General features: G+C 33.2%; 2 protein-coding genes and 1 non-coding gene across 3 annotated transcripts; 1 reads left to right on the top strand and 2 right to left on the bottom strand.

The window, feature by feature from the left end:
* Nucleotides 1-37,058: 37,058 nt before the first annotated feature.
* On the bottom strand, nt 37,059-37,162 carry LOC112745983 (small nucleolar RNA R71). The gene has a single exon (XR_003173885.1). It is a non-coding gene; the product is annotated as a small nucleolar RNA R71 (small nucleolar RNA).
* A 9,459-nt stretch (nt 37,163-46,621) lies between these two features.
* LOC112743639 (probable envelope ADP,ATP carrier protein, chloroplastic) lies at nt 46,622-50,659 on the top strand. The gene is made up of 10 exons (XM_025792924.3): nt 46,622-47,088; nt 47,304-47,360; nt 48,546-48,608; nt 48,727-48,783; nt 48,865-48,948; nt 49,130-49,198; nt 49,266-49,378; nt 49,464-49,633; nt 49,877-49,955; nt 50,125-50,659. Exons 1-10 carry the CDS (start codon nt 46,753-46,755, stop codon nt 50,240-50,242), a joined length of 1,146 nt encoding a protein of 381 aa, XP_025648709.1. The 5' UTR covers nt 46,622-46,752; the 3' UTR covers nt 50,243-50,659.
* A 198-nt stretch (nt 50,660-50,857) lies between these two features.
* LOC112743638 (alcohol dehydrogenase-like 4) lies at nt 50,858-67,827 on the bottom strand. Its single transcript, XM_025792923.3, has 10 exons — nt 67,185-67,827; nt 66,961-67,097; nt 66,763-66,812; nt 65,401-65,735; nt 60,219-60,301; nt 52,895-52,970; nt 52,208-52,269; nt 51,899-51,994; nt 51,577-51,738; nt 50,858-51,226 (listed from the first exon to the last, which is right to left on the bottom strand). Exons 1-10 carry the CDS (start codon nt 67,270-67,272, stop codon nt 51,116-51,118), a joined length of 1,200 nt encoding a protein of 399 aa, XP_025648708.1. The 5' UTR covers nt 67,273-67,827; the 3' UTR covers nt 50,858-51,115.
* Between the last annotated feature and the right edge of the window lie 4,262 nt (nt 67,828-72,089).

Here is a 72,089-nt window from a genome sequence, read left to right as displayed (position 1 = left end):
TAATAACCGAAGTATTTAAACCTCGAGTCGTCTTCTCAAGGAATTGCAGGAAGGTATGATTTATTATTGGTTATGTAAAAGATATATTTTTGAGTTTTTGAAATAAGGAACAAGTAATTTAAATTACGAGAAAAAACAATTTAAAAATAATAAAAGCTTTTGGCAAGGTATAAGAAATCGAGGTCCTATCCCAGTTATCCTTATTAGGTGTGATGAGAATTGGGTTCTGCTCCCACTTTAATTAACCCTTTCTAAACAAAGGAAAGTTAAGTGGATAAATTAATTTGATCCTCAAGTCCTAGTCAATTCCTATGGAAAGACTAGAGTTATTGGAGTACAAATTAACCAGCAAGGAATTCCAATTTCAATCAATAGCTGAGTTTGATAACTCAAGTGTTATTAATCACTTAACGAAAACCAAAAGGAAAAATACCTTAAATTAAATTAAAAGCATAAATAAAATAAAGCAAAATCAAATCTGAAATACCTCAAATAACATTAAATAGAATATTCAAATCTTGACATACAAAGGTTCGTAAGCTAAATTGGAACATTAACAAGTAAAAGCATTGGAATAAATAAAAATAGAAGAGAAATATTAATTAAAGGAAAATATTGAACCTGGTATTGAAGTAATAAAAATAAAAGAAATCCTAATCCTAAAACCTAAGAGAGAGGAGAGAACCTCTCTCTCTAAAAACTACATCTAAACCTAAAATTGTGAATATTGTATCTATCATTCAGTTGTTATTTGATTCCTCCATTCTCTAGCTTATATTCTATGTTTCTGACTTGGATTTGGGCCGAAAAAGGGTCCAGAAATCTCTGGGGGCGTTTCCTGCAGATTCCTGTACGTGGCATCTGTCACGCGTTCGCGTGGTCTGGGAGTTTTTCTTGTCACGCGTACGTGTCGGTCACGCGTACACGTCATTTGCGTTCTGCTCAAGGCGCGCGTCCGCGTCATCCACGCGTTCACGTCGATAACTTTTCGTGCTAGGCACGCGTTCACGTCGTCCTTGGTGTATGTTTGGGGCCTTGGACAATTGCGAAACGGTGATGCTTGTGGCATTCCGGGCTTAGGGAGGAATCGGCCAGGGTATGATTTTGGTTTCACGTAGATAACATGTAATGTTTCGTAAAAACTTGGGCTAGATGACCATAGGATAAGTTGCATGATATGTATGATTGGGGATTAGAGACTTGTGGTTTGAATTGTTGAGTGAGTGGTTGATATGTGTGATGAATGATAAATGATTATTTTAGTTAAATAATTATATTAATGAGATTGTGCCACGATCAACGATAATTATGTTGAATATATGTGAATTGTAGTTGAAATGAGTAAGTGATATTGAAGAATTACATGTTGAATTGATGTGGTGTAGTTTGAGTTGATGGAATTATTATCTATATACATGAATATGGTAAATAAGATGTTGCGTTAATGATGAAGTGTTGGTATTTTGGGTACTTAAATAATTGATGAGTAATAATTTGGGGTTTGACGTGTTATGATAATGGTTGAGATGGTTTTGTTTAGGATTTGGTTAAATTTGGTTTGGAAAGCTCAAGTTTTGAAGTTTTGGACCGATTTTGGCGAGCCATAACTCGGCTTTCGGACCCTCAATTTTTTTCAAACTTGTTTTCAAAAGAAAATAGGGTCCGTGAGGCTTATGTCTTTTGAAGAACGAACAAAATATATTTTAAAACGAAAGAGTTATATGCGTTTGAAGTTTGGTGTGCGGAAAGTAAAATCTGCAACTTTGCTGTTTTTGGAAGAAAAAGGAGGTATGTGTACGCATGACCCTACTTTTTTGTAAAATTTATATTTTCAAGTCTAAACCAATTCTTTAACTTTCCAAACCACCTTTACACTTGTTTGAGGTCTATTAGTGAGCTTTTAAGCCTTAGAACAAAAGTGAACATGTTATATAAGTTAGGGGGATATTGGGAAGGATTTCGTGAAGTGATAATTAGGTGATGATGGGTTGGAAATGTTGAATAAGAAGCAAATGATGAAGGTAATGATAATAGTAATGAAATGTGGCTATGATTGATCAATTGAGGAAGTGCGGAAGGTTGCGAACCTTTTGGAGATGCATATACAAGTTAATGAATGTATGAATGGTTTATAATTAATTTGAAAATGAAACTGTTTTTGGGCTTGACCTGGCAAGGATCGTGGTGGTGTACCGCTTGGCCAGTGTCGATATGTCTTTAGAGATCATGGGATTTAGTGCCCAGGGGTTATGAAATTGTGATTCATGCACCTGACAAGGATCGTTGTGGTGTACGGCTTGTCAAGGATTGCAGTTGAGGTGGGGATCGTGGTTATTTACCGCCCACGGGTTGTTCCTTTCTAATTGAAAATGTCTGTGGGATCCAGATGGTTTACCGCTCGCAGATGGTGGGGATTGTGGTATTGTATCGCTAACCAGTTTTCAAGAGGACAATGTCCAGGTTAGCTACTGACATGTCGGGTTTCCTATATAACCGACAGATGAGATTCATCAGGTATAGGACAGGCATACATCATATGCATATGTGTGTTTTGTTTAATTGTGCATTAATTGGGCGTGCCTATGTGATTATTATGCTTACCTGCTATATTTGCTACATGTTATATCTGTATCTTACTTGTGTTTGCTTTGTCTGTATTGTTTGTCTATGAAACGAAGCTTTGAAAGACTGGAGGAAGGCAGAAATTAGGGCTTAAGTTAGAAAGAAATTAGAAATAAGAACCTTAGATAACCTACCTTGTTTATAGCTTTCAATTTATAAACTTTAATATTTAAATTTGAGTGTCGAAATTCTAGGAATGCCTCTGGCTTTCTCGGGACCTTATATATTATGTATGTCGGCACCATTACTATGCTGTTAACCTCTGGTTTCTCATTCCATACATATATTCTGGTTTTCAGATGCAGGACGAGAGGCACCTCGCTGGGCATATGGAATTTCTTTTGCAGGCGAAGTTGTGTTTAACTGTTTATGTATTTTGATATTTGGGCTATGTATATATGTATATATATATTTGTGCTTAGATTTCTCCTTTGTGTAGTTTTCACTTTGTACCTCTTAGAGGTTGAATGAAGAACTAGGAGTTTATGTTATGTATTTTAAGTACTTTTGGGGATGTATATGTATACTTATGTATGCTTGGCTTCACAAGTTGAGCCTGGAGTTTGATATTTTGTACCTTTGATATTCTACTCTCTGTGTTTATACTCTTTACCCTTTTCTTCGTACGTAAGTTTCTATTATGTAAGCGTTGCGCTTTTAATTTTTTCGATTTTGGTTTAACCTTTCCTTCAAGGCTCCTCGATTATTAAATTCCTTCAACTACTAGTATATATATACTTTTATTTTAGAGGTCATAATACCTCACCACCTCAGCTTTACGACTTAAGCGTAAAGTTCTATGTGGTAGGGTGTTACATGGAGTGTGCATTACAAGCTCAACACGTTCTAAAAAATTAGTTTGTGGTATATCGTTTATTGGATGAGGCTCAACACTGGTGGAAGGGAGAATCCTAACTATTGAAACTACAGAATGAAGATATCCTATGGGAGTTGTTTCAGACTGTCTTCTACAAGAAGTACTTTCCAGAGTCCATGAAGGAGGTTAGAGAGTTGAAACTCAAGCAGCTGAAGTGAGGGTCGATGTCTGTAGCAGAGTACATGTGCAAGTTCGAGGAGCTTTGCAGGTTTTTGAGGATTTGTCAGGATGCCCCTGAGTCTTACGAAGGTTAGAAATGCATCAAATACCAAGGAGGGCTCAAGGATGACATTATGACTACTGTGGCTCTACTGGAGATTCGGAGATTTTATGAGCTTGCGAAGAAGGCTAGAGTGGTTGGAGATTGTGCTAAGAAGGTGGCTTTGGCAAGGGATGCTCATGGAGGAAACAACAACCGAAGTCGTGGCAAATACTTTCAACCGAGGGAACCGAACTTCAAAAGGGATGGACATGGCCTTCAGTATCCCCAAGTTCAAGTCAACTTCAGCGGAGCTAACTATGACCAGTTTCACAAGACAAGAGGAAGAGGTATATGTTTTAATTGTGGACTGCCTGGACATATTGCTAAGGATTGCTGTCATGAGAAAACTCCAGATGCAAATCGATTGCAACAGGAAGGTAGAGGTTATCGAATAGAGTTGGTATAGAATGTTGCTAGGACAAAGTTTAGCTTAGTTTTATCTTATGAAAACATTGCCGTTGGGACTGGCCGAACTTAAAGTTTTGTTCGAGGAATAATGGAAAAGAAGAATTCTGGTAGATGCAGTGGAAGAGTTCAGATTCTTAATAACAAAACAATCAGAGTGACGCAGCGGAAGAAGTGTGAGGACTCGAATCTAAGATGGAGATGGACTACCGTTGTTGGTTTATGAACGATTTGAATTTTCGAGGGTGAAATTTTATTAGGAGGGGAGAATGTAAGAACCGAAGTTAATCGACCGCTTAGATAAAATAAAATAATTAATTAATTACCTAGAATAAGTTCGAAAATTTAGAAGTGCTAGTTAAAAAATTTAAAGATGAGATTTGAATTCAGTAGATTTTTTCGAGTGGAAAAAATGTGATTTTCTGCGAAAAATTGCGTAAAAACGCATACCGCTAATTTAGCCAGCAGTACCGGCTTAAGTTTGTCAGGTACTGTATGAGAGTAAAAAAAAACTATAGAAAAATTTAGGAAAATATTTAGAATTGGAAACTGGGAACTTATTCTAAAGGTTTTGGCCCAAAGTTGGGCCAAACGAAACAAAAACATTAACGGGTTGGACCGGGCCTAAGTTGGGCACAAGGACCAACATATAAATACACATTTAATAAACTTTTAGCTCATTTCAGCACACACAAGAGAGGGGGCGCTGGTTGTGAGAGAGGAGAGTGAAGAACACCAAAACACTATTCATCCTTATCTTCTTTTCCTTGTAACTTGAGCTACAGTGTTCCGATTTACGTGACGTTTATGGCCATGCAAAGTCCTTGCTGAGCTCTTCGATTCTATTCAAACTAAGTGGTAAGAATCTTGAAATTCATGCTCCAATTTCCTGCACTAATAGTTTCACATTTTTGGATTTTGTTTTGAGTAGATTTTGTGATTTTGGTTGTTTAGGGGTGATCTAGCTCTGGGTTATTGTTGGATTTTGCCCCTAATACCATCGGACAAGGTAAGTATCTTCAAAATCCTTGTGGTTTGATATTTTGGTTAGACCTAGTGTTGATTTTGGCCTATTATATGATGTTAGATTGAGGTTTGGTGATTATTGGAGTTGTTTTGGCTACTTGAAACTTTGAGATTGAGTTTGAAGCTTCCATATTAAGCTTGGTGGCCTTGTTTCGGTATTTTAAGTTGCGTGAAAATCGGCCAAGATATGGTTTTAGTTTTCTTTAGGTAATATGTAATGTTTCGTGAAACTTAAACTAGTGGACCATAGGATATGATTGAATTAAATTTATGTTTGTTATAATGGCGTTTGTGGTATATGTATGTTGATGGAGATTGCATAAGTTGTATGTGTTAAGTTATGATTGTGGTGGATTCTAATGGGATGATGATTGATGATTTATGATGATTAATGGTGTTGTTGATGTTTGATGTTGAATATTGATGATGAGAATGGGTGTTGATTATTATGGTTGATGTTGGGGTTGAGACTTTTGATTTTGTAGATGAATATTTATTATTATGGTTGATCATGATGATAAGTGGTGAAAATTGTGGGTTTTATGATTTTGAATTTTGGGTTTAAGGAGTGGTGAATTAAATAAAATTTAGGTGTAAAAATGGTTGAGAAAGTAAATTGGTAAGTGATGGAGCATATATATATGATTGTTAGTGTTGAATGGTAAGTTTTTGGATAGATTAAAGTGTATTTGAATATGGTTTGGTTTGATGTTTTGAAAAACTAGAGAACCTTGTGAATTTTGACAAAACCTTGTTTTTAATCAACTTTGACGAGACGTAACTTGGCCTCTGGACCTTTGTTTTAAATGAAACTAGATTTAAATGGAAGTTGGGTCCGAGAGTTTTTAATGAGATTAATGGACTTTTGCTATGAGCAGTGATCATTGATATTGATTTATATACTATTTATATATTGAGATTCGGTAAGTCGCTATGCGCCTGGGGCAAGGACGGTGGTGAATCCTGCTTGTCGAGGTAGCGGCGCCGGTGTAGGGGCCGTGGCAGTCTCTGCCTATGTTCGGCTGTTGCAGTCTCCCACTCACACAACCTTCTCTGCCGCCAGAGTGAACTCAGGTACTAGAACCCAAAAGAGTGTGTCGGACACTATATCCGTGGGGTGCAAGAAAAAGTGCTGGACATTATACACCAAGAAGCACAAAGAAGGAGTGAGCAGGGAACTATATCCCTGGTTGTGGCGGAAAGGCTACATCCAAAAGGATGTGTCGGGTTGGCAGTTGAACCGACAAGTGATATCACGAGCCAAATAGGATAGGCATTCATCATATGCATCTTCTATATACTTGTTTGATTTGCTTAACTTCAGTTATGCCTAAATGATTCACATGCCTACTTGCTATCTGTTTTACTTGCTGTATATGTATATTACCTGTGCTTTATTTGTCTTCATTACTTGTGTTTTCTACTGGAATTGAGAAGGCTCGGTAGGCGGTGGTGATGGAATTGCAAGGAGGATAGGCTGGTGAAGGCTGTGGGACAGTGGTGATTAGTATTAGTTAGAAATCCCTTAAGTAGATTACCCTGTTTATGGTTTAAGTTATTTATTACTTTAAGCTTGAATACCTTGTATCGATGTAAAGTTCTAGGATTTCCTTTGGCTTTCCGAAACCTTATATCTTATCTATTAGGCACTGTTACTATACTGAGGACTTTCGGTTCTCATACCATATGTTGTTTTTGGTTTTAAATGCAGGTTGCAACCCACCTCGACGAGTTGCAGATTTGTGACAGAGCGGAGGAATGATTCACTTTATTTTGATTGTACTTTACTTTTGTTGTAGTTATTCTCTCATCTATTGTATATATAACTTTGTCGCTTAGAGGCTTTTACTTTAAACTTTGAGAGATAGAAAATAAGCCTTTTATAATACTCTGTTGTATCTCTTGACTAGTGAGCTTAAACTCCGCAAGCTATGACTAGTTCCTTTTGTATATCAGATATATGTTTACTTTGTTTATATGTTTGCTACTACCTTGTATCTTGGAGCTTTACTTCAAGGTTATATATGTATATGTTCTGTCCTTAGCTTTCCTACGCGTTAGTTATCATGTGTAAACGCTTCGGGATTGTAATTCCGCTTTATGCGACTTTGAGCTTTTATTCCTTCATCGGGCTTCTAGTATTACTACTTCTTTCTCTCTCTCTCTCTCTCTCTCTCTATATATATATATATATATATATATATCGTATGAGCTTTAGAACTGTCGTGACACTTTATTATCCTTCGCTTTTCGGCTAGAGGTAATACTTTGGGTAGTAAGGTGTTACACTACGTCATCCAAATGATCTATTATAGCTCTTAGATACTCCTCTATCAGAATAACTGAACTTAATCCCTATTAAGCCTCTCTCTAATATGATTGCCCTCAAACTGTCTATTACTCCATGTAAATTTACTACCTTCAAAATCCAAATCCACCAATTCTCCTTCATTGATGAAGTCATTTATTTTATGTATGGAAGAGCTTGATTTCATTTGCTCTCTATGATATTACAATTTTTTTTGCTTCATAGGGGTTTCCCATATAAAGTGAATAAAGTACTCTTTTGCTGTATTATCTACACATTTGCCCCTTCCTTCCATGCCACCATCAACCCTCCCGATAATCCTGTCTCTAGGCTTAACACAAAAGAACCTTTGCAAAACCTACTCCTTTGATTAACCTCTCCACAATTAGGGTAGTGGTTTTTGTTTCACTTAAGAACACCACTTTAGGAGAATGGGTTTTACACACAAGCCTTTTATGTTGTGAACTGTTAGAAATTTTTTCAAATTTTGATAATTCCACATTATCTTCATAGGTCATCCCATAGTGCTCCATTCACCTTCTATCCTAACTCCGGAGTTTTGCAATGCCCTAACAAACCCTATAGTTTAATCCCTATATGCAAATATGCAAATTCCTTCTCTTCTAACGTTACTTCTTCTTTCCACCTCTTTAAGTTGAGTATATAGTGTTTAAAGAGCCATGGTACACACCTCTCAATGTCATCCATTTCATTCTCAAAGAAGAACTCAAAGATATTTTCTTTATTAGTCAAGACTTTCAGCCCTACTACTTGTCCCCAAATCGAAAGCAATGCTGATTCCATTGTACCTACACTAAACCTATAGAGAAGTTAAAACCTAAAAACCTATAGAGAAGTTAGAATTTATCTCACCAAAACTATGAATAAAAACTATGAAAACTTCTAAAATGAGTGTGTATGTTCATCCCCTCCAAAGACCTCCTTATTTGCATCAGAATTCAATTAGATTGGGCCCAAAATGGGTTTCAATTCGCGAGTCACATGCTCTGTTGAGTGAGGCACGCACTGGGATTCGTACATACGCGTCTATGGTGCGTACACACCACATGCATATACGCGGGCCATGCATACCTGCCACTGTAGCCTTTCCCAATCTCTATTTCTATATAAAATCTCCAACTTTGCATGCTTCTCCTTTATCTTTCCAAGCCATTCTTTCCTCCTAAACCTTAAACCACTCAAACAAACATATCAATGTATCGAATGGAATATAAATAAAATTAATTTGATAATTTACAAATCCAAATAGCATGATTTTAATAATTAAGCACAATTAGGAGATAATTCACAAAAGTATGCATTTTCAAAGAATAAGTACAGGATAAGTTGATAAATTTCACTCTTTTTAACCCAAAAATCATCATAAAATATGACTTTATCAGAGATGTACTTATTTTTATTTTGGTAAATTTTTTTCGATAAAAAAATGGACGTTTATCTCAAGGTCTATTTTTTCTGATTTTTGGTATGTGAATTAAACTTTTTTTTGGCCATATGTTGAAGGTGCATTACAAAGAATTGTGATTTTTAGTAATCATATCTTTCTTTCTATAATAATTCAAATATTTTGTTTTTTTTACGTCCACGATATACTAATAATATTCTTTTGTTAAGAGTTGGATCGATCTTTGTTACAAGGCTTATCGATATTTCTTTCGCAGACCTAGGATGTTTCTTTTTTATAATGCTCAAAATTATTTTTTGGCAAATATAAAGCAATTAGGTATCTTTGGATGCTTCTTTAGGAGTTTATATATGTTTTTGATAGCCTAGATTCAGATGTTCTTTTTTTATGATGTTTGATAAACCACTATTTTATGGTTTATCTTGTGCTCAATTGAGTTGTTTTTATCAAGTCTTTGCACACTTATTCATACTAATTGCATGGTTTTACATTTTCCTTCCTAATTTTGTGCTATGATTGAAAACATGCCTCTTTGGAGCGTGACAGAGCCGCGTGCTGGACATATCAGAAATCGCTGGGAGCGACTTCTGGGCTATTTTTGACCCAGTTTTTAGCCCAGAAAACACAGATTAGAGGCTACAAAGTGGGGGAATCAATCAATACATTCATACAACTTCTCATTATTCAGATTTTAGGTTTAGATGTAGTTTTCTAGAGAGAGAGAGGCACTCTCCTCTCTCTTAGGTTTTAGGATTAGGATTTCTTCTTCTTCTCAATTCCAGGTTCGATGTTCCTTTAATTTAGTTTCTTTTCTACTTTTATTTGTCTTAGTATTCTACTTTATTTATTTCCCCTATTGATTACTTTATGTTGCTATTTGGTTTATGAATTCTAATGTTAGACTTGATTTTCTATTTAATGCAATTTGAGGTATTTCATATTTATAATTTTAATTTAGCTTTTTACATTCTTAGCTTGAATTGATTAATTGGAGACACTTGAGTTATCAAACTCCTTTGTTGATTGATAATTGGAATTTGCTGGTTAGTTTGGATCCCTCTAAAGCTAGTCTTTCCTTAGGAGTTGACTAGGACTTGAGGAATCAAATTGATTAGTCCACTTGACTTTCCTTTATTTAGTAAGGGTTAACTAAGTGGGAGCAATGAACAATTCTCATCACAATTGATAAGGATGACTAGGATAGGACGTCCAGTTTTCATACCTTGCTAAGAGTTTTCTTAATTATTAATTTACTTTCTCGCAATTTATTTTTCCTATTCATTATTCAAAACCCAAAAAGATGCAATCCCATAACCAATAATAAACACACTTCCATGCAATTCTTTGAGAGACGACCCGAGGTTTAAATACTTCGGTTATTACTTTTTAGGGGTTTTGTTACTTGTGACAACCAAACTTTTGTACGAAAGGATTCTTTGTTGGTTTAGAAACTATACTTTCAATGAGGATATATTTGTGAATTTCTTTACCATCAGAAAATCCGTTCGTAAAAAATGGCGCCGTTGCCGGAGAATTGCAAACGTGTGCCTTATTATTGGTTATTGTAAATATTTGCTTTTTGCTTATTTATTTGTTTTTGTTTTTAATTTTTATTAGCTACTATGAATTCTCACCCCTGTCGCTATGAGTTTGGTTCCAATGTTGTTATAAGAAATGGAAACTATAATGAGAATAGGCATCAAGGTTGGAACAATCAAAGATAGGAGGAGCCACAAAGATTTGATCAACCCTCTTGGCAACAACCCCCTCCAATGCGCTATCACCAACAACCATTTTGTGATGCATACCAAGACAATAGTTATGGTGGACCCTTTCGTGACAACCAACCTCCACCAAATTACTATGGTCAAGAGCCATTCCGAGGTGCGTACCAAGATGATAGATATGGTGGACCCCCTTGTAGTTACCAACAAGCCCCACCATATGCTTATGATCCACCTCCTCAACACAGGTTTGAACCACCAAACTCACAAGTCCCCTACTACCAAACACCCTCACATGACCCTAACCCTTATCTACCATATCAACCACCCTATGAGCCTTATGAGCCATACATAGATCCATCCCAATTCCAACCCAATTACTCCCAAGAACCACTACCATATACCATGTCCATATCCATCAACCCAAGAGCCATATGATCATAATCATGTTATTCAAGCTGGACAAGAGTCAAGGGATCATCTCAAGGAAGCAATGGATCAACTTCAAGCAACCATCCGTCAAAAGTTTGGCCCAAGAGACTCATGCAATGAACAAAGCATTCCCACGGATGAGTGTGTTGAGCAACAAGTAGAAAAGATGGAGAGTGTTGAACCGCCACATCCTTATTAAGAAGAACCACCTCCGTATCATGAACCCTTTCCCCCAAGTAATGAACCCTCATATCCACCCCAATATCCAATGAATGAAACCCTTGGTGTACTTCTTCAAGGGCAAGAAGAGATGGAAAAGAAGGTACTAGAATTCATGGCTGCCTTGACTGATGTAGTAAACCGATTAGCTTCCCAACATTTGAACACTCAAAGTACTCCCATGGCTATATGTGGAGAATCTAAAGAAGAGCGTAGCATGAAGGAGACACTAGAAACTCCGGTGGACAATGAGGAACATGGCTTTGTATTGGAACAAGTGGAGGAAGCCATAATAGTTGTAGAGGAAGAAGTGGTTGAAGATTTAGGAGATGCTGAACCTCCATGGGAATCTAGAGTTGTAGAGTATTTCTCCAAGAAGATTAAAATTGATGTCAAGAAGGCCAGTGCACAACCTCCATGGCATATTCCCTATGATGACTTGGATGGGATAGATCAAGAAGCAAGTTCCCTTGGTGATGAAGATCATGTATCAAGCCCTTCTAGTGATGAATCTACATCCGCAAATGAACTCCTTGAATATGAAGACTCTTCTCTGATTGAGTCTGCAAATGATGTGGAAGTAGAAGCCCTTCAAAAAGGATGAACGGGAGTTGAACATGCATTATCAAGATCATTGGAGACTTCTCTACCTAGGTTGCCATCTACCCCTTCATTTGAGTGGGTAAGACTTATCTCTATTCGCTGTCCCACTTGAGTATGGTATTATTGAAATGGATGGTCAACTTAGAAGGCTTTGTGGAATAAAGCGTAAGAGAAGACTGTTTAGTGGTTGGAGTTGCAAATCAAGGCTTATCAAGGTTGATATTTCAAGAGCTAGATGTAAGGTCTCAACTGGTGATAATTTGGTTAGATCTAAAAAAAGAGTTTAGTACTCCGTAGAGAATTTAGATTGCTTGCCACCCGGTTAGGACAATGGTGATCCACTTCAAGACGGGTGTAGATTTGGGATCCGGGAATATATGAGGATCGATTTTGGGAGCTCAGAGCTTGTGAAGAAATCCATCAAAGTTTGAAGAATTTACCTGGTATTGATAGAGCTTATTGGAAGTCCAAGCATTGGTGGAAGTTCCAAGACGAGTTCAAGCACAAGCCACCATGACAAGGAGCTCACCAAATGTCCAACTTAAGGACTTTAACTAAAAGTGCTAGGTGGGAGACAACCCACCATGGTATGATTGTTTCTTTTTATTCTTAGCTTTATTTTATTTTATTTTTATCAGCATTCATTCATAATTTCTGCATAATCTTCTGCATTCTGCATTCTGCATTTTGCATTTAATAAAAAAATACCACTTGACGCGCAAGCGTCACTGACGCGTACACGTCATATGTGTATGCGCAAGTAGGCAGAGAGTTCTGCTGGAACGACGCGAGAGGTGTGCCTGGCGCACAAGCCAACCCACGTGTACGTGTGCTGCACGCGTACGCATCACCAGCGTTTTTGCCAATCCACGCGTAAGCGTCTCTGACGCGTACGCGTGGGATTGCAAATCGGCGTAAAAAGGTGCTTGAACAGAGAGTTGTGATGATCTGGGGCTGGAACTGTGCTAGAGGCACAACATCACCCACGCGTACGCGTCCCTGACGCGTGCGCATCCTTTCGCTTTCAGACCACCCACGCGTACGCGTGGGCGACGCGTACGCGTCACATGGTTAATGCAGTTTTCACGCGCGCGCGTGTCCTACGCGCACGCCTCGCGTCCCTTTTTCATTCCCTTATCATTTCTTCTCTCTTTTCTCTTTCTTTCTTCCTCCTTTCTTACTTTCTTTTTCTTCGTTTATTTACCTTCTCATCCTTATTTTCTTTCATTCTATTTTCTTTATTACATTTGCATACTTTCATTCATTACATTTTCATCTTGTGCATGTTTTATTTTCTTTTCTAAGTTTATTATTTTACCATTGGTGTTAATTGTTCTTATTCAACTGTTGCATCTTTTCTGGTATTATTTTGGTACTTAGTGACTTGTTTTATACTATTGGATGATATTATTTATCTGTCAATACCAATCTTTTATGATACCTGTGTTCCTTTTGTATTGATATGAATTTATATTGTCTTGCATTACCTGCTATCTCTTCCCCATTGTTGCAATTTTTACACTATTGATATGCTATTTACTTTTACTGTTTTCTCACTTGCATGTTGTAGCTACCATGTAGTTGAGACCTTCATTATTTGGCATTAACCCACCCATATTATATTTGTTTTTTTATCTTTGTTTCTGGGTTACTTTTCTTCCCTTTTCTGTTCTTTCAGGATGGCCATCAAGAATGGAAAAGGAAGAACTTCTAAATGGGGCACTGACAAGTCCATCTGCAAAAACTTTGGAGAAAAGCATCAGTTGTAGCAACTCGTCCACTTGCACATCTTAGCATGCACCGAGGTCGGTGCAATCTTTAAGTGTGGGGAGGTCGATACCGATCTCCATGGGTTAGTTATTTTCTTCTCAACACCAATATTTTATTTTATTTGTTAGTTCATTGTTGTATTTGTATGTTTGTTTGATTTTATGCATTTAGCTACTACTTGGTTAAAGTAATGAGTTTCTTTTTAAGACCCTATTTTACAGTATTTCACTAATTTAAATTGAAAAAAATTGTGTTAAATTTGTTTGAAGATTGTAAATTGGAACATGAATTATAGCTAAGAACACACAACCTGTGAGATTTGAGCTTAATTACACGGTTACAATATTTAACCATAATATTTTTTCTTGTGTGTTTTCTTTCATATGATTGCAATCTTTGCTTTGTTCCATTCTATATGTCCATTTTTTAGTGTATTTACATGCATGCGTATGGTAATAAGAGAATTGTTCATTCTTGTTTAAACCTCGGGTCATCTCTCAAGGAATTGCAGGGAGGTGTAATTATTATTGGTTTGCTTTAGTGACAAATAAGTTTTTGTACACAAGGATTCTTTGTTGGTTTAGAAACTATACCAGCAACGGGAATTAATTTGTGAATTTCTTTACTAGCAAAAATCCGTTCGTCAATGTTCGATGTTTCTTATGTTACAGCATTTTTCAACATGGGTTGTCAGAAAAAATATAGCGAACCTAAGAAGGTATTCTTCTTTTTGTTACTTTCTCCCTATATCCCGTAATGAATGTGGTCACCCTACATAAGAAATTTAAATGTTTGTGGAAATTGGTGGAGACAAGGTGCTCCCCATGTTACATAGCTAATGTATTTGACCACCTAACAAAGACTAATACTGAGACTAATGTGGTGGTCATGCCGGTCACATGTCATGGAATTGTCCAGAGAGGAAGAATGAGAATGCCGGAAGAGCTCAACGGCAAGGCCATGTTTTCACCGTGTCGGCAGATGAAACTGCTAGATCAGAGACTTTGATCCAAGGTAAATGCGAGGTTGGTAATAAGATTTTACTTGCCTTGTATGATACTGGATCATCACATTCATTTATAGCCTTTGATAAAGCCGGGGATTTAGGATTAAAAGTATCGGAGTTAGCTTTTGACTTGCACGTGCATACACCAACTTCTCAGCCTATAGTAACTAGACTTGGTTGTTTGCAAGTGCCTTTTTAGGTAGAAGATAGACAATTTATGCATGATTTCATTTGTTTGCCATTGATTGGATTAGACTTGATTTTGGGTTTGGACTGGTTATCAATGCATCACGCATTGCTGGATTGTTTTGAGCATTCAATTCGATTTATATCTAAAGGTTCAGAAGGGTTGATAATGGCGCGGAGTTATTATTTAAATTCAATGACGGTGAACTGTAGTGGGGAGGAATTTCAAGTATTTATCCTTTTAGTTGCTAATTTGTTAAATGATGAGCAAAGCATAGACCAAATCCCTGTTACAAGAGTGTTTTCTGAGGTATTTTCTGAGGATATACTAGAATTTCTACCCCCAGAGAGAGATTGAATTTGTGATAGATTTAGTGCTGGAAGCGGGACCAATTTCGATTGCACCATATAGGATGGCACCATTGGAATTGGCAGATCTTAGGGTTTAGTTCAAGAAAGTATGGAAAAGAAATTTGTTCAACTAAGTGTTTCCCCGTAGGGAGCACCGATTATGTCAAAGAAGCAGCAGAAGGCTTTATATGATAGAGAAAGTTCCAATGAATCTTCATGACTCGATCCGTCTTTTATTTTGTAACTTGCATTGAAGTTTTGTCTCAAATTCTTTCTTGAAAAACGATTTGATCATCTTTCCAATTCTATTTTTTACTCGCATGTATCTATGCATAAATCTTGGTACAATCAAGCGATTCTTGAATCTTTGGAAACTTGTTGTGAGTTGAGTTGCCTTCCTTCGCGAACTTGTGTTTCTTTACAGTCAGCTGAAACTTGTTTGATTTGATATGCCTTTTTTCTCTATCAAAGATTCTTAACTTAGATTTCTTTCTTGAGATGCACTTTAGTTTTCCTTCTGGTGTATTTCATTGTTTTTCTACGACCTCGTTTGATCTCAATATAAGATATCCTACCGATATCTCGCGAATACCATTCATGTTGTTCGTTCTTCTTTCGAGCATAGTATCCTTTCAAAATCAACTTGAGCTTATTTCGGCATCGCATGCGATTCCTAGATGTAACCATCGATATGTTAGTTTCTTAGAATATGACTTGTGGATGCAGAAGATGAAACTTGTAAGTATGCGACATCACAAGGAGTTGTGAAGCTTTGGTTCTTGTAGAATGAATTGCCAATGACTAGGTTGACTCCCAGGGATGTACCGTTTATATGGACATCAAACTGTAAGGAGAGTTTTCAAACTCTGAAGGAGGGATTAACTACAATGACAGTACTCGTGTTGCCTGAACCTAATAAACCATTCGAAGTTTGCTGAAATACATCATCGAAGGGATAAAGATGGATGAAATTGTTGAAAGATTATGATTTTGAATTGAACTATCACCCGAGGAAAGCGAATGCGGTGGCTGACCATCAGTAACGCAGCGAAAGCATGCGGGAGTATTGACATGGTATAGTTGTGATGAGTGAGTCGCCTTAATAACTTAATTAAAGTTTAAGTATGAGTGCGGAGTGAAGATTTAATATGAGAACTTGAACCTTTAAAAAGTGAACCTCGATTCCGGTTAATGGTGTTAGGAGCAAAACGCTTCGTGGAAAGAAGAATTGTGGGATATAAAGTTGTTTCAAAAGTTGGCAACAGGATGAGGAGCCATCCGTTGAGGTAAAGAAGTGCTGCTCTTACCTGCTTTCTTTTATTGATCGAAATTCTGAGGACAAAATTTTTATTAAGGTGAGCAGGATGTAAAACCCAGCAAAATAGTAAATAATTAATTAATAACTAATAAATAAATTAAATGAGAGTGAAAAGGATTAAAAATTTAATATTTATAATTTGAAAAAATAAAAATATTTAGAATGAAAGCCCGAGCACTTACCTTAAAAGTTTTGGCCCAAAGTTAGGCTAAAGAGCTAAGAAATAGAACTGGACCTCACCGGGCCCAAGGCCCATAACGCACACACCTAAACCCCCCGTTCACTTAACCAAACTTAGCATCTCCCTTCATTTTGAGAGAAATAAAGGTTGAAAAGAGAAGAGAGGGAAGAGAGAAACCAAATCTTAGCTTCATACACATTCAATCCATCATAACTTTTGTTTCGGAGCTTCGATCGTCGCACTGTTTGTAGCCACGTGACGCCTATCTCCTCCTCTTCAATTCTATCTAATTAGTTTGGTAATTAACTTAAAATCCTAACTCCAGTTTCTCATTCAAGTTTGAATTCACATTTTAAGCTTGGGTATTGAGAATTTTTGGTGATTTTAATGTTATAGGAATTTCCTAGCTTGTGTTCTTGGTGGTTTTCATCATTAATTTTAGTGGATAAAGGTAAGGTCCCTTTTTTCCTCTTGGTTCATCAACTTATATAAGCCATAGTTTTGACATTGTGCCAAATTGTATGATATGGTATTAGATTAGGTAATTGGAAGCTTGACTTGGTAGAATTGTGGAATTGAGGCTTGAAAATTTAGAAGGAAAATCTTGGAAGCTTGAAAATTGCAACATTAAGGTATGGGTTTAAGTTTCAGAAACATAGCATGTAATGTTACATGAAATCCTAGGATAGTGGACCTAGGATTATTGTTGAATTGTTGTGGTTGATTGTTTAGTTTAGTGAAAATTGTGATATATATTGGTATGATTGAAATTGTGTTGAAATGAAATGTGGTTTGATTGTTATAATGGTAATTGATATGGAATTAGGTCGAAGGTCATGATAGAGTGAGGATTCCCCTATTTGGTAAGTTGAGGTAAGCATTGGTGTACCATGTTGTAAATTGTTGGAAATAATGATAATGAGTTGGGTGATTGGCTTTGGTTTGGTTGTGAATGTTTGAATTATGAGTGTTGTATGTTGTAAATGGATGTAATGAGGGAATGTACTATAAAAATTAGAATAGGGTTGGTTAGGCTTGAAATAGTTGAAATTTGGTGAATGAGTGCTTGAAAGGTTTAGAAATGGTATGGAAGTGGTTTGAATCACATTGGATTGAAGAATTGGTCAAAGTGAGCATTTGTGTAAAATTGGTAAAAATGAGTTTTTAACTAACTTCGACGGGTCATAACTTGGCACTCAGAGTTCGGATTTACATTAAATTGGTCTTAAATTAAAGCTAGTGGAAAGATCTTGAAAACCATATAAGAATGAAAGAAAATGGATAACTGTACAAAAAGTTATAGATGTTTGAATTTGGGGGTTTAAAATTGAATTCTGCAGAAGTTCCAGAAACTGGGGACTGCGTACGCATGAGGGATGTTACAGAAGTGAAATGGTTTCGTGTGCATAGCATGCGTACGCACAAAATTGAATTCATACGTATGCACAACTTGCATTACATAATTAAACATTTTTCGTGTGCGTTTCTGCGCGTACATGCAAAAGTGGATTCGTGCGTACGCACAAGGCATGCGTACACACGATTGCCTTATTTTTTAAAAATGATTATTTTTAACTGTTTTAGCCTATCCAATCAGCTCTTTCACTTCCGTAACCCCTATAATGAGTTTTGAGACGGTGGGTTCGAGGGTAGAAAGAGTTGGGAAGGAAATTATTGATACACTACAAGGGAAGCGGGAATTGGCGGCGGTTTTTTCATAAATTAGCGGCGGTTTTAAACTGCCGCAAAATCAAATGCCGGCGGTTAACCGGATCGCCATGGATATGGGCGCAGGGATTGGATTTGGCGGCGGTTTCCAGCAATCGCTGGTATAACCGCCGCTAAATCAAAATTTCGTGGCACACCAATAGAAAACCGCTGCCAAATTCTACTGACACGATTTGCCTCATATTTACCGGCGGTTTTCAAACCGCCACAATTTTTATCGATATGTCCAAGTGGCCGCACGTTTAGTATAGTTTCTGTTAGAGATACCGGCAGTTGCAAACCGCCGCAAGATATATTAGTTTTTTTAATCCTTAAACCAAAACGGAGGCGGTTTAAAACTGCCGCTAATTTAAGAGAATTTAAAAAAAATGAAAATTTGGGTTTTTCAAAAAAAAAAAAAAAAACACGCATAATTGGTTTAAAATATTATTCAGTTATTTTTTAAATTCTTTTTATATTTTTTATGAATATTTTCAACCTTAGAATCTAAACTTCTAGCAAAAACAAGATTAAAAATATAAGCATAACAAGAAATATATATATATATAGGTTGCATTGCATTGCATGAGTTTTACATGTCCCTACTCATTTACTTTATCTCCTTCAACTAAGCATGAGGATATGCTAATGTTTAAGTGTGGAGAGGTTTATAAACTATTATTTTATGATTTATATTGTGTTTACAGTTCCTTCCCAAAAATTGTCCATGATTGAAAACTTGCTTCCTAGAGATCCTTTAATTGTGTATTTTTATTCTCCTTTATACCATTCGATGCCGTGATCCGTGTGTTAAGTGTTTCAGGCCTCATAGGGCAGGAATGGCTTAGAGAATAGAGAGGAAGCTTTCAAAAATGGAAGGAACACAAAAAACTAAAGAGATGACCAGCGAACATTGACGCGAGCGCATGGCTCACGCGAACGCACGAAATAGAGAAATCGCAGCGACGCGAACGCGTGCCTGACGCAAACGCGTGGATTGAAGTCTGCACGCCTGACACGAACGCGTGGACAAAGCGAACGCGTGACAAGAAAAATCGCTGAATGACGCGAACGCATGGACGACGCGTACGCATGACCTGCGCGATCTGCAGAAATTACAGAATACGCTGAAGACAATTGCGGGCTGCATTTTAACCTAATCTTTGTCCCAGAAACACAGACAAAACCTAGGGAACATGCAAAAACTCATTACGCATCCACACGCATTCAGATTTATCACATTAGGATTACTTCAGTTTTAGATCTGAATTAGATTGGCATTACATTGATAGTTTATGCTTTTGCTTGGATTTTTGGATGCTGAGAGTCATTACCTCCGTTGAAGACATTACTTTAGTTTGTTTCCTTATTCCCTTATTTTTAATTAGTTACTCATTGTCTCTATTCAAATAAGTATGTTACATTTTGAGTTTATTAATATATAAAGTTACTTTTATTTTTAATTAATTTTAAACCTCCAATTTATTTTATTTAATTATGTCTTCTTATATTCTTATGATTATTAATTCCATGTTAATGGAGTAGAACTTCCACTTGACATGGGGGGTTGATTAAGAGGAGATACTTGAATTGGAATGCTCAAGCGCTTGGTTAAATTAGACGTTGTTAGCTAATTCCATACCTATTAACACTAGATCTCCCCAAGGGAGAGGACTAGGATTTGTGAGTAAGAGTTAGTTTAATCACCATACTTTCCCTTATTTAGTAAGGGGTAATCGAGTGAGAACAACAACCTTTTTACACTACACTTGAGAAGATCCCAACTAGGATAGAAATTCCACTTAATTATTCCCCAGTCAAGGCCTTTAATTTAGAGTATCAATAATTATTCTTAGTTTATTTTTATTGCATTAATTTTTAATCATTTTAATTACTCATTACCAAAACTCAATTTTTCTGAAAACCCCTAGTTAATAAAATAGCACTCTTTCCTGCAACTCGTTGGGAGACGACCTGGGACTCATACTCCCAGTATTTTTATTTCTAAAATTTGTGACAACCCTTTTTAAATTGGTGAGGCGGATCTTAACTGGTTAAGAGCTATACGTGCAATGTTGTTCTCTTAATTGAAATCTCTTAATTGGTTAACTTCTGCCACGCATCAGGCACTTTCTTGTCATTGCCCTCCTTCTCAGAGCTTGATGATGGTTGTCCAACACCAAACTTAGAGTTAGTGTCTGGGGGCTCTGTGAGGCTCTGTACTGAGGGGGATGGTTGAAGAACTAAGTGCTTGTCAGTTGTGCCTTCTCTGTCTAATGTAGAGTGAGATTTTTGAACCTTGAATACAAGATAGTCCTCATGTGATCTCAGGACTAGTTCTCCTCTCTCTACATCAATCAAGGCTTTTTCAGTAGCTAGAAAAGGCCTTCCAAGAATGATGGAGTTATCTCTGTCCTCCCCAGTGTCAAGGATCACAAAATCAACCAGGAGGTAAAGGTCTTCAACCTTCATAAGGACATCTTTCACCATGCCATACGCCCTTTTCAGGTGAAGTTCTCCTTTTTAGCTTGCACATATAGAATTCCCAGCCTCATCATAACAGAGGGAGACATGAGGTTGATGCTTGACCCAAGGTCACATAAAGCCTTCTCAAAGGTGATTGTCCCTATGATACAGGGAATTAGGAAGCTCCCAAGATCTGGCATCTTCTAGGGCAGCTTCCTCTGAACCAAAACATTGCACTCTTGGGTAAGTACTGGGGGTTCTTCTTCCAATGCCTCTGCTCTAGAGAATTTGGCATTCAGCTTCATGAGAATTGTCAGGTACTGAGCAATTTGCTCTTCCCTAGTTTCCTCCTCCTCATCAAAGGAGTATTCCTTAGACTCCATAATCTGCAATAGGGCATTCAAGGGGACTTCTCTTGTCTCCTCATGAGCCCTGATATCTTTCAGCTTCTCAATATGAGGGTCCTCAGTGGGCATTTGGTGTGCAAATTCCCACGCTTCTTACAACTGAACCAGCAAGTGCACTGGGTCGTCCAAGTAATATATGAGTGAGTCAGGGTCGATTGCACGAGGATTTGAAGCAAGCTATGGTTATCTTGCAGATCTTAGTCAAGAGTTATTGGATTTGGAAGATAGAATTACAAGGTTTGATTATAAGAATAGGAAGATGGTTAAGGCTTGGAGATGCCTTGTCCTTCTGGATTAACTCTGGTCTTATTGTCTTCTTCAATTGTGAATGATTTTTTCTATGGCAGATTGTATGTGATTGACACTAGTTTGAGCAGCCGCCAATATTCCTCCATATATGAACCCTAGGGTTAGTGCGGATCCATTCTGATTGAGGGTGAAGCTCCTGCAGTCCATTCTCTTTGGTGATCATACTCAAAACGCCACAGACAAGGTCGAATATTCCGAATCAGAGGATGCTGTGCTTTAAGGTTCTAGCCTCTACCACAGAGACCCTAATCTTCCCAATACTTCGGCTAAACTGGTGTCTCGAGAAGTCCCCAACGAAGTCGTGGATTAGCCGTCTAAGAGATGTATAATCAAGCTGGTGGTTCATCATTGTCCGATGAAAGACTCACTCTGAACCCATGTAGAATGTGATAACCTTATGCCAGTTCAACGCATTCTTATTGATGAAGAACAAAGATACATCTTAGAATAGAGAATCAAACACGAATTGAGAAAGAACAGTAGTACTTTTATTAATCCATAAAATTCAGCAGGGGTCCTACCCTCAATCTAGGAGGTTTAGAAACTCATACTGATAGAAAATACAATGTGAAAAATAAAATATGGCTGATCTCCCTTTGATGAAAGGTGTAAAAGTCTTTAAATACTAAACTAATGACTAAGGATTACATTAAGAAGGGTAAAATAGTCTCTTAGTGCTAAAATCCACTCCTAGGGCCCACTTGGTGAGTGTTTGGGCTGAGCCTTGATGAGATCCACGTGCTAGGAGGCCTCTATGGCATTGAACACTAGCTAGGGGGTCCTCTTTGGGCGTTTGGACGCTGGTCTCTTCCTTGTGGGCGCTGGACGCCAGAATAGGGCAGGAGGCTGGCGTTGAACGCCATTTTTGGACCTTCAATTCTGAAGTAAAGTATAAACTATTATACATTGCTGGAAAGCTCTGGAAGTCAGCTTTCCATAGCCGTTGAGAACGCTCCATTTGGAATTCTGTAGCTCCAGAAACTCTCTTTCGAGTGTAAGGAGGTCAGATCCAGACAGCATCTACAGTGCTTTCTCTATCTCGGAATCAGACTTTTACTCCAGTTCCTCAATTTCAGCTAGAAAATACATGAAATTTCATAAAAACACACAAACTCAAAGTAGAATCCAAAAATGTGAATTTTACACTAAAACATATGAAAACTTAATAAAACTTAAACAAAACATACTAAAAACTATATGAAAATAATGGCAAAAAGCGTATAAAATATCCGCTCATCTGCATTGCACGTGCATCCTCCCCTGTTTTGGCTTTCAACACCAATAATTGCTCCTTATTGGGCGTTGAACACCCAGCTACTTCTTTGCTGGCGTTCAACGCTAGAAGGAACTCCTTAGTTTCGGCCTCAGCTCCTATACTAAGAGCCTTGTACTCTTCTCTTGGGTTTACTTCAGTGTTACTTGGAAGAGTGTTAGAGGGAATCTTAGGAATCTTCTTACTCAGCTGACCAATCTGTACCTCCAGATTCCTAATGGAGCTGAGGACTTAGTCTCTGTCATTAAACTATGAGTGGTCTTAGAGAGATTGGAGACTATGGTGACTAAGTTAGAGAGGCTCTGCTTAGATGTCTCGATCTATTGCTGAGAAGGTGGGTATGGTCTATTATTGAACCTATTCTAGTTCATTTCACCTTGATTGTGGTTGAAGCCTTGCTGAGACTTCTATTGATCCCTCCATGAAAAGTTGGGATGGTTCCTCCATGATGCATTGTAGGTGTTTCCATAAGGCTCATTATTGGGATTCCTTGAGGAATTTCCCATATAGTTAACCACTTCCATCATGGGTTGCTCCAGGTCATAGGTGTCTCCTTCATAGGATGCCTCTTGAGTACTGCCATTTGCAGCTTACATTCCAGTCAAATGCTGAGAGATCATGTTGACCTGTTGGGTTAGAATTTTGTTTTGAGCCAAGATGGCGTTCAGAGTGTCTACCTCCAAGACTCCTTTCTTCTGAGCTGCCATATTATTCACTGGGTTCCTCTCAAAAGTGTACATGAATTAGTTGTTTGCAACCATGTCAATGAGTTCTTGTGCTTCTTTAGGCATTTTCTTCAAGTGGAGTGATCTACCAGTAGAGTGGTCTAATGATATCTTGGACATCTTAGAGAGGTCATCATAAAAGATATCTAGCATGGTCCAGTTTGAGATCATGTTAGGAGGGCACCTTCTGATCAGTTGCTTGTACCTCTTCCAGGCTTCATAGAGGGATTCACCTTCATTCTATCTGAAGGTTTGAACTTCCACCCTAAGCTTGCTCAGCTTCTGAGGTGGAAAGAACTTGGTCAAGAATGCATTGACCACCTTCTCCCAAGAGTCTAGACTTTTTTTAGGCTGAGAATCCAGCCAGAGTCTAGCTCTGTCCCTTACAGCAAAGGGAAAAAACATAAGCCTGTAAACCTCTGGATCCACTCCATTAGTCTTGAAAGTATCACAAATCTACAAGAAATCAGAGATGAATCTGTTGGGATCTTCCTGTGGAAGTCCATGAAACTGGCAATTCTGTTGAACTAGAATGACCAGTTAAGGCTTTAGCTTAAAGTTATTTGCACCAATGGCGGGTATGGAGATGCTTCACCCATAGAAGTCAAAAGTGGGGGCAGTATAGTCACCAAGGACCTTTCTTGCGTCTCCTCCATCGTCAGGATTGGCTGCCATGTCTGTATTTTCAACTTCTTGTTCAAAAAGCTCTGTGAGGTTTTCTCCGGAGTGCTGTGCTCTAGCTTGTTGTAAACATCTCCTTAGGATCCTCTCAGGTTCAGGGTCAGGATTAAAGAGAGGTTCTTTATCTCTGTTCTTGCTCATAAACAAGAAAAAAAAAACCAGGAAAACAAGAGAATGGGAGTTTCTACGTTAGACTATAGAGAACTCCCAGTGAGATATCCGAAGAAGAAAAGAAGAATGATGGTAGAGAGATGATAGAATTCGAAAAGAGAGGGGGAGAGAAGAATTCAAAAATTAGGAGTAAAGAAATTAAAATATTGTTGTTTTTATTTTGTTTATTTATTGAAATTTGAAATTGAATAAAGAAAGAAATTAAGAATTAAGACAACTAATTAACAAAAAAGATTTAACAAAATTAAAAGGTGATTTTCGAAAAAGGTGAAAGAAAAAGTCAAAGAAAGATTTGAAATTCAAATTTAAAAGAAAGGAAAGATTTAACAAGATAAAAATAAAGAGTTTGAATTTTAAAAAGAAGATAAGATAGGTAAGAATTAAATTGAAAAGATATGATAAAGATTTAAAAAGATTAAGAAAGATAAGATTTAAAATTTTAAAGATTTTGAAATTTAATTTCAAAAGATATGAGATAGAGGTTTTAAAATTTTAAATTTAAAATAAAGATAAGACGCCTTAAGTTTAAAATTTAAGATAAAGATAAGATAAAAAAAATTAAAATTTAAACTTTACTAATAAGAAAACACCAAACTAAAAATTTTAATTCAAGATAAGAAAAGATAGCAAAGATTTCGAAATTTTGAATGAAGATAGAATAAATATTTTTGTATTTTTATTTATTTTTTTGAATAGAAAAACAACTAAGAGACATCAAACTTAAAAATTTTAAAATCAAATGACACAAATTTTCGAAAATTTAAAGGACAAACACACAAAGACACCAAACTTAAAATTTTTGAAATCAAACAAAGAAAAATAACAAGAAAGTTTCGAATACTAAGAAAGAAAAATAAGAACAATTTTCGAAAACTCAAGAAAAGAAATGAAAACCAAAGGGACACCAAACTTAAAAACTGACAAAAGACTCAAACAAAGGAAAAAGATGATTAAAGATAAAAAGTTTTTGAAAAGTTTTTGAAAAAGAAAATAAGAAACACAATTAAAGAAAACTAATAAAAAGGTAACTAATCTAAGCAACAAGATAATCCGATAGTTTGTCAATCTCGAACAATCCCCGGCAACGGCACCAAAAACTTGGTGCGTGAAATTCATAACTTCACACAGCTTGACTGGCAAATGCACCGGGTCATCCAAGTAATACCTCAGGTGAGTGAGGGTCGAATCCCATGAGAATTGTCGGATTAAGCAAACAATGGTTATCTTGAAAATCATAGTCAGGTGGATAGAAAAGATAGTTGTTGTGGTAAATGCATAAGAACAGAATAAGTAAAGAGTTGCTAAATTGGTGTGAAAACAGTGATAAGAAATCGGTTGAGGCTTCGGAGATGCTTTATCTTTCTGGATTAACTTTTCTTACTGTCTACTTCAACAATGGATGATTCATTCCATGGAAAACTATAAGTGATTAACGCTAGGGCTAGTGGTCATTAATCTCCTCTGATCCAAACCAGACGCCGGTGCTAACGGTCATCCAATCTGAACAAGGGTGAAGCTCTAGCAATTCAATCTCTGATGATCCTACTCAAAATGCCACAGACAAGGTCAGATCTTCCGGATCGGAGAATGAAGCTTTACGATTCTAGTTTATACCACAAAGGCCCTAATCGCCCCAGATCTCGGCTGAAAAAATGTTCCCATGTCCCCAACGAGTCATGGATTAGCCGTCTAGGAGATGTACTTTCAAGCTTGTAGTTCAATGCTATCCAGCTAGGGACTCGCAAGAACCCATGTAGAAAATAGATCATACTCTCAGTCCACCTAGTTTCATTAGATTGAAGAACAAAAATACATCTTAGAATGAAATCAAGCATAGATTGGAATAGAAACAGTAACATTATTAATCCATGAGAATCAGCAGAGCTCCTAACCTTAACATAGGAGGTTTAGTTGCTCATCGTTTACAAAAAAATAATAGTGAATTCAAAATGTTGGAAGAAGATAAAAGTCCTGAACAAGGATGATCCTTGTTCTATAAATACTAGCCTAAAAACCTAGAATTACAAAAATGAAATGAAACTAGGCTAATGTTCCGAGCCCACTTGGTGAGTGTTTGGTCCTTTTTGGGCATTCAACACCAAGCTTGATCCTTCTTGGGCATTGATTGCCAGGCAGGGGGTAAGTTGGGCGTTCAACACCCATTTTAGGCCATTATTTTCAAAGACAGGTATGGACAATTATATATTTCTGGAAAGCTTTGGAAGTTAGCTTTCCAACGCCGTTGAGAGCGCGTCATGTGGACCTCTATAACTCAAGATATGCTCGTTGGAATGCACAAAGGTTAGGATTTGACAGCATTTGCAGTCCTTTCTCAGCCTTTGAATCAGACTTTTCCAAAACTTGTCAGAATCATCCAGAAATCACCTAAAATCATAGAAAAAACACAAAAACTCAAAGTAGCATCCAAAAAGTGATTTTTACACTAAAACTTACTAAAACTTATTAAAACTTAATAAAACATAACCAAAAACACTAGAAAAATAGTACTAAAAAGTGTATAAAATATCCGCTCATCATTAATTTGAGTACAACTATCAAGATGTTGTTTTAGAGTAGATGTGTCATATCGCTTACCTCTAGCTTTAAACACCTTCTTGCATCCTTTACACTTAGAACGTTCTACTCTATCCTTATCTGGACTGAGTTTTTTGAAGAAATTCCATACATCAAATATTACTGGTCTGGCCCTTTTCAATCTAGGTTCATCAACCTCGACCTGAGCAGCCTCAAAACCAGCTCCAGCAGTAACAAGATTACTCACAGTTTCAGAATTCATATTTTCTGAAATAAAAGCAAATGTTAAAACAAGTATTATACATTTTGATTTAGTCAAAACCATTTTCAAACAAAACAAAACACATCAAATAAGAAAAAAATCTGCATTAGATTTTACATTTGTCAAAATAGTAAAATTTAATCAAAGCAAACAAACCTAAACTTATCTAAATCTCTGATCTGATACAAACTTAAACTTATGCTAATGTTTAATTTGTCCATACACACTATTTTGTAAAAAGATAAAAATTCAAAACGTTAACAAAAATACCAACATACCAAAATAACAGCAGCAACGACCAGGACAGAGGAGGCGAGGAGCAGCGACGACGGCCAGATGACAGACCCAAAGAGGACAAAGGACCAGCGCCGGTGGCTAGGAGCCCAGGATCGACGAGCAGTGGCGACAATAGCTACATGGAGCACAGGGGTGGCCAGCATCCAGGAGCACCGAGGAGAGACGGTGGTAGCAGCCTGTGATGAAGAGCAATGCGACTGTGGTGCCGGACTGCCAAATGCGACTGTGCGAGACTGCAAACTCAGGCTTGATAATGAGAAGGCAGCAAGACGACGTCACTTGTGAGCGTTAGCATGAGCATGAGCGTGCGTGAGTGTGGGACGGACGCTGGACGCAGCAGGGTTGGGACGGCAACGGCAACAGCACCAATAGGGACGCTGGACGCTGGACGCAGCAGGGTTGGGGGCGGCTAGTGTGAGTGTGACTATGGGAGAGACACTGAGTGACTGAGTGTGTCATGTTGTCTGAGAGTGATTCAATTAGGGTAGGTTTTTATTGGGTTGGGTCAGGTCGGAGAAGCTGGGTTTTAGGCCAGAAATTTGCAAAAAATGTCCCTGGCAAAAAAAAGCATTAGGCCCGCCGGGGAGGCCCGCCCTGCCAAAGCCCACTATTTAAGGGATGCGGGTTTGGCGGGCTTTCGAAGTGTGGCAATCTCAATTTTTCAGTCCGTCCCGCCTTTTTGGCAGGTTATGCGGGCCGGGCCGGCGGGTTTAGGCCGGTTTGTCATCCCTACTTAAAGGTTGATCAAGTAATATGATTTTTCCTTATTAAATAATGGTGGCATATGTTAATGTTATTGTAGTTGATGATGATGTTGTAGAAACATAGATATTGGCAGTAACTATATAGTTGTAAATTGTAATTGAAAATGCTCGATTATTAGCTGTTAGCTATGCTTGATTATCAGTTGTTAGCTATGAAGTGCAAAAATGAATAGGAACCAAATGGAAATTGTTGACTTTGTTTAGTTTACATCACTTGTAAGATTTGATATTTCATTGAAACCTATATTTTCATGATAATTTTGCAAGTCCAACCCTGCTTATATCATGTTCTCTGGATGGAAGTTAGATTTAGGTTCATAATCTTGATTTATCATGTGTATTTTACAAAGATAAATTTTTATGCTATTTCTTTGCACATGTTCTTAAATACACTTTATATATTGATTGTGGAGGAAGTGATTTTTGCATCAAATGGAATAACTTAAGGTCTATAGCTTGTTTGAAAGCATTTGATGGTGTTCTTCAATCAAATATTGCATTGAAGATTCTTGATCTTTCAGGAAATCCTGTTGGAGATGAAGGAGTTAAGGTTAGTATCAGTAGTCTGATCTTTTATTTACATTATCTTGATACTTGTGTACCCCTTTAACATAGACTATTTATGAAATAGGCTGCTATTTGATAAAATAAAAAAAACGCTTGCTTTTTCTTTCTTTTTCTTTAAATTATGATAACTAAACTTCTGTAAGTAACTTTTCAACAGACAATACTATTTATAAACAGATAATTTAAAAGAAGATATAGACGTAAGGATAACATCTAACAATTTCTTAGTTTAATTAAGTTTGGAGAACATTAAGCACCTTGTCCTTAAAATAGAAGCACTTAAAACAGTCACATTTTGTATTGGAATCTCAATTATTTTCAAATTAAGTGCTTGATATTAGAGCTTGATTCTTTTATGGATCAATTAGTATTTTAATATAGTGTAACTATTTTTATTCAAACTTGTCTTAGCCTTTTTTTTATTGTTAGCTGAATTATTGGTCTATTCAAGTGAGCGTACTAGATTTTTTGAAAATTGACATGTAAGTAATCTATGACACCATGTGCTTTTATTGGTACTGTGTTTGGTAAAAATCTATAATATTTTCATATCCCGTTTTCCTTCTACGGTTAAGCATCTTGAAACTAAATATCAAGAATCTTATGGCTTTTTTAACTAACCATGATGGTGATATTCTGAGACTTGTTATTATTCTTAGAGCTATTTTTGTGATATATTTATTACTCATTCTTCCTCTCTTATGCCAAGGAAAACAATAGAAAAAAATGTTAAACAAGTATTCCTTATCATTATCGTACATTAGGTATTAATATTATGTCATATCCTTGTTCATAGTGATTATGTGACATACTGGTGGATAACTCTGGCATTAAGAAGCTCCAGCTAAATAGTCCTAACTTGGGTGATGAGGTATGATTTGATAACTATGATTCGTTGAGGAAATAAAGTATACATTAATACAGAATTCTTTAATGAAAATGAAGTATTCCAAACAAAATTTTGCCGGTGAAGGTAGAGAGAGTTATGTCATGTTGAGACCTTGAGGTGTTATGCTTTTTTTTTTCCTTTTTCTTTTTTATTTTGGAGGTAGTTTACATTGTATTGTTGAATTCAATTTAGTATAATTGGACTGTTGGTATATATTTGATTTCATGTAATATTCATTGAATATCAATGAAATGTAATTTTTATGTCTTCTCTTTTGCCATATTTTTTGCTCAGTCGCATTGAAACTATAGTGTGTTTGTTCCTTGGAATACTATTTTTCTAACTCTAAAAGTTACTTAACCAGTTAACTATTCTAAATGGTTTATCTATTTATTATTTTTTATTATGGTTTCAAATTATATTTTTGTTGTAGAAATTGGATCAAGAGAGTGAGATTATATCACCAAAAGAGTTAGAAAGTAGGTCTTCTGGAGCGAGCAATAAGGCAGTATGATCTTTCTATGATGGAGATTTTATGTATTAAGAACTACATGTTAAGACATTTATAATTAAAAAATTCATGTTATGTTTGATACTTTATTTGTATAGGGGTTATTACTTTTGATTTCTAATACTAAAAAATCATATATTACGTTTAATACTTTGTTAATGAGTTATATAATATTTTGTTTATGGGTACTGATCTTTTGTTATTGTGAAATTTTAATCAAAAAATTATTTGTTTAACGCAATAAAACAACAATTAAAATTGCCTTTTTAAATTATCAAAAATGTCACTTTTATCTGATTAAAATGGTAGTTTGTAACTGTCGTTTTAAACAATTAGAATGCCATTTAAACCCGGTTAAAATTGTCATTTTTAAACAAAATAAAACCTCATTTTAACCTGGTAAAAATGGTAGTTTCAAATGCCGTTTTAACCAACCAAAAAACGCCATTTTATTTGGATATAACGGTGGTTAAAACCCCCCGTTTTAACCTATCAAAAAACTGTTGTAATAACCAAAATAGCGCTCAAAATTACGTCATTTTTCAAAATCGCTATATTTGGTAATAATGGCGGTTCAAACCGTCGTAAAAAAATACCGTAATTACCAAGTTTTTTGTAGTGTACATTCAGTCAATAGCCAAAACTTCTTCCTTAACATCACATATGTAGTTTCTACTAGGTCATATGTGACAATTCTTTCTTTCCTTTTTGACAGTTGGGATTGCGGCATTTTCGTGATCAAATACCTGAAAAACTAGACCGAGGGTTCAACACTGGACGAATGGGATTGTGTGAGACTTCCAAGTCCTTCAACTATTATACGGACGCTTGATTTCTTGTAGTTTCTCTATGTTTCTAACAAACAATGAAAAATTATAGGTGACCTTGAAGTCATTTAGAAGAGAAATACTATACAAAATCATTCTTAGCCCTTCAGACTCGTGTCTCAGGGTAATTTTGAAATACCTAGAAAATGATGCTCAATCTGTACATCGTATTAATCCCAAAAATAAACAAAAAGAGGTGAAGACACTGTTCACAACTCCAAGTACAAAAACCATGATTTAGCAAGCAGAACATTTTGCTAGGGAGAAAGAGTGCAAGAGAAGAAAGGCAACAAAAAAATTATAGACTGATTTTGTTAGAATGAGTTAATTGCATTGGATGTTCCTTTAAGGTAGTTTTGTGTGTGTGTGTGTGTGTGTTTTTTTTTTTTTTTCTAAAGAAAACTTCAGAAGTTCATATTGACCATACAGCAAGATGTTTTTTTCACCTTTTACATTTTGGATGATGCTACTTAAAGTTTTTAGATTTTTTTTCTTATGCATGTTACACCCTAGATATATTAGGAACTCCAGATTAGTTTTCAGATTTTTTTTCATACTTGTGTTTGTTTATATTGACAAGAATTCAGATGTTCTATTTCAAAAAAATTACATGGTCATCTAAAAGGGCTTCAGATGCCTTTCTCTTAAGTTTTCGATGTTAATTTCTATAAATATTAATTGCCATATCTGACATTCCACCTCCTTTTATTTTCTCCCCCGATAAATTAGTTCATCTCATGGGTGTACATGTTTCTTTCATCAAGAAGTTTAATGTTTATTTTTGAATAAAACGACATAAAATGCAGCGAACATTGTGAATGCAATATAGTTGTTGCTTTTTATTTATCATATGCAATTGAAGAAATAAACCAAATCAAATAACAAATAAATAAAATAAAAAAGAACATGTTCATCCCTACGTACAAAATACTGAGAAGACCCAAATGAGTTTAATAAAGACATGAATCCACCATATTGGTGGGTATCATTTAGCATAATAGATCCATTGAAGCATTTGGTTGCATTAATCTAAGGATTGTTATTTCCATCTAGTTCAACTGCATCTTGAAAAAAAAAATTAAAAAAACTATTATCAAATATACCAAAGGGAACAACCACAAGCTATGTCAGTTTATAATGTAGAAAACACAAGATCCAAGAGTATTGAGATAGACACATATCGAGGGTGTGTTCTTTTTCTTCTTCCTCATAGCTTTCTTGATTGATTTATCCAAATCTGCTCCAGGACTCTTTTTTGTAGGGCGGCCCTTGGTCAATACGCTTGATGGCCCTTGTATGTCATCCACACTGATAAGGCACACCGATGCATGCTTTGTGTTCCGATACTATTCTAAGTAATAATAACACTTTTGAACTCCATACTAGCATAATACTCACTAAGCTTGGTTTTTGCACCATTAATAACGGGGTGCAATATGGCTGATTCATCCTCACAGCTCATGAAGTCTTGAGCCACGTTATAGAAGTGTGTACACAAACCTCTAAATAAGTTTTGACTTTCGCTAGAGCGATTCATGTCATGACTGCTCTTAATATAACTGTTCTTGCACTTTACAATCTTGCTACAGTGGGGCAGAATGTAACAGGAGGGTACTTTGTTCACTCAATAGTAGACATTACAACTAGTGCGTGGCAACACAGTGTGCCTTTGGATTGAAATATGTTGCATTCGCACCAAATATTATGATCCTGAAATCAAACACAACTCCATAAGTACTGTATACAATCTTATCGTAGACTAGTTTCTGCTCATCCACCTTCGAACAAAACGTATCCCACTTTTATGACACAACACGAATACTACAATCACCCTTCTCTATAAATTCCACCTGAATATTTTTGAACATATTGCTGGTGTACTCATGCTAAAAATGTTGCTCAATGGTAGAGCTTGATGATGAGCGGATAATTTTACCCTTTTTGGCATTGTTTTTACATAGTTTTTAGTATGTTTTAGTTAGTTTTTATTATATTTTTATTAGTTTTTATTCAAAAATCACATTTCTGGACTTTACTATGAGTTTGTGTGTTTTTCTGTGATTTCAGGTATTTTCTGGCTGAAATTGAGGGACCTGAGCAAAAATCTTATTCAGAGGCTGAAAAAGGATTGCAGATGCTGTTGGATTCTGGCCTCCCTGCACTCGAAGTGGTTTTATGGAGCTACAGAAACCAAATTGGCGCACTCTCAATTGCATTGGAAATTAGACATCCTGGAATTTCCAGTAATATATAATAGTTCATACTTTGCCCGAGATTTGATGGCCCAAACTGCCGTTCAAAGTCTACCTAAAAATTCTGGCGTAAAACGCCCAAATTGGCACCAGAATTGGAGTTAAACGCCCAAACTGGCACCAAAGCTGGCGTTTAACTCTAGGAACAGCCTAAGCACGAAAAAGCTTCAATGCTCAGTCCAAGCACATACCAAGTGGGCCCCAAAAGTGGATTTCTGTACTATTTGCACTTAGTTACTCATTTTCTGTAAACCCTAGTTACTAATTTAGTATAAAAACTACTTTTAGTGATTTATTTTATGTCTTTTGACCATATTTGATCTTTTGATCTATCTTTTGACCAACTTTTATCATTGTACACGTTTGGAGGTTGGCCTCACGGCCATGCCTAGACCTCTTTCACTTATGTATTTTCTACGGTGGAGTTTCTACACCCCATAGATTAAGGTGTGGAGCTCTGCTGTTCTTCATGAATTAATGCAAGTATTATTATTTTTCCTTCAATTCACGCCTACTTCTTCTCCAAGATATACTCTTGTTCTTAATTCAATTAAGTCAGAATGAAGGGGTGACCCGTGACAATCACCCACTATCTTCATTACTCGCTTAGCCAAGATCCGCGTGCCTGACAACCACAAGCGGTCTACATGATGTTCAACGTAGTCATTGGACGACAGCCGGAGCATATTCTCTTGAGTCTCTCAACGATTCACATCGTCTCTCCTGACAACAGAGCATCTGAATCTGAGATTAGAACCTTCGTGGTATAGGCTAGAACCATTGGCAGCATTCCTGAGATCCGGAAAGTCTAAACCTTGTCTGTGGTATTCCGAGTAGGATCTGGGAAGGGATGACTGTGACGAGCTTCAAACCTGCAAATGTTGGGCGCAGTGACAGTGTGCAAAAGGACAATGGTCCTATTCCGATGCTAGCGGGAACCGACAGATGATTAGCCGTGCAGTGACAGTGCATATGGATTTGTTTTCATCCGAGAGGATCATACAGCTTGCCATGGAAGGAGGTAACGCATGGTTGGAAGAAGGCAGTAGGAAAGCAGAGGTTCAGAAGCAACAAAGCATCTCCATACGCTTATCTAAAATTCCCACCAATGAATTACATAAGTATTTATATCTTATTTTATGTTTTATTTATATTTTAATTATCAAAACCTCATAATCAATTTAATCCGCCTGACTGATATTTACAAGATGACCATAGCTTGCTTCAAGCCGACAATCTCTGTGGGATCGACCCTTACTCACGTAAGGTATTACTTGGACGACCCAGTGTACTTGCTGGTTAGTTGCACCGGAGTTGTGAAAAGTGTGAATCACAATTTCGTGCATCAAGTTTTTGGTGCCGTTGCCGGGGATTATTCGAGTTTGGACAACTGACGGTTCATCTTGTTGCTCAGATTAGGTAATTTTATTTTACTTTTAAGCATTTTATTTTTTATTTTCGAAAAATTAAAAAATATATATATTTTGTTCTTCAGAATTTTTAAGAATGAATTCTAGAGTTTCATCATGATCTGTTGAAGCCTGGCTGGCTGTCAAGCCATGTCTAAATTTTTTGGACCGAGGCTTCCACTTATCATTGCAAGAGCCTTTTGATTCCCATCAATTTGGCTGTTGTATGTAATGCTCTACTGAAGCTTGGCTGACCATTGGCCATGTCTAATCTTTTGGACCGAAGCTTTCACATGAAGCTTGGCTGGCTATAAAGCCATGTCTAAATTTTTGGACCGAAGCTTTAGACTAACATTGCATGATTCCTGGAATTCTTATTAAAAATTTTGGATTTTTTTTATTTTCTTTTCCTAATTAATTTTCGAAAAATACCAAAAAAATTAATAAAATCATAAAAACCAAAAATATTTTGTGTTTCTTGTTTGAGTCCAGTGTCAAATTTTAAGTTTGGTGTCAATTGCATCTTTTTAATTTTTCTTTAAAATTTTCGAAAATACATGCATGTGTTCTTCATGATCTTTAAGTTGTTCTTGATGATTGTCTTTGTTTATTCTTGTGATTTTCTTGTTTTGTGTTTGTTGTTGTTTTTCATATGCATTTTCAATTTGTTAGCATCTCAACATTAAAAATTTTTAAGTTTGGTGTCTTGCATGTCTTTCTTTTCTTAAAAATTTTCAAAAATAAGTTCTTGGTGTTCATCTTGATCTTCAAAGTGTTCTTGGTGTTCATCTTGACATTCAAAGTGTTCTTGCACATTTCTCTTGTTTTGATTCATAATCTTTATGTCTTGTGCCATTTTTGTATTTTTCTCTCTCCTCATAAAAATTCAAAAATAAAAAATATATCTTTCCCTTATTTCACTCATAAATTTCGAAATTTTGGATTGACTTAGTCAAAAATCTTTATGTCTTTCATGTTTTTCGAAAATTTTAAAAAATTTATTTTCAAAATCTTTTTCTTATTTTTATTTCATAATTTTCGAAAACTTTACTAACAATTAATGTTTTAATTCAAAATTTCAAGTTGTTACTTGCCTATTTAGAAAGGTTCAATCTTTAAATTCTAAAATCATATCTTTTAGTTTCGTGTTAGTCAAGTAATCAACTTTAATTTCAAAATTCAAATCTTTCTCAAAATAAACTTAATCATATCTCTTCAAAATTTGATTTCAAAATATTTTCTAACTTCTTATCTTTTCAAAAACTGATTTTCAAATCTTTTTCAATTAACCACTTAACTTTTTGTTTGTTTTTTAAAATTCTTACCTTTTTCAAAACCATCTAACTACTTTTCTCTCTCTAATTTTCGAAAATCATTAACTTCTTTTTCAAAATTCTTTTTAATTAACTAATTGTTTTAAATTTTAATTTCATTCTACTTCTTCTAAAAATTTCAAATTCTAACTAATAATTAAAATAAAAACAAAAATATTTTTAATTATTTCAAAAACTCTCTCTCTCTCTCTCTCTCTCTCTCTCTCTCTCTCTCTCTTATCTATTTCTATTTATTTACTTGATTACTAACACTTCTCATCTTATAATTCGAACCCTCTCTCCCTCTGTGTTCGAATTCTTCATCTCTTCTCTCTACATCATTCTTCTATTCTTCTCTTCTTCTACTCACATAAAGGAATCTCTATACTGTGACATAGAGGATTCCTCTTCTTCTCTGTTCTCTTCTTTTTCATATGAGCAGGAACAAGGATAAGAACGTTCTTGTTGAAGCTGATCTCGAACCTGAAAGGACTCTAAAGAGGAAGCTAAAAGAAGCTAAAGCACAACTCTCTGAAGAGGACCTGACAGAAATTTTCGAAAAAGAAGAAGACATGGCAGCCAAAAATAACAATAATAGTGGAGATGCAAGGAAGATGCTTGGTGACTTTATTGCACCCTCTTCTGACTTCTGTGGAAGGAGCATCTCAATTCCTGCAATTGGAGCAAACAACTTTGAGCTTAAGCCTCAATTAGTTTCTCTAATGTAGCAGAATTGCAAGTTTCATGGACTTTCATTAGAAGATCCTCATCAGTTTTTAGTTGAATTCTTGTAAATCTGTGACACTGTTAAGACCAATGGGGTTAATCTCGAGGTCTACAGACTTATGCTTTTCCCCTTTGCTGTAAGAGACAGAGCTAGGACATGGTTGGACTCACAACCTAAAGAAAGCCTGAACTCTTGGGAAAAGCTGGTCAATGCCTTCTTGGCCAAATTCTTTCCACCTCAAAAGTTGAGTAAGCTTAGAGTGGAAGTCCAAACCTTCAGACAGAAGGAAGGTGAATCCCTCTATGAAGCTTGGGAAAGATACAAGCAATTGATCAGAAGGTGTCTTTCTGGCATGCTTTCAGAATGGAGCATCATATGTATATTCTATGATGGTTTGTCTGAATTATCCAAAATGTCATTGGACAACTCTGCTGGTGGATCTCTTCATCTGAAGAAGACGCCTGAAGAAGCCCAGGAACTCATTGAAATGGTTGCAAATAACCAGTTCATGTACACTTCTGAAAGGAATCCTGTGAATAATGGGACAACTCAGAAGAAAGGAATTCTTGAGATTGATACTCTGAATGCCATATTGGCTCAAAATAACATATTGACTTAGCAAGTCAATATGATTTCTCAGAGTCTGACTGGAATGCAAGCTGCATCCGTCAGTACTAAGGAAGCCTCCTCTGAAGGAGAAGCCTATGACGCTGAGAATCCTGGAATGGAAGAAGTGAATTACATGGGAGATTCCTATGGAAACACTTACAATCCTTCATGAAGGAATCATCCTAATCTCTCATGAAATGATCAACAGAAGCCTAATCAAGGCTTCCATAATAATAATGGTGGAAGAAATAGGTTTGGCAATAGCAAACCTTTTCCATCATCTTCTCAGCAACAGACAGAGAATTCTAAGTAGAGCCACTCTGACTTAGCAACTGTAGTCTCTGATCTATCTAAGACCACTCTCAGTTTCATGACTGAAGCAAGGTCCTCCATTAAAAATTTGGAGTCACAAGTGGGTCAGCTGAATAAAAGAGTTACTGAACTCTCTCCTAGTACTCTCCCAAGCAATACAGAAGAGAATTCAAAGAGAGAGTGCAAGGCCATCTACACGTCCAACATGGCCGAACCTGTAGAGGAGAGAAATGCAGTGATTTCTAGTGAGGAAGACCTCAATGGACGTCCACTGGCCACTAAGGAGTTCCCCAATGAGGAACCTAAGGAATCTGAGGCTCATATAGAGACCATTGAGATTCCACTGAATCTACTATTACCCTTCATGAGCTCTTATGAGTATTCTTCCTCAAAAGAGGATGAAGATATTATTGAAGAGCAAGTTGCTCAGTATCTATGAGCAATCATGAAGCTGAATGCCAAGCTATTTGGTAATGAGACTTGGGAGGATGAACCTCCATTGCTCATCAATGAACTGAATGATCTGGTTCAACTGAAATTACCTCAGAAGAAACAGGATCCTGAAAAGTTCTTAATACCTTGTACCATAGGCACCATGACCTTTGAGAAGGCTCTGTGTGACCTGGGGTCAGGGATAAACCTCATGCCCCTCTCTGTAATGGAGAAACTAGGAATCTTTGAGGTGCAAGCTGCAAGAATCTCACTAGAGATGGCAGACAATTCAAAGAAACAAGCTTATGGACTTGTAGAGGATGTCTTGGTGAAGGTTGAAGGCCTGTACATCCCTGCTGATTTCATAATCCTAGATAGTGGGAAGGATGAGGATAAATCCATCATCCTAGGAAGACCTTTCCTAGTCACAGCAAGAGCTGTGATTGATGTGGACAGAGGAGAGTTAGTCCTTCAATTGAATGAGGACTACCTTGTGTTTAAGGCTCAAGGATCTTCTTCTGTAACCATGGAGAGGAAGCATGAAAAGCTTCTCTCAATACAGAGTCAAATAGAGCCCCCACACTCAACTTCTAAGTTTGGTGTTGGGAGGCCACCATTAAGCTCTGAGTCTCTGTCAAGCTATTGACATTAAAGAAGCGCTTGTTGGGAGGCAACCCAATGTTATTTAATTATATTTATATATTTGTTTTCCATTGTTGATTTATGTTTTCTTTAGGTTGATGATCATGTGAAGTCACAAAAACAACTACAAAATTAAAGCGGAATCAAAAACAGCATTAAAAATAGCACACCCTGGAGGACAGACTTACTGGCGTTTAAATGCCAGTAAAGATAGCAGAATGGGTGCTTAACGCCCAGTCTGGCAGCATTCTGGGCGTTAAATGCCAGAATGGACAGCATTCTGAGCGTTTAACGCCAGAAAAGAGTGTCTGGCGTCTGGCTGGCATTAAACGCCAGAAAAGGGTGTCTGGCTGGCGTTAAACGCCAGAAAGGGGCAGCAGACTGGCGTTTAACGCCAGGAAAGGTAGCAGAACTGGCATTAAACGCCAGGATTGGCACACAGAGGGCGTTTAAATGCCAGAATGGTGCAGGGAGTAGAATTCCTTGACACCTCAGGATCTGTGGACCCCACAGGATCCCCAACTACCCCAACTCACTCTCTCTCTTCTTCACACCTCTCCATAACACTCTTTCCCATACACCATTGACCAATTACCTCAATACCTCTTCCCCAAACACCCTTCACCTATCAAATCTTATCCTCTTCTCCATACTCTCTTCACCACTCACATCCATCCATCATTAAACCCCACCTACCTCACCATTCAAATTCAAACCATTTTTCTCCCAAACCCACCCCTCCATGACCGAATTCCCTCTCTCCCTTACCCTATAAATACCCCTCCTCACTACCTTCAATTTCACACAACATACACACTACTACCCCCTTGGCCGAACCCAACATACTCCTCCATCTCCTCCATTTCTTCTTCTTCTCCTCCTTTATTTCTTCTTTTGCTCGAGGACGAGCAAACATTTTAAGTTTAGTGTGGAAAAAGCACTGCTTTTTCATTTTTTCATAACCATTAATAGCACCTAAGGCCGGAGAAACCTCTAGAAAGAGGAAAGGGAAGGTAATTCCTTCCACCTCCGAGTCATGGGAGATGGAAAGATTCATCTCAAAGGTCCATCAAGACCACTTCTATGAAGTTGTGGCCAAGAAAAAGGTGATCCCCGAGGTCCCCTTCATGCTCAAAAAGAGTGAATATCCAGAGATCCGACATGGGATTCGAAGAAGAGGTTGGGAAACTCTCACCAACCCCATCCAACAAGTCGGGATCTTAATAGTTCAAGAGTTCTATGCCAATGCATAGATCACTAAGAACCATCATCAAAGTGTGAACCTGAACCCAAAGAATTGGCTCACAATGGTTCAGGGAAAATACTTAGATTTCAGTCTGAAAAATGTGAGGTTAGCATTTAACTTGCCAATGATGCAAGGAGATCCTCACCCTTTCACTAGAAGTGTCAACTTTGATCAAAGGTTGGACCAAGTCCTCTTGGACATCTGTGTGGAAGGAGCTCAATGGAAGAGAGACTCAAGAGGCAAACCGGTTCAATTGAGAAGGCCTGACCTCAAACCCGTGGCTAGGGGATGGTTGGAGTTCATCCAACGCTCTATCATTCCTACTAGCAACCGGTCTGAAATTACTGTGGACCGGGCCATCATGATCCATAGTATCATGATTGGATTGGAAGTGGAAGTTCATGAGATCATATCTCTAGAACTATACAAGGTGGCTGACAAGCCTTCCCCTTTGGCAAGGTTAGCCTTTTCTCATCTCATCTGTCACCTATGCAATTCAGCTGGAGTTGTCATAGAGGAAGACACCCTCATTGAAGAGGACAAGCCCATCACTAAAAAAAAGATGGAGCAAACAAGAGAGCCCACTCATGGACCTCAACAAAAGCATGATGAAATTCCTCATCATAAAATCCCTGAGATGCCTCAAGGGATGCATTTTCCTCCACATGACTATTGGGGGCAAATCAACACCTCTTTAGGAGAACTGAGTTCTAACATGGAACAACAAAGAATGGAGCACCAAGAGCACTCCATCATCCTCCATGAAATTAGAGAAGACCAAAAGGTCATGAGAGAGGAGCAACAAAGGCAAGGAAGAGACATTGAGGAGCTCAAGCACTCCATAAGATCTTCAAGAGGAAGAACTAGCCGCCATCACTAAGGTGGACCCGTTCTTTAATTTCTTTGTTCTTTATTTTCTGTTTTTTGTTCCCTATGCTTTATGTTTTATCTATGTTTGTGTCTTTATTACATGATCATTAGTGTTTAGTGTCTGTGCCTTAAAGTTATAAATGTCTTATGAATCCTTCACCTTTCTTAAATGAAAAATGTTTTTAATTGCAAAAGAACAAGAAGTGCATGGTTTCGAATTTTATTTTGAAGTTAGCTTAATTATTTTGATGTGGTGGCAATACTTTTTATTTTCTGAATGAATGCTTGAACAGTGCATATTTTTTATATTGTTGTTTATGAATGTTAAAATTGTTGGCTCTTGAAAGAATAATGAAAAAAGAGAAATGTTATTGATGATCTGAAAAATCATAAAATTGATTCTTGAAGCAAAAAAAAGTAGTGAAAAATAAAGCTTGCGGAAAAAAATGGCGAGAAAAATAAAGAAAAAAAAAGAAAGAAAAAGAAAAGCAAGCAGAAAAAGCCAATAGCCCTTTAAACCAAAAGCCAAGGGTAGAAAGGATCCAAGGCTTTGAGCATTAATGGACAGGAGGGCCCAAAGGAATAAAATCCTGGCTTAAGCGGCTAAACCAAGCTGTCCCTAACCATGTGCTTGTGGCGTGAAGGTGTCAAGTGAAAAGCTTGAGACTGAGCGGTTAAAGTCGTGGTCCAAAGAAAAAAGAGTGTGCTTAAGAGCTCTGGACACCTCTAACTGGGGGCTTTAGCAAAGCTGAGTCACAATCTGAAAAGGTTCACCCAATTATGTGTCTGTGGCATTTATGTATCCGGTGGTAATACTGGAAAACAAAATGCTTAGGGCCATGGCCAATACTCATAATGTAGCTGTGTTCAAAAATCAACATACTGAACTAGGTGAATGAATAACACTATCTGAATTCTGAGTTCCTATAGATGCCAATAATTCTGAACTTCAAAGGATAAAGTGAGATGCCAAAACTGTTTAGAAGCAAAAAGCTACAAGTCCCGCTCATCTAATTGAAACTAATTTTCATTGATAAATTTGGAATTCATTGTATATTCTCTTCTTTTTATCCTATCTTGTTTTTAGTTGCTTGGGAACAAGCAACACTTTAAGTTTGGTATTGTGATGAGCAGATAATTTATACCCTTTTTGGCATTGTTTTTACATAGTTTTTAGTATGTTTTAGTTAGTTTTTATTATATTTTTATTAGTTTTTATTCAAAAATCATATTTCTGGACTTTACTATGAGTTTTTGTGTTTTTCTGTTATTTCAGGTATTTTCTGGCTGAAATTGAGGGACCTGAGCAAATATCTAATTCAAAGGCTGAAAAAGGACTGCAGATGCTATTGGATTCTGACCTCCTTGTACTCGAAGTAAATTTTCTATTGCTACAGAAGCCCAATTTGGCACGCACTTAATTGCGTTGGAAAATAGACATCTTGGGCTTTCCAGCGATATATAATAATTTATACTTTGCCCGAGATTTGATGGCCCAAACTGGCGTTCAAAATCTACCTAAAAATTCTGGCGTAAAACGCCCAAACTGGCACCAGAATTGGAGTTAAACGTCCAAACTGGCACCAAAGCTGGCGTTTAACTCCAGGAACAGACTAAGCACGAAAAAGCTTCAATGTCAGCCAAAGCACACACCAAGTGGGCCCAGAAGTGGATTTATGCACTATCTGCACTTAGTTACTCATTTTCTGTAAACCCTAGTTACTAGTTTAGTATAAAAACTACTTTTAGTGATTTATTTTATGTCTTTTGACCATCTTTGATCTTTTGATCTATCTTTTGACCAACTTTTATAATTGTACACGTTTAGAGGCTGGCCTCACGGCCATGCCTAGACCTCTTTCACTTATGTATTTTCTACGGTGGAGTTTCTACACCCCATAGATTAAGGTGTGGAGCTCTGCTATTCTTCATGAATTAATGCAAGTATTATTATTTTTCCTTCAATTCACGCCTACTTCTTCTCCAAGATATACTCTTGTTCTTAATTCAGTTAAGTCAGAATGAAGGGGTGACCCGTGACAATCACCCACTATCTTCATTACTCGCTTAGCCAAGATCCGCGTGCTTGACAACCACAAGCGGTCTACATGATGTTCAACGTAGTCATTGGACGACAGCCAGAGTATATTCTCTTGGGTCTCTAATAAACGATTCACATCGTCTCTCCTAACAACAGAGCATCTGAATCTGAGATTAGAACCTTCGTGGTATAGGCTAGAACCATTGGCAGCATTCCTGAGATCCGAAAAGTCTAAACCTTGTCTGTGGTATTCCAAGTAGGATATGGGAAGGGATGACTGTGACGAGCTTCAAACCTGCGAATGTTGGGGGCAATGACAGTGTGCAAAAGGAATTCCCACCAAAGCATCTCTATACGCTTATCTGAAATTCCCACCAATGAATTACATAAGTATTTCTATCTTATTTTATATTTTATTTATATTTTAATTATCAAAACCTCATAATCAATTTAATTCGCCTGACTGAGATTTACAAGATGACCATAGCTTGCTTCAAGCCGACAATCTCCGTGGGATCGACCCTTACTCACGTAAGGTATTACTTGGACGACCCAGTGCACTTGCTGGTTAGTTGCACCGGAGTTGTGAAAAGTGTGAATCACAATTTTGTACATCACTTGACACACAAGGAAAAACCCCTTTGGGGTCAATAGTGTCATTCTCTAATTCCTTATGCTCTTTGTTTCCAAGAACATTATCATACTCATGGAAAAACTAAATTAAGCTATTCTTTTTGTGTACAAAACATCATAAAATGTGTGCATACTTTCACTCCTTTGAATACTCCTCATACCAGCCTAGAAATCACTTTGAAAGAAGATCGGAACCCACATCCATTGATTAACATAAAGGTTTACACACGTGGTGACAAAAAAAGAGGCACCAGTAAATACTAGCCAAAGAAAATTGAGAACTGTACAAATAAGAACATTAAAAATGTACGAAAAGAACAATCAAAACATGCAAAAAAAATCCCAAAAATACAAGCGTCAAACAAATTAGCTCAAGGTGACCAGAAATGAACCTAACAACCCTTTGTTGTGACCTAGGTCGTATGTTTCTATCAATTTGGTCCACTTACTCTCGAATGTGGCCACAGAATGTGAATTCCATATAATTCCACTCATGTCAGCATGCAATTCTCTATAGCGAGCGTAACCAAGAAGCTTCTAGGGTATCTTCTTTATGATGTGTCATATGCACCATCTATGATGAGTGTTTGGTAGGACTTTTTTAATTTCTCCAAATATGACTTTGCATTGGTCCGTGATGATGCCTTGTGGTGCAGTTCCCATATATTTCACCCAATATTCAAAGCTTGGGATCTCCTCATTTTCTATTATCTCACAACCGAGCAGAGTTTACTTCCCATGGTTGTTCACACCGACAAAAGATGCAAAGGGAAGCTCATGCCTACAAGAAACCCAACCACCATTGAGACAATTAAACAGATAACAAAACCAATGTTTGTTAATGCATGAAACTAAAATACACATACTTATTTTTCTTGTATGTGGTATCAAAAGATACCACCTCACCAAAATATTCATATGATGCCCTCCACCTTGCATCTACCTAGAGTGCATTTCTCAACTTGTAACTCTCATCATAATCTATTGCATAAAAGAAGTTCGGATTGATATCTTCTATCCGCAAGAAATACTTTAACATTTCTCTCATGTCAGCATTATCATCAGTAGAACGGAGGCTGTATTATCATTTGAAGAACCACTAACTTCACTAGCAAGTGCGAGGTATGTCTTGTTAGGTCGTATACTAGTCTCGTCGTTGTCCTCAATCACACACTTAGTATGGACAGTAAGCTCTCTATATTCATAGTAGTGGATCAATTTTTTAGAAGAACAAGGGTGGAAATGCTTCAGTTCTAACCTTGACACCATCCATTTTCCCTTTTCCTTGTCGAACATCACATACATCCTTGCTTTGCATTTTAGCTATTATTTTATTTGCCTGAGTTGCTGCCCTACGATTGCAATGAATCAATTGGTTAATAGGTACCTTTAGTTCCTTGTTCATCTTGTCGACTTTAGTAACAAACCCTACTTTCTTTGCATAATTCACATAAAATTCATGTGCCCGTTGTAACGAACCAAAAGACATTCCTATGGGTGAGATTTTCTCACAACAATACCATTGTGGTCAAGCATCTAAATCACAATTCAAAGACAAAATTGAGTAATGCTGAGACTTTACACCCTTTTTCAAGTGATTGTCCGTGCAAATACAACAATAAAATAGAATTCAAACTTTATCAACCTCTTTCGCATCACTGTTGCCCGACTCAATAATCTTAGTAACTTTCGACACCGGAATTATAATCTACTCAGAAAAAATAACCAAAACTTTGAAAAAGAAACACCAAAAATGAAGGAAAAGCAACATCCACAATATATAATAATCCATAATCATGCAAACACATACTAAAAACATCCACCATAAAAAATGGAGCATACAAAAATGCCTACTATATCAACATCTAAAACCTCATCAAAAAAGCATTTAAAACGAAATCAATTAGCCTATTGAAAGAAAAAAACAAATGAACATCCAACCCGTTTTGAAAAGAATCATACTATATGACACAAGAGAAACATTCACATCCTAAAATCTAATATATATCCTATTTCTGTCTAACAAAACAACTACATGCAAAGATAACCTGAATAAATTCATTACAGTCACCACTAACAAAAACACACATCCAGGAAAAAATAACCTAAAAAACCCTAACAACTTCCCACAACAAGAATCAATAAAAGGTCCAAAAAATATCCGAAATACAATAAAAAATCATCCAAAATACAATGTTAAAAACATCCAACACGCACACAAAAAGAAAAACACATCCAACATGATTGCTACATAAAAACTGAAAACATGACTCAAACAAACATCCAAAATCTAAGCAATACACATATCTAACCATATACGAAAAACCATTTAGTATATTGAAAATTGAAAAACATACATTGTTATCTCGTGACGACGCATAAGATTCACACCGTCAACACTTTCTTCAATCCAACGAAAACTCTCCAACACATCGACCACATTCGATTCTCCTTGCTCAATTGATGAATTCATTGGCAATGCAAAGGGCGCTCATATGTAGTTTGGAAAGTGGCGCGACTACCACACTATTGCAAGGATAATGCATTTACATACACATAATGAAAAAACACAAACACATTCCAAATTAAAAACACATGCATTTTCCAAAAACAGAAAAATTTTAAAAAACGGAACAAATGACAACCTTGGTGTGGTTGTATATGGCGGAGTGTGATGCCCTTGTTCGTCATCGTTCTTCCTCTTCCAAACAAGTGTGCATTGCGGCTTCGCGGTGGATGAGTTGCGGTGGCCAGTGGCAGAAGGTTGGTTAGCGACACGTGCTGCAGCATGGGTGGCTTGATGGATGCAAAACTCAATGGCTTGACAGACGTGGACGGTCGTTATACAACGGTCGACAACAGTTCTAAACGTCGGCGCAGCTAGAAGAATTAGAGTTTGTGTGATTGATTTTTTACTGTAAATAAAAATCAATATGAAATTAGGTTGACTCTTAGAATGTCTTTTTTTTTTTTTTTTTTACTTGCATGGTGTTTATTTTAATATTTTTTCATCAATGAACCTGTTTTCCAACTAATTTGCATTGGTTAGGTGTACTTTTTCTTTATTTATTTAGCGCGAGTTTTACTTTCGCTAAAGAGCCTAAGAGGCAGCGTTTAGCTTTTCCCCAAGCGCCTTATCTCCTTCTCCGGCGTTTGAAAATGCACAACACAGAGGAGAAAGCCGTCGTCTACTGGCGCAAAATCCCACACCTCAAATGCGACGCCGTTTCCACCAAACCCTTCCATAATTCTTCCACCCTCACCTTCTCCTCCGCCACCGCCGATGCCACCCGCTGCAAATTCGCCTCCGTTTCGGTTGCTGAAACCAAACTCCACCACGATTTCGCTCCCACGGCAACTCAGATCCTTAAGCACCCGCTCGCCGTCATTGCTTTTCTTCCCCGAGATGTCTCCCTCTTCTCCGCCGGAGCCATTGCCGGCGCCGCCGCTAAGACCGTCACAGCTCCCCTCGACCGCATCAAACTTCTCATGCAGGTGCGAGAAAGGAAAAATAGGAAAAATAGTTCCTTTATTTTATTTTTCTGATAATAGAGTTTGAATTGCCTGTTATGCTGAACTTTCGTTTACAGCGTGTTTGGATGAGCTTCAATTTTGCGTTCAGAAAATATGCTAAACAAAATGTATTAATTTACAGTGTTGCGAGTGAGATTTTTAGTGTATTTAGTTAGTAAAAAATGCGTGCTTTGCAGACTCATGGTGTACGGGTCGGGCAAGAGAGTGCTAAGAAGGCAATGAGTTTCATTGAGGTAATTTCTATGTATATTTCATGAATCCTAAGGTTTTTGGTGCGGAATGGTTTTGTTTCTGCATTTGTCTCTCTGGAGATTCAGTAGTGATTAATGAATGATTTCTACTTGTTGACTAAGCTAATGCATGTTGCCATTGTTATAAAAGGGGCAGGCCGGTGCACAAACATCCGGGGTTAACGCATGCTGCCGTTGCTATACAATGAGTAATTCGTAATAGACTAATAGGTGGCTACTCACGTGAAGATATGATATGAGGATGATAGCTAAGATATTGACTAGTATTATGTTAAGTAGTTTAGTCGAACATGTTGAATCATCTTCCTAATATAGTAGTCTAACAGTTTATTTGTTCAGTTAGAAAGTTTATTCATGAGTTTTATGATAAAAGTACTCTTTGAATTTTGATATCCAGTCTTAAGAAGTACTAATTTTAAAATTGTTTCCAATTGCACCCATAAGTATTGTTGTATAATTGGACTATTGCTGCTAGGAATTATGAGTGATCAATTTCTTACTTGAAATGATTATGAGACTAAAAAGAGAGGACTAAAAGATGGAATTTTAGGAGGTGCATCTGGAAGTTCCAGACGTCCTTGCTAGAGTTCATTGCTTTGGAATGGTTGGGTACTTTATGTACCACTTATTTGTGAAAATTTCATTAGTGTCAAATAATAAGACATGAAATTTCTGTTTGTACATGGTTAAAACATTTGTCTGCATGGTGCTGGTTAGTAATTTATTGCTAATGGAGTTGGCCAGGCTTTTTGCTATTCGGTTTTTCTATAGAATCAACTTTTCTTTAGCCAACAAAGTGGTGGACGAGCAGACATTAAGAGAGGGAAAGGGAAAAGGGAAAGAAAAATGTTGGCTAATTATTGGCTGAAAAAAGTTGGTTTCCAATTTTGTCCCTTTGCGATTAATGGTGCTGGAAGCTAGTTGTATCCAACTTTTAGAAAGGAATTGGAATATTCTTTCTGTAAATATTTTCTGCTCACTAATAGAAGGTTACTTTTACACTTCTGTTAATAATGGTTTGTTTTTTCACATCTTGCTTTTATTAAGCAGAGTTTATTGATCTCTTCAATTCCTTTGTTTGATAATCTTCTGTTTTCTCCATTTAGATGCAATAGATCAGAGTATTATAAATTGTTATACTAGATCTCACGTGATCACAAATTATAGGCTATAACAGTTATAGCAAAGGAAGAAGGCATTAAAGGTTACTGGAAGGGAAACCTCCCCCAGGTCAGTCTTTAGTATAACTAGGAATGAAAGTATTTGGAATTTTCATATTTATGTCTCCTTTATCCTTTCAGTGAACTACAATGTTCACTTTTTTAGTGTTTCTTCTTTAATGTTCCAGGTGATTCGGGTTGTTCCTTATAGTGCTGTCCAGCTTTTTGCATATGAAATTTACAAGGTTGTCCTTAATTATATTTTTGAAGTTCTAATATCAAGTATCACCTGTCCATGCATAATGTTCTGCTTTTTGGATCTACAGAAAATATTCAGGGGACAGAATGGTGAGCTCTCTGTTGTGGCAAGACTTACAGCAGGTGCTTTTGCTGGCATGACATCCACTTTTGTAAGTAATTAAGCAGAGGGCTAGGGCCCTAGCTTTGATAGGTTAACTGATTTTGTTGTAGACATCAGACTTCATAACAAAAGCTTGATAAGCTTGATGCCAACAATTTTATTTTATGTAAACCAATCTTTTAATATCCCTATATCTTGTTCATTTGTGTATGATGATGCCTTTTTTGTAGATAACTTACCCATTAGATGTCCTGAGATTGCGATTAGCTGTTGAACCTGGTTATCGAACTATGTCACAGGTATGATTGGCTGAACTGCTGTGATATTTAAGCAAGGTGAAGGTGAACCATGTTGTGGCTTTTGCAGGTTGCCCTGGGCATGATAAGGGAGGAAGGAATTGCATCTTTCTACAGGGGCCTTGGGCCTTCGCTTATTGCAATAGCTCCATATATTGCAGCAAACTTTTGTGTTTTTGACCTGTAAGTTCATTTATAATCTGTCTCAAAATTCAGGGAGAAAGAACTTGGATTGAAATGATAGATCCTGATCTTATTTGGATTATAGATTGAAGAAGTCATTGCCCGAGAAATATCAAAAGAGAACCGAAACATCAATACTCACTGCCTTGCTTTCGGCCTCGCTTGCCACACTTACATGCTATCCTTTGGACACTGTGCGAAGACAAATGCAATTGAAGGGTACGCCTTATACAACGGTATTAGAGGCCCTTTCAGGTGACAATTACTTCTGTTCTATCTTTCAGCATATAAGTATAAACAATGTATAGTCAAACATACACTAATTATAAGATTTTACATTTCTTTGGAAACATTTTTTTTTGGGGGGGGGGGGGGGGGAGGGGGGAGTAAAGGAAAATGATAAAGAAAGAAAGAAACAAGAAAGATATAAAAAACTTGTTCCAAGTTTGTTCTGAATTCATCTACTAGTCACTGGAACCTACGGATGCATTGGTGCAGGTATTGTGGCACGAGATGGAGTTGTTGGCTTATATCGGGGATTTCTGCCTAATGCTCTAAAAACCCTACCAAACAGCAGGTTCCCAATATCTTCTATAGTTCTATTGCATTGCCTACATAAATAAGATTACTAGCATTCCACATATTGACTATGTTGGCATTAAGCAATGCATAGATTATTTATCTTCATCCAAACTTTCCTTCCTAACGTCTAGTTGTTTTGATTTCTCGCCTGCTTCAATCTGCAGCATCAAGCTTACCACATATGACCTTGTTAAGCGCCTAATTGCTGCTAGTGAGAAAGAGTTTCAAACAATTACAGAGGAAAACCGCAACAAACAACAGAACATCAACAGTCAAGGATAATGAAACTATTTTTCAGTGTTTTCAGCCATTCTTTTGCTGAGTTTAAGTTTGATGCACTAACAGTATAAAACATTTTACACAGTCGTGCGATTACATCCATTCTTTTGGATGATCATTCACGCGGTCAATGTGAAAGGTAGTTATTTTTAGTGATGTGCGTTACGTAATTGGATGCACATGTAAAACTGTTTTACACTGACAGTGCATCAAAATTAAATTCTTCTTTTGCTACCTGAAAACATTTCTGAGACTTGCTTTGGCCTAACTTCCACCAGTATTGACAATCATACACCAGCCAATGTTTCTGTATATGTTGGCTGAGAATTTTGTAGAATATATAAGTTTCTCTAGGTGCGCTGTAAATGCAATATTCTTTTGATGAATTAATTATTAGCTATGATTTTTTGGGGATGTTAATTGCTATAGCTACTTAACTGACTGGTGGAATATGAAAGAAAAGAAAAAACTGGTTGCTACTCACAAATTCAACTTCTGCACATATTTTATTCATTTTAAATGATATTTGTGTCGTTTTATTTTTTTCTAATTTTATAACAAATTTTCTACCGACTACATATGTACGCACCCTTGACAAATCTTGGAAGGTAAAAATAATTCTGGCACACAAAAACATGTTTCTTTCTTGATTGCAGCACACTTCATCCATACAGTGAGATAATGCAGTTTAAAATTCAGAAGCACAACTCCTCTCTTCACATATTCATATTTTATCTATAGGTGTTACAGACTCTTTGAATGGTAAAATATACTGTACTCTTATTGATGACTCAGATCATCATAATAAGCATGAGGGACACTAGTGGGACAGTGATTCATCTTAATTATCAAAATCACTCAAAAGGGGAACTTCTTTTAGAGGTGTAGGATACATCTCAGTGATTTTCCAGCAATCAGAAGATCAAAGGCTTTGTTAATCTCATCAAATGGAAGCTCGTGTGTGATGAACTTGTTTAGATTCACCACCTAAAAAGTTATAAATAAGTATTAGACCATGCATGTGTTTTACTAATATTAACAATACTCTTCTCATTTTGAAATAACTCTAAAAAATAGTAATAAATTAATTTTGGAAATATATTAGATTGCATAAATTGACATAAATATCCTTAGATAAGTTAAAGTAATGGTATCATTTTAATAATAATATAAATGGGTAGTTATTCCAAAAATTTCAACTTATTGTAAACGTTAATAAACTATACTAAAATGGAAAGATTAAAAGAAAATAATAGTATTTGTAAATAAAGCATAGATCATAAGTCATTCTTTAAATTTTTGAAAAAGAAATTGCAAGGAGGGATGAAGATCATTACTCCATGCATGCATTCATTGGCAAAATGAGGCAACTGGGTTTTCCCTTTGAAACCTCCAAAAACTGATCCTATCATTCTGCGACCATTGAACAGCTCCATTGGGTGAATTGGAAGCAATTCTGGTTTTGAGTGAATTCCGAGTACTACAGTCAATCCCCAACCCTGCATCACAAAAACTTCACGTGAAATTTGGAGAGGTGGTGTATGATACTTCAGCAATCTCAAAGAGATCATTTTAATTACGTTATGGCACTGTAATAATTAAGGATAAAACAAGTAGCTACTATGAAAAAAAAAAGCAGAAATTAAATATAAATATAACCTCGTGGGCAGACAAGAAGGCTTCCCTTAGAACGTCCAAGTTGCCAGCACATTCAAAACTGTAATCTACACCTCCTCCGGTCATTTCCTTGATTCTCTGCAAATGAATTCATTGGGCAATGGCAAATTTTTAAGTTATAGAATGTGAAAATCAAAACATTTTAACCAATAAAAATACAACTTGACGAGGATGATGATGATGATGATGATGATGATGATGATGATGATGATGATACAGGTGTATGTGATAATTTTTCTTTTGTGAAATGATTAAATAGAAGTATAGAAGACTGAGCAAGGAAGTACCAACCTCATTCACTGGTTTCTCTTCATCTCTTGGATTTATGAAATCGGTGACTCCCATAGCTTGGGCTTTAACCACATAGAAAATGTATATATTAATATACTTACTAGTATAACAGATTACAAATTATAGTGGAAAATGTATAAAGTATTATAAAGTTTGTTTTTCTGAGTTTTCCACATGATTTTTCAGCCCAATAGATTAAGGACTAATCTGTCGTGGATATGAGTTTCATTAAGAGTTTGTCGCTGACTAATAGGCTGCTGTTGCTATATGAACAAGACAGAATTCGAATTTCCAACACTTGTTTAAGTGGACTAGTAGTCTAACTATTAAACCAATCTAAGTTGGTTGTTTTATAAAGTAAGTTAATTAATAACATTTGGAAGTGTTTCTCCATTTTTCTTGCATCAAATCCTACCTTCAAAAGTGACTAAAATTTAAAAACTTCTTGTTAGGATTTCAAATATAGGTGGTAAAAAAAATTTACATTGATCAATAATTAATTAAGTAGGTGTATATCATAAAGATAACTTAAAAATTCACTATTATATATGCCAAAAAATAGTATAAATTAAGAATTAATTAGGATATGATTTTTTATCAAGTCTATTGGCTTAAAATCTTTCCGTGATTTGAACTGTACATACATTTCAACACTTAAAATAATGAAAATTAAATTAGGGAAAGTACCTTTGATGAATTTGTCTGGATTAATGTCCACACCTATTATTTTTGATGCACCCCTAGCTCGTGCCCCTTCTGCAACCTACACCAGCCCAAGTAGTTTTTTACATTTTTGTGCTTTTAATTAAATATCCTAATTTTAAATTAAAAATAAAAGAAAGAAAACCAAAATAAAAAAGGAAATATAAAGGAAGTGTTAAATATAGTTTCTTAGGTGGATGTAAAAATAGACTTTTCCGATTCTGTAAGGAGGTGTTTGATATATATTAGGTTAATAGGTTTTACGTAAAAATACATATGAGAACAAAAATAATAAAATTAAGAGAAAATTTTACTCCCCTCTCTCTTGCTAGATGCTAAAATGACACTCTCTTCCCTTTTATTTATAAATGTACATTTTCCTCTCTTCTAACTTTTAAAAAACCTCTTCTTTAATCCATTTTAAATTTTTTGTGTTAACTAATATTAATTTTATCCATTTTTTAAAAAAATAGATTATTTTTTGAAAAAATATCCATTAGCAAAATTTTATTTTTTATCATTAAATTTTGCTTACCAAAATACCTTTTAATAAATTATTTTTTATTGATTAAATTGTATTTTTATCAAAATACTTTTAAAAAATTAATAATTAATTTTTTTAAGATACCTACCCTTCAATACTTTTTTAATTATTAAATTGTGATTTTAACAAAATTTTTGTTAATAATTATTTTTATATTTTACTATTAATTTTTCGATATCAATATATATTATTTTAACATTAAATAAAAAATTTTACCACTGTTAATATGTATAACAATTAATATATATTGATATTGAAAAATAATCTTATTAAAATTTTTTATTTAATATTAAAATAATATATATAGATATAAAAAAATTAATAGTAAAATATAAAAAATTGTTAACAAAAATTTTCGTAAAATTATAATTTAATAATTAAAAAATTATTAAAGGGTATTTTAGAAAAAAATATAATTATTAATTTTTTTTAAAAATACAATTTAATCAATAAAAGAATAATTTATTAAAAGGTATTTTGATAAGTAAAATTTAATAATAAAAAATAAAATTTTAGCTAATAGATTTTTTTAAAAAAATAATTTATTTTTTCTTAAAAAATGGATAAAGTTAACATTAGTTAACACAAAAAATTTAAAATGGATTAAAGAGGAGATTTTTAAAAAGTTAGAAAAGAGGAAAATATACATTTATAAAATAGAAGAGAGAAAAATGTCATTTTAACATCTTACAGAAGAGAAAAATGAAATTTTCTCTAAAATTAATTCACACATGCCACAACCTTGATTCCCTTGATAAACATGATAAACAAAGTGAAAGACATACACATTGTACAACATTGCTGCCACATAACAATTAAATTATATTTTTTGTATTTATCATATATTTGAATTAATATTATTAATTTTTTATTTTTCTATTAAAAATATTAGTCTTTTAACATTTTCTTTTTATGTTGATTCATGTATCAGAGTGATAATTAACTCATTATTATCCCAATTACTTAATTCACTTTTGTATTTGGGGATGCCACAAAAAAAGTAAACGAGGACTAATGTGGTATGTCTAAAATCAGTTCAACTATTTTGTGTGTATTAAATGCGCCACTTTTCATGAACCATTAGATTTTATTAAATAAAAATTAAAAGATGTTATGAAAGAAGAATAATAATAGACTTTATAAATATAGAATATATTAGTATATACATACATAAATACATTTTAATACAGAATATTTTAAAAATGGTAAGTATAATCTTTTACTTTAAAATAAATATAAAACATATAAATATGTAAAAAATATTTTTTATTTATTAAAATTAATTATTATACAGTACTATTTTTAATTACATAATATAAAAAATTAAATTATTTTATATTACTTTAAAATAATTAAATTATTTTATATTATTTAAAAAATAATTAGATTATTCATTAAAAATTATTTATTAATAATTAATTTTATTAAAAATATATTATTGTATAACATAATTTTTTAATCAAATATTTGTAAACATACATTTTATTCAAAATAGTATATATAATATTATTTTAACAAAATTAATTATTATATAATATTTGAAAAAACGTGTAATATTTATATGTATTATATATATTCTGAAAAAAAAATTTTAAAAAATTAATTTTAAAAATTTTAAACGTATAATATTTTCATGTATTATATATCACAATAACGTAAAAACAATAAATATGTAATATCACAATAAAATTTAAAAAAATAAAAAAGTTAATATTTTTATATAGAATATATAATATTTTAAATGAATTTTATTTTTATAAATATTTTGAAAAAAAATTATATTATATAATAATATATTTATATTTCTGTTACGTTAAAAAATTACATTAAACTATTTCAATTTATATTACGTTAAAAACTATTTCTATCTTTTTCAATTTATATTAAAATTTTATTATATAATAATTTAATTATTTATCAAGTAATATAAAATAATTTTTATATTATAAAAATATAAAATAATAAATTTTAAATATAATAATCTAATTATTTGTCAAATAATATAAAATAAAATTTAATTATTTTATATTTTTAAGTTATAGTTTAAAATATTATTTTAATATAATTTTTTAATATTATAAAAGTTTTTTCATAATAATTAATCTTAATGAATAAAAAATATTTATATATTTTGTATTTATATATTTTATATTTAATTATTTAAAAATAAAAAATTATGTTGCTATTTAAAATATTGCGTATTAAAATATTGTCATTTAAAATATTTAACTATGTAATAGGATATTCTGTATTTATTAGAGTCCATCAATTCTCTTCTTATATTTATTAGGATTAATTATTATGCAAATTTTTTTCTAATATTAAAAAATAAATTAAAATGATATGTTAAACTATAATATGATTTGTAAAATAATTAAAATTATTTTATATTACTTGATAAATAATTAAATTATTATATAATATAATTTTAATATAAATTGGAAAAGAAATAGTTTTTTAACGTAATATAAATTGTTTAACATAATTTTTTAATGTAACAGAAATATAAATATATTATTATATAATATAATTTTTTTAAAATATTTATAAAAATAAAATTCATTTAAAATATTATATATTATACATAAAAATATTAACTTTTTTGTTTTTTAAATTTTTATTGTGATATTACACGTTTATTGTTTCCATATTTATTGTGATATATAATACATGAAAATATTATACGCTTAAAATTTTTAAAATTAATTTTTTTAAAATTATATATAATACATATAAATATTACACCATTTTTTCAAATATTATATAATAATTAGTTTTGTTAAAATAATATTATATATACTATTTTGAATAAAATGTATGTTTACAAATATTTGATTAAAAAATTATGTCATATAATAATATGTTTTTAATAAAATTAACTATTAATAAATATTTTTTAATGAATAATTTAATTATTTTTAAATAATATAAAATAATTTAATTATTTTCAAGTAATATAAAATAATTTATTTTTTTTATATTATGTAATTAAAAATAGTACTATATAATAATTAATCTTAATAAATAAAAAATATTTTTGTACGTATTTATATATTTTATATTTATTTTAAAGTAAAAAATTATACTTGTCATTTTTAAAATATTGTGTATTAAAATATATTTATATATGTATATACTAATATATTCTATATTTATAAAGTCTATAGTACTCCTCTTTTATAATATTCTTTGTTTTTCATTTAATAAAATCTAGTGGTTCATAAAAGGTGGCGCATCTAATACGTACAAAATGGTTGGACTGATTTTAGACATATCCTAACTAAGAAATTGAAGATGACACCTACTTTTTATGACAGTTGTTTTGATTTTTACTTTTTTAATTTAGTACTTAGATTTATATAATTTATATTTTAAATGTGCATGTTAAGAATATAATAATAATAATAATAAAATTTAAATTTTTAAGTATTAAAAAAGTAAAAAAAAAATTACGTTTTTAACTTCTAGTTAATTTTTTTTATAGTGTTCTTAAAATTTGTCCTTGAGACATAAGTTAGAACTTTACTACTTTTCTAATCTTTTGTGCCAATAAATTTCCACCATTACAAGTATGATTGAAATCTGAAGACAATGTCCATAAAATGATAAAATCAAAAAAAAAAGTAAAAGGAAATAAACACATGAAAAAAGTGAAGGATCCAAAAAATATTGTGGGTGGGCAAAATATATATAATATGATAATAATTTTTATAATTATATTTTGTTATTATAAAATATAATTAATTTTTAAATTATTTAATCAACAAATTAAAATATTAAAATAATAATTTAAATAATAATATATAAATTAAAATTTTATTTTATTAGATTTTATATTTTAAAAAGATTAAATAATCTTTTCATTGTCAATACAATCAAATATTTTTTTTTTATATATGTCGTTAAATAATCATTTAAAAATTCATCTTTCATATTATTAAAAAATTAATTCTTTATAATATTCATATTTAAAAAGATTTTTAACTATGTTGTTCCAGAAAAAACTAAAATTTACTTTAAAAAGAACTACCAATAAATAAACAGTATTATTTTGATTTCTTATATTATTATTATTATTATTATTATTATTATTATTATTATTATTATTATTATTATTATTATTATTTAACCATTTTTTATTTAATAGTCAATATAAGATTAATATTTTTATTAGTCATTTTTAATTTAATATTAAAATTAGTTTAATAAGATAATCTATTTAATTTAAAATTAATTAACAGAATAATTTTATATATTTATAATCAAATCTAATAAAATATTAGGCTGAATTTTATTGACTATCAAATATTTTTATTATTTTAAAATTAAGATACTAATCTAGCAGTAATTTATAGAAGAGAGAATAATGTTTGAAACATATTATTTTAAATGAGTAAACAATTAAAATAGTATCAAAAAATTTACATCGCTAATAAATAATAACTCTAAAAAGTGTTAACAATAAATAAGTCTCAAAACTAGATATACATTAAATATATATTCTAAAAAAAAACTTATATGTCATATTTTGATGTAATTTTTTGTAAGTAATATTAAAAAATAAGATATTTTCATTCTAAAAAATTTATAATTTTATGTCAAAAAAATTGTTTTAAAATTTTTTAATTGTGAATGACTAAATTTTTTTGAAAAATAAGAAAAAAAATCTAGAGGTCAAATTTCGCTCTAAATATTTTTGTTGGCATCTTTTAAATATTTATTCAAATGTTAAAAAACCAATTTAGATTAAATGGATATGTCAGTTGTTAAATATGAAATTTTTTTATCACTTTTAATAAATATAATATTTATTAGTTATTTTTATCACAATTTTTAAATTATTCAACGATGATTTTGTCTACGCCTGAATCTTTTAGATATCAAATTAGTAGTTACCTCTGTTTTGAACAAATAATCAAATATATATATATATATATATATATATGTATATATATATATATACACAATTTTTTTCAAATTTTAAATTTGTTTATTAGTTATAATTATAAAATAATAAATCTATAGTTATTTCACTTCTTCTTTTTAAAAGTTATTGTAACAAATTTATTTGAATCTTAAATTACCATTTGTTTTTACATAATTAAAGTTAACAAGTGAAGTTCAATTATAATGAGGTCAAATTTAATTATATAATTTGGACAAATAAATTTTATTACTATGTATTAGTTAAAAAAAAATTAATTTACTATGTATTAGTTAAAAAAAATTTAAGAGAAATTATCTAAATCAGTCCTCAAGAATTTTAAAAGCGGACATTTTAGTCCCCAAAAAAAATTAATATATAAATTAATTCCCAAGGTTTTACTCTGACAGACAAATCAGTCTCCAGTTTATTTTTTGGCAGAATAATTACTCATATCAGTTCTCAAGAATTTTAAAAACAGACATTTTAGTCCCAAAAAAAATTAATACACAGATCAATCCCCAATATTTTTCTCTATTAGACATAATAGTCTTCCGTCTAAAATAAAATAAATACATACATAAAAATCTATTGAATAAATTTATTATTATTTTTGTTTAAAAAATACAAAAAATTATGGTACAATATTATTATGCAATTAATAATAATTATTATTATTTTATTTTATTTTTTTGGACGGAGGACTATTATGTCTAACAGAGAGAAACATTGAGATTGATTTGTGAATTAATTTTTTTTGGGGACTAAAATGTCCATTTTTAAAATTCTTGGGGACTGATCTGGTTAATTACTCTGCTGAAAAATAAACTGGAGACTAATTTGTCTGCCGGAGTAAAACTTTGAGGATTTATTTGTGTATTAATTTTTCTTGAGAACTAAAATATCCGCTTTTAAAATCTTTAGAAACTGATTTGGGTAATTACTCAATTTTTAAACTTCAGTAGCAGTGGTGGATCCAAAAATTTTATAAGAGGGTCCAAATTAAATACAAAATAAATTAAAATATAATATAACAAAAAATTAACAAAATATAATTTATAGTATATAAGTCAAAATTAATAATTATATTATATAACAATTAACATTCAACTACATACTTTAAGATTTTGACATTTTTAAATTTATTCTGCGATATTTCATATAACTAAAATTATTAATTTATCATCTTAAATAAATTTTGAAAAAAAAAAATGGGAGAGGGGGGACCATCCCCCGCGGTAAATCCGCCACTGTTCACTGGGGCACTTGCCCCAACTTCCTTAAGCATGAATCCGTCCTTGCATGAACAGGTTTTGGTGGGACGGGAAACATGCTTATACATGTTTTCAGTCAATCAAAATATTGATATTTTAAATATTTGTCTCTTTAAAATTCTCATTTTAACTTCAGTTCTTTATTTTTAGCCCCTAGCTACAAATTAAATATAATATGAATTGTGATATTATAAAGACATAAAAAGATAATAATGAATTTATAAGATAAACTATTTTTTTAATATATATACTTACATGAATTAAATACATATTGTTAATTTATAAGTACGTACCAAACTTTATTAAACAAATAACTAAAAACAAAAAAGAAAAGTCAAAACCAATAATCTTTTATTTAAAAAAATAAAATAATCAGTGTAGGGACAAAAAAAAAATATTTACTATAGTACTTAAAAGTTTATTATTTAAGTGTTAAAAAAATAAATAAGTAATATTTTATTTAAAAATATAAAACTTAATAAATTTAAAATTTATTATAAAAAATAAATTAAACACCATAAAATTGACCAAAACAATAATAATGGCGCAAGAAAATTATTAACTTACAGCAAGCCCCACAGCACCTAAGCCAAAAACTGCAACAGTGGAGTCAGCATGCACATTTGCACTGTTCCAAGCAGCTCCAACTCCTTCATTAATTTAATTTAAATTAATTTAAATATTTGCTTTGATATCAGCAAAATCACCATCACATCAAATCTATGTATGCAACATGTCATAATAACTGAAATACTGAATTCAACCCACTAAAAAGAACTATTCAACTAGATTTTTTTTCATATAATAAATTCAAGTCCGCACAACACAAAATCAAGTGTGCTTAATTAAGGCTCAATTTTTTGGAAATGGGGGCATGTGTGCTTTGCTCCGATACGATTTAGGGGTGAAACAGATATATTTGTGGGACAGGTTTTTTGTCAGTGTAGACAGAAGGAAATCGGACCCTGCATTTTCTTTGAATTTTAAATTTTTAGTAACAAATCGAAGGGTTCGATTTGTTTGGGTGAGAGATGAAAATTCGTATGCATGAAATCGGACCCAACGATATCACAAGGAAGAATTTTGCATGCAACTCGGAGGGTCCGAGTTCCACTCCAAGCAGATACAAACGCAAAGAAATCGGACCGTGGGTTTTGCTTCCACTCCAAACAGATACAAACGCAAAAAAATCGAACCGTGGGTTTTGCTTGCTGTCCTCAAAGGGTCTGAGTTCCTACTACCCTGAACCCACATTTTTGTTAGACACCTCCCACCCCCATATTATTCTCATACACCAACATGGGTCTAATATCAATATTAAAAAGCGCTTAATTAACAGGATAATTAACCAATATTCAAAACTGAATTCAAACCAAGCTGATGTTCAAATAACTACTTAATTGTTTGACAGTTTTCCCTTCTTCTCATCATTTTGTCCACCTCTTTGAAAAATTATTGTATATTCATAGAAGATGAGTAATTGTGTTTCATCTATCTTTATCATATTGGAAAATCATAATAAATAATCGAAATAGTTCTTATAAATTTTTGTTTCAAATAAATTAGTGTCTAATAAAATAATTAAAAAAATTAGTTCTCAACAAAATTTTAAAAAATAAATTCCTTTATCTTTTAAATTTTTTTATTTATTTTTATTGAATTTTTAAAAAATAAAGATTTATTTGTCTTTTTATTTTATTAATGATTAATATATATAATGTTTTAAAAGATTAAAAATTAATTCATCATTTTCTTTTTTTAGACTAATTTAATTATTTATAATATTAAATTCATCAAAATTCACAAATATATATATAGGCCTTGCAAGAATAAATTTGGTAGGAAAAAATTTTCATGATCATCAGTTCATTTTTCCTAATTATTAATTAGCAATTATTTTTTCATTTATCGTGTTTATGCATGCTCACCATAGGAACAATAGGCACAATTTTTATAACTAAAGTCAGAAACAATCTATATTATGTATTTTGTTAGGAACTAATTGTATCCAGTGGCTGATATATTTATTAAGATTTAACCAGAAGTCAAGATCCAAAACAAAAATTAATTAAATATCTGGTTAACATCGTTTTATTCAAACAAAGAATTAATTTAACCAAGTTGAATTATTTCAATAGTTAATTCTTTAGTACTAATTAAATAAGTATTGAAAATTTAAATTTCGTCTTATATATGTAATATTCCATTGACTAATAATAAATTGCTAAATAAAATTTAAATTTGTAACGAATTAATTTTTGGCTTACTTTTTGACTTGTCACCACGAAAAATATGGTGACAATCCAAAAACCACAATCAATTTTTTTTTGTGATTAATTCATTTCCTTTATTATTTCACGCGCTTTAATTTCTCTCTTATTTTATTTTATTTTATTTGTTTGTGTATTTTTTTCCTTTTGTTTGTGTTTGTGGGGCACGAATTCGGTACACTAGTCTCTTTTGAGTACCGAAACGCCAAAAATTCATTTGACTTATTGGTGCACGTTTTCAATAGGAAGACATTAGATCTTTTATATTTTTTTAGTTTAACGATGAAGATTATCCTAAATATAGTTTGATGTAATTAGTTATTTAATATTTTTTTGCAGCTTTTGTGTGAGTGGGTTGTTTCAAATATATTATTTTTTGATGGTTATTGTTGTTATATCAGAAATATATGTGAGTTTATATAAAAAAAATTAAGAATGTGTAATATTAAATTAATTAGAGTTAAACATTTTCTATTATGTTAAGTGCCACCTTCAACTCCTTCAACCTTTCAGCAGCGAAGCCAAACCGTCCATTCCTCAATGCTTTCCTAACACTCTCTAACATCTCATTCGCCGCAAGAACTATCCTCACAAACCTTTAACAGCTCTCTCTTCTCCTAATCTCTGCCACAACCTCACGCACCTCGGCATCAACCATCTAGTCAGAGATGAGCTTGAAGACTCCGGCGTGGTTGTCGGAGAAAAGCTGGGACTGAAAAACGGCGCTATTGGCAAGAGAAAAGAGTGACTCCAAGTCGCAGTGGGAGAGGATGTAGGATTGGACCTTAGATCAGATCTGAAGGGAATGCAATTAGTCGCTGGATGAGGAGGCGGAGATTTAGTGTGGAGAGCGGCATTGTTGGATCGGAGAGGTCGCGTGTCGAGCGGTCTTATGGCAAAGATAAATTCCGTAATCTCCACCATCGAGTATACATGCGCCACTGCAGAGTTACTGCAGTAAGAATTCTTGCCAGAGCCGAAAGAGGGAGCATTTCGGAGAAGACGGTATTGAAGCTGCCATGGAAGAGCGCCGGAGAAGACGGTGTCGAAGCCACCATGACCGAGTGGAGAGGAGAAGGAGTTGGTAGCGCGACAGTGAATAGGGGAGGCGGTGGAGAGGTTTGTTGTCGTCGCCGGCGGTGAAGATAATAGAAGAGGTGGTGTGCTTACGATGGCGGAGGAAGAGAACGAGGAAGAAGAGAGAGGTGGCGGTGACAATGATAAGAGGGAGAAGAATATGTGGTAGTGGTGGTGGTGAGGGTGATTCGGTATTAATTTTTGGAAGTTCAATATAAAAAACAAGAGTGGAGGAAGTTGAAAGATATAGAACGAAAAAGTTATGAGTTAATAATAGAATGAACACCGTGATTAAAATGAATAAAATAAAAAGAAAAAAAATAAAAAAATATATAAAAACATCCTTCTTTTAAAAAATTATAACAAAAAAGATTCATTAAAATAAAATATTTTATTTTGACCAATTTAATTTACCGGTCCACCAAATTAGTTTTTGGCGTTTCGATGCGGAAAAGAGAATGGCGTACCGAATTCGTATCCGTGTTTGTGTGCCTCGTGGCTCGTGGGGTTTGCTTACCTTTTTGTGACCCTGTGTATCACGAAAGTCTAACTAAAAGTTGAAACGCTACCTGAAACTTTTTCCCTTGCCTAGGAATATACCAAAAAGAAATAAGAAAAAGTCGGAAACAAACAAAACTCACTGAAAACCTAAAGTTAGTAATTTACCAAAAATAAAATAAATATTGGTAACAAATTTATTTTATTTATTTTTAATTTAACAGTTAAAATATCAAATGACGTTAATGCATGTGAATGATATATATAAAAATACAGATAACTTTCTGAAATTTTCAGAAAGTGACTTGTCCGTAAATAACTCTACGTCTCTTAATAAATAACTACACTCGGAGTACGTAATAGATATTTTGCCAATTTTGAATGATCAGTAATTAAATATATTTGTCTAGAAAGAGATTTTTCAAGTCAATTAAATCCATAATTAATGACTAGGTCAATTTGCGCTTCTCAGTTTTGTCGTTATATTCTTAAAAAGTTAAAAACCTAAAATCGACTCCATTTAATTGGATAATGACTATTATATGTTTAATTAATAATTTTATCATATATTTTTAAGATATATATTAACTAAATTTAAAAAAAGTGAAAAATTAATAATGATCCCTATTTTTTTATCATAATATTAATAATGGTCCCTATAATCACATGAGAAGCACATGACAGGAAATAGAATGGTTGAAATTCATGAAAATAAATCATAGAACTACACGCAACCACATAGCAACAATGCTCCTTAAAATAATTTATGATTACTATTTTAAAAAATTTTTCGTTAATTATTCGAATTAAATTTAACACTAAAATAATATAAAATCTGTTTAAAATTTTGAGTATGAAAAAAAAATTTAAAATATTAAAAACTAAATAAAATTTGACACATATTAAGAACTGAATATTCCTTTTTTTTCCCTATTATGTCCCTACTGTTAGTCAACAACACAATATCCTAATCCAATAGATTCATACTAGTCAAATGAAACTAAATGACAAGTGAACAATAGTTTCACAGTCAATGTACAATTAACATATAGAAAAAAAAAATTAATTAACTAGGCATATTTTCTCATTTTATTAAAGGTAAAACGTTAAATAAAATTGTTCAATGTATATAGTTATATACAAACTATAAAATCATTGTTCAGTTAAATTTTATTTTGTACACATGTAAAAATTCAATATTTTAATGTTTTTCTAAAAAGGATGAACCTAAGTCAAGTTAATTTATTCTTTCGTTAATTTTTATTAACATATCACTCTTAACTGCTAATGCTAATGACGTGAGGTAAAGTATTACGTAAAACTTAATACAAACTAATAATTTAATTTTGATTGACTGATATGATAAAATAGTTTTATATCTTACATAATAACATATTATTAAAAATAACTATTTTTATATTAATAATATAAATAATCATTTTAAAAAATAGATATAATTAGATAAATATTTAAAATATTTTAGAATATATATTTAAATTGGTCTCTAAAAAATTTTATATAAAACGTTTTTGTCTTTAAAAATTTTATTACACACATAAAGATTTTTAAAATTTACAAAAATAAGATATAAATCTTTATTCGAATCTGCTCGTTCTTTTTATTTGGATAAAAGGAGTTTTAAAAATGTGACAAAAGAATTTATATGTCTTACTTTTATAAAATTTAAAAATCTCAAATAATAAACACTTTAAGAACCTATTTAAATATATATTCTAAAATATATATTAAGAACCTATTTGAATATATACTCAGTATTTTATACATTAAATTGAATTCTAAAGATAAAGTTATGAAAAAAAGACTAATTTAAATAATTTTTGAAAAATTAGTTTGGCAACAAGGAAGAGATACATAGTTTTTGAGAATAGTAGTGAGTGACATACCGGTGGAGACACCGCAACTGATGAGGGTAAGTTGTTTGAGGGTTGGAGCGAGTTGAGGGTTGATGTTGACCACACAAGCAGAGTCAACGACGGTGTACTCAGCAAAAGTTGATGTGTTCAAGAAATGGTAAATGGGTTTTCCTTGAACCGTTGTGAACCTGCTTTTTCCATCACTTTCCATAACCTTCTTCATTGGGTTCACGCCAAACCTCTCACACATGTTTGTTACGGAACTCTTGCAGTAACAGCATTCTCCACATTCTCCGTTGAATATTGGCACCACTATGTCCCCTTCTCTTATGTCTGTTACTCCTTCTCCCACACTCTCCACAACCCTTCAAATTCATCCATTAATTAATAACATCAAATCGTGTTTTCATTATTTAATTTGTCACTGTCACGTGCTATTTTTTGCTGTTTGATAATTATTGATCCAACACAGAAACAATAAGATATTTGATATGATATTATGATTTTCTAGTTGTCCATTAAAATTAACTATTAAAATCAGTTATTAATATAAAATATAATTAAAATATAAAATATATATTAAAAATAATAATAATAACATATGTTAACTGATTTTAATAATATTTTAATGTATAAATAATATGTTTGTATTATGATAATAGCTAGAGCAAATAATAAAGAAAAAATATTGAATAATATGAATCATGTTAGTAAGACTAAAAAAAATTAATAGACAATATTTTGAAGTTAATATTTGACATGTTATATCATTACTTAGCGAAATAAACATACATAATTAAAATAGACAATTTAAATTTTATCGGATAAAAACAAAAAAAAAATATGATTTTTATCAAGATTTAAAACAAAAAAACAAATGTTTTATAAGAATAAAAAATTATTTAAATGAATATTTAATTTACAATAAAATTTTTCAAAAAGGAAAAAAATTGAGAATAGTTGAGAGCTAAATAATATATATTATTTATGCGTTTTTTTCTTGTTTCTATTTATCCCAATATTTACTAATTTACTAACTAAACATGAAATATATGATTTTGCTTGGTTAGAATCTTAACACAAAAATACAGCAGGGCATGCATATATATATTTGGTTATATCAAGACAAAATAATTTACAAAGAAAATAAATTTTCCTATTAAAGTGTGCAATAATTTTTATTTTATTTAAAAAAAAAAACACTAATATCTATTTTTTAGTATCCTTTTCCATAACCCCCATCTTTTTCTTCGAGCTATGATCATCTAAAACATGATACTATTCTATTCCTTTTCCTTCATCAACCTTCACAAGTTCAAGTTCAAAAACCAGGTACATACATATATATATATAAATATATATGAAGTAATTAGTGCTAAGAACCCTTCTTACCCGGAAGCTTCATGGCCAAAAATCCGAGGAAAAGCGCGCTGAGCTTCATTCTTTAATTTGGTACAGAACAGAGAAGAAAGGAGAAATAGAAAATAAAACCAGAAATAAAACCAACATGAGAAAATTAAATGTAGACAATATAACTTTTATTAATTCATTAATTAATAATAAGAGATTAAAACATATATTTATATGTACCTCAGCTTTCCAACATGCTAGATCGGTATGACATATTGAAGTGTAGAGGATCTTGATCCGAACCTCCATTTTCTGAGGAGGATGAACAATAACTTGTTCCACCACAAAGGGTTCTCCAGGACCATAAGCCACCGCAGCTATTTCAAATTAATGCAACCAATTTTAATTTAGGATATATATAAATTATCATGTGCTAAGGGAAATTAGTGGCACATTCTTAATACCTCTGCATTGGATGTTCTTTCCTCTGCTCTCACTTGGCTTCAACTTCAATGAGCCATTCCCATTTGCATCAACCTCTGGACCTGCCATTTTTACTTTTCTTTCTTAAAAGGAGATGATTTTCTTCAATTTAATTTCTTCAAGTGGCCTTCTTTATTACTCTATAGTTTGGAAGTAGAAGCAGATGGACCGATTCAATTAGCAACTTCATGACACACACATATATAAAGGACAGTTTCCACAGCTAAACAGTGATTCTTTTTTCCCTTTTTTTTTTTTTAATTTCTTTCTTATATATATGGTAATAAAGTATCAGAAAGTCAAATGAATTAATGCAGACGGTACAATTTTCATGCATTATTTTTTTTTGTTTAAAGTAGCTTATTTTTACTTCATTATCAAGATTTTTGTTTATTTAGTTTTTTCCTGCTGATATGTTAGGCTGATTTTTTTCTATATTTGAAGATTGATTGTGATTTATGTTAATATTATTATGTTTTTGTGTAATAGATTAATATAGAAGGTTGTTGGTGTAAATAAAAATCATAAATAATAATTTTATATAAGACAAAAAATTAACGAAATTAACAAAATTCTCTTCACCATTTCTAAAGCACAGAAATATTATTAAGGATTTTTTTAGATAAGAACAAATTCAACAAATATGATTAATATTTATTGATTGACATAAAATCTAGTCTCATAATAATATATTATACTATTCTATTATAATATTAAGGTATTACACCATCACAACATATTAAAATTAATTTGCGCTGATGTTATGGTAAGAAATTTTCCTCCAGGTGGTATATAGGTGTAGGATGAGTGGATGACGATGGGGGATGAGCGGATGACGATGGGGTTTTAGTTTTGAACTTTTGTGCGGTGAATGAATAATATTAATGATTTCTTGCAAAGGTGGCTGATTGAATCCGTCAAGTATTAAACGGCCAATAGAGGCGGCTGTTTTGAAATACCGACCTTTGTTTGTCTGATGTAATACGGATTATAGGATTAATAGGGAGTAAATGGTCCAACTAATAATTGAAAAATCACTCATTTTTTAAATTAATTTTTAAATTTATCATATTTTTTTTTCAGTTATTTATTTATGATAGTATCAAAATTTACTAATAACACATTAAATAACACTCTAATATATACCGAAAAATTTGAATTAATTATTAATATAATTAATTTGTAAAATTAAATAAAATCAACTTTAAATTAAGAAATTCTAATACTTTAAATTCTCCTCACAATTAGATTTTTATTTGATCTAATTTTATAAATTTATTACTCGTAGGTATATGAGTGTCATATTAATAAATTTTGATACCATCAATAATAAAGTGAGGGAAGAACTAATATGACTATTTAAAAATTTTTAAAAGACGAATTTGATTAAAAAAAAATTAAAAGATTAATTTAAAAAATAAATAATCTTTTTAAAGACTAATTTAACTATTTACTCGATAAATAAGTTTGGAAAAAAAATTGAGATATGCTTATAGATTTTTAATGAGAAAAGTGTTAAGTAAGCTCTTAGCTCTTGAGTAATTGTAACATTTGGACTAAGGTTTGGTTTTTGGTAAAGTTTTTTTAAAAGAAAATTTTTTATATTTAATAAATAAAAAAATATATATTTGTATTTATAGTTTTTAAAATAAAAATATTTTTAAAAATATTTAAAATAAAATTTTTAAAGTTAGTTTGATTTTATCAAATTTAAAATATTTAATATAATTTTATATATTAATTAATTTTTAAAATTGACTTTATTATTTATGTCTATTATAATTTTTTAATTTTAAAAATTATTTTATCAAATATAATTATTATGTTGGGTAAAGTATTAAATTGGTCCCCTAGGTTTGGGCGTAATTCTGTTTTGGTCCTTAAGGTTTAAAGTGTTCTATTTGAATCCAAAAAAGTTTTATTTAGCATCAATTTAGTCCCACAGTGAGGTCAAAATTAAATAATTAACAAAATGTCCTACATAACAACAGTTCAAGAATAAAATCGATAATCTGGAGAACAAGTACAAGCTCCAAAGGCACAAAATCAACTATTGATGCATCAATACATTTATTTATCATTTTCTTTAGTTTTATAGAAAATATTTTATTTATATTATAAAAAAATAATAAATAAATGTATTAATGTATCAATGGTTGATTTTATACCTCTAGAGCTTGTACTTATTCTCCAGATTATCGATTTTGTTCTTGTACTATTGTTATGTAGGACATTTTGTTAATTATTTAATTTTGACCTCACTGTGGGACTAAATTAATGCTAAATAAAACTTTTTTGGATTCAAATAGAACACTTTAAACCTTAAGGACCAAAACAGAATTACGCCCAAACCTAGGAGACCAATTTAATACTTTACCCTATTATGTTTATGTTTATTTAAAATTATTTTTAATTTGATTTACCAAACACAAATTTTATAACTTTAAAAAGTGATTTTTTTTCTTCAAGAAACAATTTTCATAAACTATGAGCGAAAAGTAAAATTTTTACCAAATTAAACTTAAATCTCTAATAAAATAGGATAAAAGCTCAACTGAATAATAAAATGTAGGTAAAGTTATAAATTTTTAAGTATAGTGTTAAAATTATTCTTTAAAGACTTATTTGATATAGTTTTAAATATATGTCTTATTTATCACAAAGTTTTGTTAGCGACTTGATATTTTTTTTTCTCTTTTTAAAAAATTTATAACTTTATTCCAAATTTTTTGTTAAATGTACTTATCTTATTTTTCATTTAGGAATTGGTGATAGTGACACATCCATGAGAGAATGTTTATGAAATTCCTTTGAATTTGGATTTGTGAATTTGAAAATTTAATAATTTTTTTTGTTTGAAATATATAAAAAATAAAAATTTATTTGATTAAATCTCATAATTCTAAATTATAATTAAACTCAAAATTTCTTTTTAAATGAATTTTATTGAAATTAAAATTATTTGGTATGTTAAATGTAGCGACCCTCAGTTTTAAAAATATAAATATAAATAAGTTATAATTTATTTTATAAATTAGAGTTTTTTATTTTTAGAAATTATTTTATTATCGAATTCGATATCCGCCGATATAAATAAATATCGGTACTCTTTGCTGAGCTTAGCTTTGTTAATGCTTCACCAAATACCTTTCACCTTTAAGTTACTAATGTCATTTAGATTAATAATTCATACATTATTAACCTTATATATAAATTATTATTATAATCATATTATTATTATTATTATTATTATTATTATTATTATTATTTACCTATTTTTGATTACCTAGTCTATGCTTTCGTTTTTATATATATATATATAATAATATCATCTTTCTAGTAATGATATTATTATTATAATAATGTACTTCATCTTTCTAGTAATGATATTTGTACGCTAACAAAGGGTCATATATAGCAGCAAGAATGAGAACGGTGAAAAAAAGAAGAGCGTAATCGAGAGAGAAAGAGAGAGAACGTAAATTCTCACCAAATTTCTGGCTTCGTTTTTTTGCAATCCGTAACTCCAATAAAAAATCTAATCCGGTAAAAGTATTTGTATCCTCCTTCTCTACACGTTGGCACCATTTTTGATTGGTAGAAGTTGACGGTGACGTAGCTCCTTTACCCATTTGAGTTCGGCCAACTGGAGTTCTAGGAGGCACGGACGATTCTGGACGTTTTCTTCTTTGATAGCTCAGTCAAAAAGCTTCTCCGGAGTTTTGAATATTTTGATTCCCTACGAAGGTATGGTTTTAGTTTCTCGTAGTTAATGTTTAATGTCACGTGAAAACTTATGCTAGAAGACCTTAAGATAGGAATGAACTGAATGAATAATTGATGGATTGTGTATATGGTATAAAATGTGTGGTTTAGTTGTTGTTAATAATTTGCTGTTGGAGTTGGTGGGTTTTGGAAAAAGACTTAATATTGGTATTTGTTTGATTTTGAAATAATTTGTTACTGTAAATGATTTGAATGATTGAGAGGTGTTTGGTTTGGTAGTTGGGACCCTTGAAGGGTGGCAGAAATTTGAGTTTTAGAGGAGATACTGCTAAAATTTCTATAAGAATTGGAGTTTTGATTTGAAGTGTTATTTTAAAAAGGAAAGAGATCATTATGTGGCTTGTGTATTTAAGACTATTTGTTGACCCTCTGTCGCAAGATGTGACCGGACACTTTAACTCCCCGGATTCTCCCATGGGCATGCATATATATATGAATATTGAATATTATATTTGAGCTTGGAGTTTGACTCCATGGAATACTATGTTATTGATTTTGGAGTTTGACTCCATGGAATATTATTGAGCTTGGAGTTTGACTCCATGGAATACTATATTATTGAGCTTGGGGATGCGCGCACAGAGGAACTGTCCAATGGTTAACTACCAAGACATGTCGGGTTGGCTGTATAACCGACAGATGAGACTCATCAGCCATAGGACAGGCATACATCATATGCATTTGTTTGTTTGCTTGAGTATGCATTGTTTTGGTTTGTTTAACTGTTTAATTCTACTTATCTGCTACTTGTTCTATTTGCTGTAAATGCTTCTCTATCTGTGTTTTCCTTGCTTGAATTGTATGTGTATGTTTTCTGAGAAACCCCTCTTGGCGGAGGTGTGAAGAGGGTTGTCCCATGGGTGATTCAGAGGATTAGAGGAGACAGAAAGTGGAATGTTAGGTTAAATTTAGATTCAGAACGTGAATACCTTAGATAACTTACCTAATTTCTAGTTTAGTTGAATCCTTAAGCTGAAATCTGAGTGTCGAAGTTCTAGGAATGCCTCTGGCTTTCCCGAGACCTTTTATATTAACTATGCGGGCACCTTTACCATGCTGAGAACCTCTAGTTCTCATTCCATATATATTTTGTTATTTTT

This window comes from Arachis hypogaea, chromosome 14 (genome assembly GCF_003086295.3).
Source record: "Arachis hypogaea cultivar Tifrunner chromosome 14, arahy.Tifrunner.gnm2.J5K5, whole genome shotgun sequence".
NCBI lineage: Eukaryota > Viridiplantae > Streptophyta > Magnoliopsida > Fabales > Fabaceae > Arachis > Arachis hypogaea.
This window is presented reverse-complemented; position numbering and strand designations above follow the sequence as displayed.

Bases quoted from the DNA above. Each gene is read 5' to 3' on its own strand.
- LOC112743638 (XM_025792923.3), bottom strand. From the start codon at position 67,272: ATGGCAGGTCCAGAGGTTGATGCAAATGGGAATGGCTCATTGAAGTTG. The intron at 66,813-66,960 runs GTACATATAAAT...ACCAAATTAAAG, and splicing joins TAGCATGTTGGAAAGCTGAG to AATGAAGCTCAGCGCGCTTT. The intron at 51,995-52,207 runs GTTGGTACTTCC...ATTCATTTGCAG, and splicing joins AAGAGAAACCAGTGAATGAG to AGAATCAAGGAAATGACCGG.
- LOC112743639 (XM_025792924.3), top strand. From the start codon at position 46,753: ATGCACAACACAGAGGAGAAAGCCGTCGTCTACTGGCGCAAAATCCCA. The intron at 48,609-48,726 runs GTCAGTCTTTAG...TTAATGTTCCAG, and splicing joins GGAAGGGAAACCTCCCCCAG to GTGATTCGGGTTGTTCCTTA. The intron at 48,784-48,864 runs GTTGTCCTTAAT...TTGGATCTACAG, and splicing joins TTGCATATGAAATTTACAAG to AAAATATTCAGGGGACAGAA.